Here is a 72,089-nt window from a genome sequence, read left to right on the forward strand (position 1 = left end):
GTTTTTCCCAAATCAAGCATGATATGATAGTTTTCATGGCAATTATAAAACAATGCAGGAATCATGATTTTACATATTAAATAGTATAGAAAAATTATGTTATGTATGTCATGTTATGTATGCCGACACAGATGCTAAGTTTCATGTTATGTATGCCGACGCAAATGCCGAGTTTCATGTTATGTTATGCCGAAGTAGATGCCGAGGTTCATGTTGGTGTAGATGCCATAATCAAGTATGATCAAACAGAATTTACGAAATATTTACATGACAGTTATTATTATGAAATACGAAACAGTAATGTTCAGTATATGGAACTTATTATATGTTATCTGAACCCGGATGGCATAGTTTAGTACAGTTTTAGGAGCATGGTACTGTAGTTATATGTTCAGATTTATGATAGTGCTACCATACGACCAGTTGTGTGGGAGATGGCAATCAATGTGGCATCAGTGTAGAGTGGAGAAGTCCTCCTAGCAGTCCCGGGACCAGGTAGGGGCGGGCCCATCATACTTACAAACTTATGTTGAATCTAGCACGGTCGGCCAGCCATTGCTAGGTCCTGCCTTCGAGCTGTACAACCTAGTCATGTGGGGGTAAGACATGACAATAACTAATTATCCATCCTGGGTGTATTTCAGTATTGTACAGTTATATAAGATTATTTTCATATATAGTAATCTAGTAGGCTTTATTACGATATGACAAATTATGTTTTTACTCAGTTCTATTACAAACAAATTTTATCAGATACGCTATTTATACTGTTTATATGTATAACACGAAAATGCTCATAGCCCCACACACGGATATTAGTTTATTTCCTTTACTGATAGGTGTCTCACCCCAGCTATATTAACATTTTAGGAAATCCAGGTAGAGTAGCGGATAGAGCTCCCCAACAATAGAAACCGGTGGGGCTACCCTTTCAAAAGGGTGAGTTGTTGAATTAGAGTCAGGTTTATTTTTTGGCTGAGACCCTAGAGTACTTTTGGCCTTTTATGGATGCTTGTATATATAACAGGTTTAGTAGAACTCCGGTATTATGGTTGGTTGGATGATATGTATGTGATTACGTTTCCTGCTACATAGGTATCAGAGTGGTGTTTTGGGTATATCCATAGTACCCATGGGTCCAGGTTGTTTATGTTATTCAGTTGAATAGGATGTAACATTTATTATGTTAAATGAATTATGGAAAAAAATATATGGTAAGTTAGGTAGGTCGTTACAACATGTATTTTGAGCTGTATTATGTACATTTCTGCCTGTATTTTAAAAGCATTATTATACGTAGAAAAATATTTGTATTGAAACCGTTGGGTTCAGCCCATAATTGAACTGTGGAGTCTTAGCCTCGTAAGTGAGACCGATTCGGTTCAGCCCAAAAATTGAACTGGGGAGTCTCAGCCCCGTAAGTGAGACAGGTTCGGTTCAGCCCAAAAATTGAATTAGGGTTTTCTTTGCCTTGTAAGGAGAGGATGTAAAAGGTTTCTGCTCCGCCCGTTTAACTGAGCAGAATTAGTGGAATCCTTGGGGGGTATGCCCAAAGCGAGGACGTAGGCAGTATTAGCCGTGTGACGACCTGCTTAATTTCCACATTTTTTTTTAAAAGTAATAAAACCAATCCCAACTCATTAGATCATAATCCACCTAAACCCGTGGGTACCAGGAATACATCAGAACACAAACAAAAGTCTAAGCAGCAGGAAACATACAATCACAATATTATAAATACGGAAACATCCATCACATTACTATAAATACCAGAGTCACTATATCCACTGTATTTCCATATATACATCCCAAAAATAAGGTCTAGGGACATTTCCCACAAAATATAACTATCCCTACAAAAACTCACCCTTCAAAAAGGGCAAACTATTGCACTAGATCAGCGGGGCTTTTCCCGCTCTCCTATCTGGGGCTCCTGAAAAGTTTATAAAATTTAGGGGTGAGACACCTCTCAGTAAGGGTAAAAAACTAATACTAGTGTGTGGCAACATGAGTATTCCGTGTTCTACATATACCATACATAACATATTCAGTAACTGTTTTGTCAAATTTGGGAAAACATATATATCATTAAAACATGGTAGAACATACTACATTTTCATAAACATATCTCATCTCATATAATAGTAATAACACAAAAACATTCCTAGTAGGTTAGCTGGATGTTGTCATGTATTACCCCCACATGACTGGGTTGTGTGGCCCGAAGTCAAGACCTAACAATGGTTGGCCGACCACTGCCAAGTCAAAAGTACAGTCTGTAAGTCCGATGGGTCTGCCTTACCTGGTTCGTACACCAAGGGCGATCACACACTTCTTAAAAACCACATCGACCATCCAATCTCACACCACTCCGTACAGTGGCGTTAACATAGATATCATGATCACGAAGACCATGGACACATAGCAATGGTACCGTGCAAGTGCTAGCCTAGACCAAGCCAACCAGATTCTAATATCATACAACATATACTAAAATTGTGATACATGGATATCTCATATCATTGATTATCAGATCAATCATATCATTTTGCATATGTACGTATATCATATCATCGGCCCGTACGCCGGTATTACACATTTTATCATAGCTCGACCTGTACGCCGGTAAATCATAGCACAACCTGTACGCTAGCAAATCACACACATAGCACGGCCCATACGCCGGCAAAATATATCCATAACTCAGCTCGTACGCTGGTAAATCACACACACAGCACGGCCCGTACGCCGGCAAAACATATAAAAATCTCGGCCCGTACGCCGGTTTTCCATTATAAAATTTGTTTCATAATCACATTTCCAGAAAACAGTATTTCATAACATTTATACTCCTGCCACACTAATAGATTTTTCGCGTATTCAACATACAATCCTTTTCAACAATATTTCCCAAATATAAATCATATATAAATATATTTATTTTCCTGAAATCAAATGTTATATAAATATATATACAATTTCTCAAAAAGAACTAGCTTAGTTTATCCCCTTACCTGATTCCTGAAAAGCCCCTAAGAAAATCTGCCCCGCACCCGTAGGGTTCTCAACTCAACACCCTAGAAACAATATTGCCTAGAACTAAAGTTCAGTATTTCTAAGTGTATAACACTTTCCTCAACTGTCAAAAATCCAAATATTGAGTAGAAAGTCTTACCCTGGATTTGGGGTGGTTTCCACCTTACTTTCACCAACGATCCGCTCCGGCAGATTTGGAGAGAACTTCCCCAAGAGAGTCGTGGTGGCTTCGGATTGTCGATCCTGCGTAAAACTGTCCCAAAATCAACGAAAGAGAGAGAGAGAACCAAAGGGGAGAGAGAGAGAGAGAGAGAGAGAGAGAGAGAGAGAGAGAGAGGAGAGAGTTGGCTTCGTAGAGAAGTTAAAAATCAGATTTTTAGTATTTATAAAACTAAATTTGTCGACAAGCCATGTCATTCGTCGATGAATCCTTTAATAATTTCATCGACAAAATTCAGTCCTCGTTAATGAAATTCAGTCTTCATCGACGAATTCTCTTAAACCTTCATCGACGAATCCCCTGTATTCGTCGACAAAGCCCTGATGATTTTCCTCTCGGTTATTCCTTCCAAAGTGCAATGTCGTCAACGAATGTGAAGCGTTCATCGACGAAGTTGACTGCCTCCTTCTGTTTTTGGTTTCCATTTCCCTTTCTTTTATTATTTAAATCCCATTATTATTCGGGTCATTACAGGCCAAAGCTCATTAACAAATCTGTATATCATTCTCTCTCTATCTTATTTAAATTCCTGCACTTAAATTTCAGCATGTGTATGAATGTTTGTTTAATATCATAATTATTTGCATACACGCATTTGATTTAAATAAGATATACTGCACACATGTATGTTTACTTTCACTGTTAAAATTATTTTACATACACGTGTGTACATTGAATAGGACATGATATGTGGTGAATCAACGTAAATGTTTAATTTAGTCAAAAAAATTTTAAAACCCAATTCACCCCCGCCCCTCGGGTCTCGGGATCACAGCAATTCCAACACTCATGTTTTTCTTCCTTTGTTTGTGAATCCCACTAAGTATAAGAGGAACACAAAAATATAACAATCTCCACCTTGGCGATTATACTCCCCTTAAGAAAATCCCGAAAAACATATCCAACTACTTCACCTTGAACTTGAACTGCTCGGTTGGGTTTGTCTCTCTTCTATCAATTGGAGAATTGGAGTAAGTCCAAGCAATACTTGAACTTCTTAGAAGTAATTAATTTCTTCAGAATATCCGCTGCATTTTCAAACGTGTGAACTTTCTCCAACACAAGCTCACCCAAAGCAATCAATTCTCGAACCCTGTGAAACCTCACATCATTGTGCTTGGTTCTAGCATGGTATATCTGATTCTTCGCCAAGTAACAAGAACTCTAATGATCATGATGTAGCACTACTCCATCTTGTTGTAACCCCAACTCTTTGACTAAACCAGTAAGCCATAAGGCTTCCTTTGCAACTTTAGAAACAGCCATATATTCTACCTCAATCATGGATAATGCTAATAAAGACTGTACCATGGATCTCCAACATACCGGTTCTCCTACAAGAGTAAACACATATCTCGTTGTAGACCTTCTGTCATCCATATCTTCAGCATAATCAGCATCTATAAACCCCATAATTGACGGACAACCCTGTTACTTGCCGAACATGATCCCGATGTACCCTGTAAGTATATGAGTATCCATTTAATGGCTTCCCAACGCTGCCTTCCTAGATTAGAGAAAAACTTACTTACCACACTCACAGCATGAGCCAAATCTGGCCTCGTACACACCATGGAATATATTAAACTCCCCACAGCACTAACATAGGGGACCTTTGACATGTCCCAGATTTCCTCATCCGTACTTGGGCAACCATCAATAGAAAACTTAAAATGATTCGCTAAAAGTGTACACACTGATCTTACATCAGTCATGCTAAACCTCTCCAACACCTTTTGTACATAACCGCCCTGAGATAGCCATAATCTCCCTACAATTCTGTCACAGTAAATCTCCATTCCAAGTATTTTCTTGGTCGAGTCAAGATCCTTCATGTCAAATTCTATATACAATAGGTCCTTTAACTGATTCACCTCAGTTAAATCTTTTGCAGCTATCAACATATCATCGCCGTACAATAAAAAGAAAATAAGAGAATCATCCTCAAGCTTGTTCACATATATGCAACAGTCATACTCACACCTTTTATAGTCAATCTTGATCATGTAAGAGTCAAACTATTTATGTAATAACCCCAAAAATGGTTATACAAGATTAGTGAAGTGATTTCAAAAATAATAATAATAATAATAATAAATAAATAAATAAATAAATTATAATTAATTAATTAATTAACAATTATTATTTATTTAATAATATAATATATTAATATATTAATATCATATTATATAATATAATAATAATATAAGATTATTATTATTATTATTATTATTATTATTATTATTATTATTATTATTATTATTATAACATCTCCCGAAGCTTCTACTTCAAGAGATTCATGTAGACATCCCCCCCTCTTCTTCAGCGCCCACTCTTTCTCCTTCATTCTCTCTCCCACTCTCCTCAATTTCTCGTTTGATATTCACTTGATTGACAATCAAAAACATACCGCTAGGCTCCATTCTCCACCACCGACATTTCTACCCGAGCAGATTTGTCGTAAAAGTAACATAGGCATATCCCTTGTAATAAGGTAAATTCTCACTTTTACGTCAGTTTTTCTTAAATCTTACGCTGAATTGACGATCGGACACCACCACGAGAATCTATGGATGATTATCTACAACTCTAGCGAAGCAAATTTCTCATGGGGTCGTTGTAGGCATAGCCCCAAAATTAGGATAAGGGGTGTTGACTCTATGAGTCCAATCCGGTTTTGATAATGACAAATCACTTGGTATTTGATCTGTGCATTGAGTTTTGTGAACATGAACTATATTAAGCATGCACGGAAGGATAATGAGTCACAAAAGTCACAAAGTAAAGCTATTAAATCTTGGCAAGATCCATGGAACTCAAAGAGTATAAGAATTAAGATGCAAGCGGCATAGTTCAAGAACATCTTGGGAATGGGTATTTAAAACTCATGTACTTACATTTTCGTATGACTTAATTTGAGGCTCAACGTAACTTAGAATGATTTTAGGATTCATGCATTTCATGTATATCATTAGGGAACTTTCATGGGCTTAGAAATGTTTTTAAAATTATGGAAAATTTGTTTTATAAAAGACCCTAGAAAAGGAGCAAAGCAGAATTTTAAACTGGAGAAGAAAAATTGAGAAAAAGGGGACTTTGGTAGCCTGAACTCCACCTCAGTCGCCAAAAAAATTTCTTCAAGAGCCTGAAGATTAAGTTCGGTAGCCTAAAGAATTAATTGGAAACATAACAAGTTGGCTGAGGCATTTCGGTCACCTGACCTTGGGACCTCAAGCGCCTGAACTTGCCACTTCAAGAACCTAACCCTATCTTTAGGCGCCTATCCCTACATCCTAAGTTAAATTTTCAAGGGGTTATGGAACTTCGCTTGGGCCTTCGACCTCAGGTGTTTGAACCTGCGAGAAACTTAAAATTGTGATTTTTATTAAATGAACTCACGAGTTATTTCTTTGATCCAACGGTTGAGATCAATCCTAAGGGTAAGACATTATATATACTGAATATCTAAACCTAAAACTCTGAGAAGACACACAACAAGAGAATAACATATCTCATTGCAAGAATATAGAGAAACTTGTGCTGATTGTTATACAATTTCCTACACTTCATTCTTCATTCATCTTCTTTGGGCAAATCTACTTCAAAAATCAAAGGGCATTCATTAACTCAATTGATTTTCATTCTAGTACCGAGGTTTGATCATTCAAGTTATCATTTTTAATAAATTCTCATCTCATTCCTTGTTTGATTATCATTAGAAAAGTTTTGATCTTAAGTGTGTTGTACGTATAAAAATTGGTTTTTGAAAAGATCATTACTTGAGAAAGTTTGTTAGCATTTGGTTGATTGGTTTTTGATTCAAGTATATATATATATCATTCATAGAGCTTATTAATGAAAAATCTATTTTGATTAAAAGGTTGATCTTGAAAGTGCACATACATATACATATTTATTTTAAACAAGATCATTACTTGATTAAAGGTTATGTTGTGATTGAATACTTGCAAGAAAACTTTGTATTGTTGATTGACTTAATATTCAAGACAAAGTTTTTTTTAATAGGTTCAAATCAAATATATTTGGGCATCTTTACAAAGTGAACTAGAACCCTAATATACTCCATAGTATTTTAAATATATCATTATGTGGGAGTTTTGGTTAAAGAGGGTTTGTATGTTGAAGCATTTCATACCTAAAGCAATTGTATCGTTTTCAAAAATTCATGAGCTTCAAGTTATATCATATGTTGATATATTAGGAATTTGATTTGTACTCACACACTTTTGTTAGAAGTATTTTTTAGTGTTATTTTCTAGATTCTATTGTATACACGGTTCGGTGTGTGAACCGATGTGAGAGGAGAGAGCTATATCTCTTATAAGCAGTGGAGTAGGAGGGAGTTGTGCTTCTTGTAAGCAGCGGATTATAAGGGAAGCTCCGTCTTAATTTAAGGAGCAGAGATTTAGTGAATCCTTGAGTGGTTGCTCAAGGCGAGGACGTAGGCCAAGTCGGCTGAATCTCGTAAAAACCGTGTTTGTCTTCTCTCTTCCCTTTACTCTTTATTTTCAGCACTGCATTTAAATTATGTATATTGCATGTATAGGTTGGATAGTCTTACATATAAGTAATTGAGTAACAAGAATTCATTGGTAAATATATAAGAAGGGTTTAAGCGGTAAATAAGTGTCGAAGAAATTTTTAAACACCCAATTCACCCCCTCCCCCCTCTTGGGAATACACCTGATTCAACAAAGGGGTTATTTAGAGATTAACTGTTATTTAATTAATGTAGATTTGGAAATGTTAGAATATTGGGCATTCTGAGGTTGAAGTAGGGTTTTGGAATTCAGGACTCAGGTGAGTGCCGCAAGTATAATTTCGGGACCCCTGTAGGCGTAGTTCAGGAAATCAGGTAAGGGGAATAAATTATAGCAGTATTTTGATATTATTGATTGAATGAATATGTGAAAAATGAAGTTATGGTATTTTTCCCTGTGAAATTAGTATATTGTGAATATTAGATGGAAATTGTGTGACATATGACGTATACTGAAAAATTTGAAGTATAATGATGGGTAATTTCAAAGAATATAATGAAATGAGAATTATTGATACGTTAGTGGAAAATGTTGAAATGTGGTATTTATATGTGAATAGAAACGATTTCTATGAAAATGAGAATGTGTGAATTACTTATATAGGTTATATATGAATGAACTTGAGAGATGATTTTTAAAGCTCATAAAAGTTTGTGTGTTATATCTATATGATTATGAGCATATATATATATATCAGTGTATTTTCTCATATGAATTGATGATTTGAAAAGTAAAATGTGTTATAATTGAACTCATATTGCCACAAACTGTAAATAATTTATTCTATCTTACTGAGATGCATCTCACCCAAATTATCTTAACTTTTTAGGGAATAGAGAAAGACCTGGTGATAGGGCTCCGAGATAGTGTGGAGCGGATACCTTGATATATAGGATGAGTTTTGGACTAGGGAGGTGTAATCCCCCCAAAGTTGTATTGTTTTTGGTATGATAGAAATATGTGTGTATGTATATCAAAACTTTAGATATTGTATTCTGGATGGTATGTACATTATGTCTTCCGCTATTAGGTTAATATAAATAAAATGCCTATTTACCCAGTACCCAATGCAGGTCGGGTCATGTGAATGGTATCAGAGTTGTTAACGTGGTTGATGTAATGGTTGATGAATATTTGCTATTTAAAAAAAAATGGTATAAATAATCGAGGCGTCACAGTTTGGTATTAGAGATTAGGTTGCTAGGTTTTGAAGACTTTAGTAAATAGCAAAATACAATACCAAAGTATAAGAATGAATTTTGAGGAAAATAGGGGACGAGTAGATTGGAAACGAGTCAGTTATTGTTAGAAGATGAGATGAGAATTTAGGGTTCTATCTTGCAGCCTAGAAACAGGGGTACTAGGGTTGTTTCTGTGTTTCTCCTGGGGTGACGATTTCAGGAAAACCGTGGATATTATCGCTGGTTCTTATTTCTGAGGGGTAGGACTGAATCTTAAATGGGGATTAAGGATGTGGAGATAAATGGTCATAGAAGAGTAATTTATGAGTTATAGCAGTGTATTGGTTGTGTGATAGTAATTGTATGCTGAGACTAGTTGTTCCCTTTGCAGGATTGGTCCTAGGAACAGTAACATGAGTGCAAGAGGTGATGGAGCAAGACCTTCCATTGTGGGTGGTGAATACCCTGATGCAATATTGCGTAGCATCACCCAACAGGTGATGGCTGAGATCGTTAGGAGCTCAGGGGAGCGAAGCTACATGATCGAGCAGTTCACGCGTATGCAACCCCTATCATTTGCTAGAAGAACGGACCCACTAGTAGTGGAGAACTGGGTCCAGGACATAGAGGACATACTAGCAATCCTCTCGTGTACGGATGAGCAAAGGGTGTTATTTGCCAAATTTAAATTGACTTGGGAAGCAAAGTGCTGGTGGAGGTCAGTGAGATTATTAGAGGAGCAAAGGCCTGACCCTGTGGCTTTAGGGAGATTTTCTTCGAGCGGTACTTTCCCACTACTGTCAGGAGTGCGAAGGCATCAGAGTTTCTACATCTAACACAAGGGCCTTTGACGGTGCAGCAGTATACAACAAGATTCATTGAACTGTCCTGATTCACCCCGTATCTGGTGCCAGATGAGGATAGGAAAGTGAGGAAGATTGAGGAGGGCCTAAGGCAGAACCTGTATGATCAAGTGGTAGGCTTTTGGGCTCAGACCTTCTTAAAGATAGTTGATAGAGTTACGGTAATTGAAAGTGGCCTACAGAGAGGTGCTGCAGCACAGAGCTAAGGAAAGAGGCCCATGCCTTCCGATTTTTAGGCAGGGTCCAACTGAGGACCTTGGAGAAGGCAGGATAGTAGAGGGGGACAATGACAGGGAGGAGGAGAATGAGCAATACAGGGCAGACAGATGCCCCCTTCTTGCGTTATATGTTTCAAAAGACACCCGAGAGAGTGCCGGGTGAGGGAGGTTGTCTGTTATCGGTGCCATCAGCCTGAGCATATAACGAGAAATTGTCAGGCATCTCCAGTGATATCGGCTGCTCATCGACCATATAGAGGAAACTACCAGGCACCTCGAGGCGGACAGCAGAGGAATACTGCTTTGGCGAGACTCTATGCACTGACACCGGGAGATGCTGAGGTGGTAGGAGATGTGGTGACTGTTACTATTTCAATACCGTCATTTAAAGCTACCGCTTTATTTGATTCTGTGGCGACTCATTCTTTTATCACCTAGGAATATGTTAAGTTGTGTAGGTTTGAACCTTAACAGTTTGATATTAGTCTTTCTATTGCTACACCGACTAGGCTATAGGGATATGCAGAAAGGTACTCAGGGTTTTTCTAGTGGGTATTCAGGGGAGGTCTTTGTCAGCTAATCTAGTGTTTTTAGAGATGCATGGGTTTAAGGTGATCTTAGGGATGGACTGGCTAGCTGCCTACTATGCCAGCATTGATTGCCATTAGAGAGAGAGTATTCAGACCTCCAAAGGGACAAGAGTACAAATTTGTGAGGTCATGTGTGCGTACCCCACCATAGTTGTTATCCGCTATTTAGGCGCGTAGATTGCTATTAGAAGGTTGTCAGGGATATTTAGCCTGTGTGAAAGTGGTATCAGAAGGAGAGTTGAGGATAGAGGATATCCCGATAGTGAGGGATTTTTCTGATGTGTTCCCCGAGGATTTTTCGGGATTACCTCTTGATTGTAAGGTAGAGTTTGTTATTGATTAGGCTCCAGGGACAACGCTGATTTTGAAGGCACCATACACAATGGCACTGGTAGACCTGAAAGAATTGAAAAAATAGTTACAAGAACTATTAGATAAGGGGTTTATTCGGCCTAGTGTGTCGCCTTGGGGAGCACCAATTTTATTTTTTAGGAAGAAGGATGGGTCGATGAGGATGTGCATTAACTATAAGGAGATCATTGAAACAAGGGAGCGTCGGTTTTATTTGTGAGGAAGAAGGATGGGTCGATGAGGATGTGCATCGACTACAGGGAAATAAATAAAGTAACTATCAAGAATAAATACCCGCTCCCTCGTATCGATGATTTGTTTGATCAGTTACAGGGGACATAGATTTCTCAAAGATAGACTTATGCTCTGGGTACCATCAGGTGAAAGTCAGGGTGGAAGATGTTCCGAAGATGGCATTTAGAACATGGTATGGCCACTATGAATTTTTGGTTATGCCTTTTGGTTTGACAAATGGTCCTGCAGTATTTATGGATTTGATGAACAGGGTCTTTTTCCAGTATTTGGACCAATTTGTGGTAGTATTTATTGATGATATACTGGTGTATTTAAAGAGCCTAAAGGAGCATGAGGAACATCTAAGGATAGTGCTTCAGGTGTTGAGAGAAAGGAAGCACATCGATCCCTGTATAGTGTACATCCGGGTAGCACTAAAATGTACAGGGATCTTCGAGAGTCTTTCTGGTGGAGCAACATAAAAAGGGAGATAGTCGAGTATGTGGATCATTATTTGACATGCCAGCAGGTGCGAGTTGAGCATCAGAGATTGGCGGGATCATTGCAACTACTCCACATTCCTGAGTGGAAGTGGGAGCGTATAGCGATGGATTTCATCACAGGATTACCGCCAGCGTTGCATGGACAGGATGTCATTTGGGTAGTTGTAGATCGATTGACGAAAACTACCCACTTTTTGCTGATCGGAGTTAACTACTCCATGGACAGATTAGCTAAATTATATATCCAGGAGATAGTTAGACTCCATAGCGTCCTAGTGTCCATAGTTTCAAACAGAGACCCATGGTTCACATCTCATTTTTGGAAGAGTTTGCAAGGGGCCATGGGTTCTCAATTTTCGTTCAGCACAACTTTTCATCCTCAAACAGATGGATAGATGAAGAAGACGATATAAATTCTGGAGGATATGCTACGAGCATATGTGCTAGACTTTGGAGGTCGTTGGATGTAGAATTTGTCACTGGTCGAGTTTGCATATAACAATAGCTACCAGGCCAGTATTGGGATAGCACCGTATGAGGCATTATATGGCAAGAGGTGTCGATCCCTGTTATATTGGGAGGAGATTGGGGAAAGATGGATTTTGGTGCTAGAGCTAATACAACAGACTCAAGATAAAGTCAGACTCATCAAAAACAAGATCAGAACAGCATAGAATTGGCAAAAAAGTTATGCTAATACTCGCTGGCGAGAGTTGGAGTTTGACATAGGAAATCACGTATTTATGAAAGTGGCACCGCTGAAAGGGGTTATGAGGTTCAGGAGGAAGAGTAAGTCAAGTCTTAGGTATATTGAACCATTCAAGATTCTTGATAGAATGGGTCCAGTTTCCTATAGGTTGGCATTGCCACCAGTCCTATCTAGGATCCATGACATATTCCACGTTTCTATGTTGAGGAAATACGTTCTAGACCCCTCACATGTGATCAGCTATGAAGCATTAGAGCTGGGTGATACCTTTGACTTATGAAGAGGTTCCAGTGCAGATTTTAGACTAGAAGGAAAACGTATGCACAAAAAATATTCTACTGGTAAAAATTTTATGTTACAATCATGTTATTAAGGAGGCTTCTTAAGAATTAGAGGATCAGATACGCCAAAGATATCCATATTTATTCAGTGGAGTTTTGAGCTAAGCCAGTTAGAGAAAAAAGTAAATAATGATGTATGTACTTTGATTTGTATAGTATAATGTAGGATAGATCAAGTTCTTGATTTTGAGATGTGAATGGATTTGGGAGAATTTTGAATAATTGTAATATCCCAGAACCCTCTTTGTAACCATGGTGTGCTTCCGCCATAAGTGAGGGTAATTAATAAAATTGAAAGTGTTTTCTCTAAGGATGGGAAAAAGATGAATAGCAATTTCGAGGACGAAATTTTATAAGGAGGGGAGAATGTAATAACGCCAAAAATGGTTATACAACATTAGTGAAGTGATTTCAAAATAATAATAATAATAATAATAATAAATATTAATCAATTATTATTAATTTAATAATATAATATAATATAATAATATATTAATATAATATTATATGATATAATAATAATATAAGATTACATATATATATATAACATCTCCTGAAGCTTCTGCTTCACGTAGACACCCCCCCTCTTCTTCAGCGCCCACTCTTTCTCCTTTGTTCTCTCTCCCACTCTCCTCAATTTCTCAGCTGATATTCGCCTGATCTAAAATCAAAAAATACTATTGGGCTCCATTCTCCACCACCAATATTTCAACCGGAACAGATTTGTCGTAAGAGTAACGTAAGCATATTCCCTAGGGTAAGGTAAATTCTCACTTTTACCTCAGTTTTTCTTAAATTTTACACTGAATTGATGATCGGACACCACCACGAGAATTTAAGGATGATTCTCTACAAGTCTAGCGGAACGGATTTCTCGTGGGGTCATTGTAGGCATAGCCCCAAAATTAGGATAAGGGGTTATTTAGAGATTAACTGTTATTTAATTAATGTAGATTTGAAAATTTTAGAATATTGGGCATTTTGAGGTTGAAGTAGGGTTTTTGGAATTTAAAACTCGTGTAAGCGTCGCAAGTATAATTTCGAGATCCCGGCAGTCATAGTTCAGGAAACCAGGTAAGGGAAATAAATTATCACAATATTTTGATATTATTGATTAAATGAATATGTGAAAAATGAAGCTATGGTATTTTTTTCCTTGTGAAATTAGTATATTATGAACATTAGATGGAAATTGTATGGCATGTGACGTATACTGAAAAATGTGAAATATAAAGATGGGCAATTTTTGAGAAAATAATGAAATGAGAACTATTGATATGTTGGTGAAAAATGTTGAAATTTGGTATTTATATGTGAATAGAAACGATTTCTATGAAAATGAGAATGTGTGAACTACTGATATGGGTATTTTGAGAAATATTGAAACACGTGAATTATGATATATGCTAGTATGTGAATGAAATAAGCATTGATATGAGAACATTGAAATGTGGGAATTGGGATATGAATATTGAAATGTAAATATTGAAATGGGTATACTGAAATGTGAATATGGCAAAATAAATATTGAGTTAAGAATGAGAAAATAAGAATATTACAACGTGAATAATGCAATATGGAAATTGAAATGTAATGATTGAAATGAGAATACTAATTGTGAATATTGGGGAAATGTGAACATTGCAAAGTGCGAAAACTGCAATGGGATCATTGAAATGTGATTGATAAAATGTCAATACCGCATAATGATTGTGGGTATGTGGTAATGATAACCCTAATGGATGGATATGGAAACCCTAATGATGGGTTGTGATATTGAGCACAGTACCGTTACTAGTGAAGTGTTAGTTCAACCACATGGCCTTGTGAAGAGTGTGGTGTGGGCAGTCGATTAAGCCATTTAGTAGAGTTGTTGTGCCCCCTAAGTCTGGATCAGGGTTATAAGTCGGCCAGTGGTACTATAGACGCATGGATGGATTTCCATTTTGATCTAACCAGGTAGGCCAACCGGGGTTAGATCTAGCCTTTGGGCCGCATAACCCTATTCATGGGGGGAAGCATTACGTGGAGAAAAATCCTCAGGGTAGCCATGAGTTATAGATGCGATGTTGGTACTGAATACCATGGATACTCATGTGCTAGATAGTGAAATGGAAATGGAAATAGAAAAGGGAAAGAATGATGAAAAGTGAAATGAAAGAGTGTGAGTTTAATAACCTAAATAATTAAGCGAAGTAAAAATGCATGTTTACCCGATACCCAATGTGGGTCGGGTCATGTGAGTGGTATCAGAGTTGTTGACATTGCCGATGTGATGGTTGATGAATACTTGCTATTTGAAAAGAAAAATGGTATGAATAATAAGGTGTCACAGTTTATACCATTGCCTTAGAGACTGTTTCAGCCCATAAAGAGATTTCTTCAACCTGCAAACAAAATTTTTTTTTCCCAGTTTAATGAATCCCTGCAGCTGTACCATGTAGATTTGTTCCTCCAAGTCACCATGAAGAAATGTCGTCTTCACATCCATTTGTTCCAAATGAAGATTATAATGGGTTACCAACCCCAACACAATTTTGATATAAGTATGTGAGACCACTGGAGAAAAGATCTCATTATAATCTATCCCCTTTTTCTGTGAGTATCCTTTTGCCACCAACAGTGTCTTGAACTTCTCTCCTTCCTTTTCTGAAATTGCTTACTTCTTCCTATATATCCATTTGCAACCTATCAGTCTCTTCCCATTTGGAAGCTCCACCAAATCCCAAGTTTGGTTCTGATGTAATAATTTCATCTCCTCAATCATTGCCCTCATCCACCTATCTTTCTCCTGGTCGTGCACTGTCTCTTGAAATGTAGTTGGATCATTGTAACTAGTAAGGAAAGCATAAAATACTAACTCTTCAAATCCATACCTTGGTGGAGGTCTAATAGTGCGCTTAGATCTCCGTATAGAAATATCAACAACTTACTGGTTTCCCCAGCTAGAGGTCCCTGCAACCATAGGACCATGATCATTATCGTTGCCCTGAGCTTCCAACTCCACCTGCACAACATGTTCATCACTACCCCAACTTCCTAGCTCCTATTTCTATTCATCACACTTTTGAGTACACTTCATCATAGCATTCTCATCAAAGACTATATCCCTACTAATCACCACCTCGTTTGCCATTGGGTCCCATATCTTATACCCCTTCACACCCTTAAGACATCCCAAAAAAAAAAATGCAACGACAAGACTTTGGGGTAAGCTTAGACCTATCTTCACTAGATACATGAACATAGGTTGGACACTCGAATATCTTCAATCCGGAGTAGTATACTACATTTCTCGTCCAAACCTCTTCTTCCACTCTACCCTCTAGTGATGCCCTTGGTGATCGCTTTATCAGAAAACAAGTCATACTCGCTACTTTGGCCCAAAAGTTCTTCGATAGCCCTGCATTTAATTTGAGACATTGAGCCCTTTCTGAAAGATTTCGGTTCATCCGTTCTGCCACACCATTTTTCTGAGGTGTCTAGTGAACTATAAAGTGTCTCTTGATGCCCTGCTCCATAAAAAACTTCATAAACCGAGAATCGGCATACTCGGTCCCATTATCCAACGTTTAGTATTTGATTCTCCTTCCTGTCAGGCTTTCCACTTCAGCCTTCCAAATCTTAAACTTGGAAAATGTATCTGATTTGTGACGCATGAAGTAAACTCAAGCCTTCCGTGAGTAATCATCAATGAAACTCACATAATACACATGTCCACCCTTTGATGCAACTCTAATCGAACTTCAAACATCTGAATGCACATAATCAAGAATATATTTTGTCTTGTGTATAGTTGATCTGAACATTACCCAGTTCTGTTTTCCAAGAACACAAATCCTGCAAAATTTCAGTTGGCATAATTTCAAGTCCTTCAATAATTTCCTCTTGTATAGTTCTTTCATGTCGTGTTCCCCTATATGCCCAAGGCGCATATGCCACAAGACGATCTCATCTGATTCAGCATCTATGGCTATAGCTCCACCTACAACGGTAGTTCCTTGCAATGTGTAGATATGCCCATCCAATTTTTGCCCTTTCATTACAGTCAGATTACCTTTCCATACCGTCAAAACTCCACCTTTGGACTTATAATTAAAGTCATTACAATCCAAAGTTCCAAGTGATATCAAACTTTTCCTCAACTCTAGTATTTGTCTTACATTACACAACGTTCTTACAGCATCATCAAACATTTTTATCTTTGCATTTCCTATGCCAATGATTTTTCAAGAAGCATCATTACCCATCAGAACTGATCCAGAATTCACTAACTTGTAAGTGTTGAACCACTTTTTGTTCGAAATAAGAACATGCGGAGTCAAGTATCCAAGAGTTTGTTAGATTATCCAACCCCCCTGAAACTAATAGAACATCACCATCACTACACATTGAACCTCCTTTTTGAACAATATTCACAAATTTTGAAGTACCCTTATATTTTTCAAAATTTCCCTTCTTCCAATTCGGACACTCCGGTTTCACATGCCCTTTTTTACCGCATTTATAACACTAGATTTCTTTCTTCTTCTTGGATTGATTTCGATATTTCTGATTTGATCCATGTTTGGATTTTCCTTTGCCTCGCTCATTATTACCCTTTACCACAAGTTCTTCTCCTTCATCACATATTTTCAATCTTTGGTGAAAATTTAGCAAAGTACTTGTTACCTCTTCAAGATCAAGAGTTTCTTTTCACCATGTAAGAGTGGTCACAAGATTTTTATAGGTATGAGTCGAAGGCAAAGAGTTTAACAACATCAAAGTTTTGTCATCCTCATCAAACTTAACATCAACGCTCATCAAATCATTAATACTTTGATTGAAAGCATTAATGTGTTGATCTAAGTTTGATCCTTCAACCATCTTAAGCCAATACAAACGTTGCCTAAGAAAAAGTTTATTATTAAGAGATTTGAAGAATCCTCCTTCATCACCCAAAAGAGTACTTCATCAGCCAAACACAAGCGTATTGTAGAAGCGGCCTTTACTTACAATTCTCCCCATGTTGCCTCATCCATTCCATCTAGTTGAACACCAAGTAAAGCCTTTCCCATTTCTTGTTGTACAAGAATGTCTTTCACTCTCCTCTGCCATAAATCAAAGTTTCCATTCCATCAAATTTGACGATGTCAAATCTTGCAGAAGACGATCCCGATGCCATAACAACAATCGCTCTGATACCAATTTGTTATGATATGGATGGGATAAATATGAAGCACATTGAAATAAATACAACAAGTAAATGAAACACAACCAGAAAATGATAAATAGCAAGAACAACAACAAGATTACGTAGTTTAGCAAAGCCTACATCCACGAAAGCAATGGCACACGAATTTCACTATGGAAATCTCAAAGTACACAATAAACTTTTCAAAATGATCACACACACTCAATACATGCCCAGAATGACATATATAACAGTGTTTCGAAGGTTTCCCTCCGATTACCCAACCACCCCAACGTTCAAATTTAAAATTCAAAAAACTGCTCGTAACTCAGAATTTCTCGTCAATGAGAATAGGGGATTCGTCAACGAGACCAAGAAGGATACTCGTCAACGAGAACAGGGCATTCTTCAATGAGCCTATTTTCTACTTTCGGTATCTCGAGATCTCTGAATTTTTCTTACTCTCTAGATCTCCTCGTCGATGAGTACAGGACACTCGTCGACGAGTTTTCTGCTGCCACTTAGGAACACTTCAAAACTCATGTTTTTCTTCCATTATTTGTGAATCCCACTAAGTATAAGAGCCACACACAAATATAACACCTATGATTTTAAAAAGGACAAAAGGGGCATTTCAGACTTCACATGTATTAGCTCTGAGGAGGGATTTATCTAACAATACCCTCTCGTTTAGAGGTCTTATTAGACATTCTTAAATCACACCTTAATTTCCATTCCTCTTTTAAGTTTTTATTTATTTGTTCATTTAATTTTTTTTTTTAAAGTTAATTAAAGTCTATTGAAATCCAATTTAGGGATAATTAATAATTAATTAGGTATCATTCGTCGAACGGGTGCGTAGGGGTGCCGATACTTTCCCCTCGCATAACTGAACTCTCAATCCCAATTCCAGTAAAAACAAACTAAGACTACTGGTTCCTTGGCCTACAATTAGTGTAGAGATTAATCAAATAAATAATAATTATGTGTTCTAACCGCGCCTAGGGAAATAATAGGATAGTGACAACTACATTTCAATTTTCAAAATTTATGACCCCTCGCCAATCCCGAAGCACACTCCGCCCACCAGGGGCAAATTGCAACAATTGTTTTTGATAGATTTTCCAAAATGACACATTTTATCCAATGTAATAAGACTTTTAATGCATCTTATGTAGCTAAATTTTCTTTAAAGAGGTCACCAAATTGCATAGGTTGCTAACCTTCATAGCGTTTGATAGATATCAAATTCTCTTAGTACTTTTTGTAGACACTTTGGAAAATGTGTGAAATTCACTTGTTTTCTTTTGCTTGCCACTCCCAAACTAATGATCAGACTTAGGTTGTGAATCGTAGCCTTAGTGACCTGCTCAGGTGTGTTGTGGAAGAAAAACAGCATAATTAGGACTTGGTGCTACCTACTATTGAGTTTGCTTATAATAATTTTGCAAACAAGTCCATAGTTAAGAGTCCTTTTGAGTGTGTATTCGGTTACAAGCCCATGTGCCCATTGATCATGTTCCTTTGCCACCAAATTCCCATGTTTCTAAGCTTGTTAAGTCTTTTGTTCAACACATTATAAGTTGTTTGTTGAGGTTAAGCAAAAACTTGCTATGAATATAGATTATAAACTTGTTGCAAATGTCTGAAACAAAGGTAGAGAGTTTAATGTAGGTGATTGTTTATTGGTTTGCATTAGATATGAATACCACCCTAGAAATTTAAATTAAAAGCTCCATGCTCATGTCATTGGCCTATTCCCCATTCTTAAGAAACTTGGACCTAATGCATATTTACTTAATTTGCCTACTTATATACCGGAATATAAAGGATTTGACACTATACTAAGGGATTTTTTAGCATCCTACTTTGGCATATGGTGCTCATGCAAGTTCACCATCTCCTCAACCTCCTTCTATATCTTCCCCATAGGAGATAGCTGAGTCCATCTTGGATGATGAGTTCATAACGTCTCCTTATAGTGGATTCCATCGCTACTTGATTTAGTGGGAGAGGTCATCTTGAGATGGATGCGACGTGGCTAAGCCATGTCTCATCTTATTCTTTTTCCTTCTTCTTCCTATCCCATTTATGCTCTACTATACCCCTCCACCCTGTCTCTTCCCCTTGTTTTATTTCTTTATTCTTTTTTGTTGCTATTGCTTCCTCTTTCTTCTCTCCTTTTTTTTTCTTCTGCTTCCCTCTTCTTCTTTCTAATTGTGTCCCCTAATTAACTTATTTCTCTCTTTATTTCTAAATTCTTATATTTGTCCTACATCATCCCATTATTTATATTTCAACCTCCCATTATGCCTTCTGTTGAAATCACAACTTGTATCCCCCTCAAATTTTCACCCAATATAAACTATTGGTGAGTTAGCAATACCTTAACAAAGAGGACTTTTACTTTTAAACCACAAATTCAAATATAAAACTAAACTTTATCAACTCCTAAAGAGCTAAAAAGGAAAATTACTTGTTACACAAATGAAAAGCCTAAGTCGAAAATTTTCCAATAAAATTCAACCTAATCAAATAATTATTTATTCTAACAATCAACTACTACTCAAATGTTACAAGAATGAACATTTTTAAATTGACCCTTGGCCATATAGTCGTGCCCTTATTCATATCATTTTTGAGTGATTTTGCAACTCCACTTCCTTCCATGGTCAATCAACCCTACACTTACTCACCTCTTAACAAATTTCAAAAGACACTATATGCTAACATTTCCATTCATTACAAAACCACCACCCCATGTATTAAGCTTCAATAACTACCAACCCTTATATTTAGAAACTTGAAATTTGATACTTAAAAATAAATTGTATAAATTTAGACAAAACAACCTACAATATATTGATTTTGTTTAAATTCATACAAATTCATATTCAAGACTCACAGATAAATAACAATTGTGGCAACAGCTTCCAAGTATTAATACAACTTTTAAAAATATATATGTACATATTTCAAAGACATTCCAAACGGATACTTACTGGCATAGGCCTTTAAGTGCGGACCCTGGATTACCCCAAGAACAGGAACACCTGGCAGGAACGAGTCCTAACCAGGGCCCCTCTATCTCCCTCTCTGATTCTGTTTCCCTCTCCTGCAGGTTCTCCATCTACATAGACTACAACTTTTCCTTGCACATCATCCCAAAATCTATCAAAGGACTCGCTCTCAAAATGACAGTCCATCAAATGGGCTCTTTTCTGATTTTCAGCACAATAGGATAGAGAGAGCAAATACCGATAACACACAAAAAACTAACACCAACTGGGGAAAAAAATTCTTACTACAACAAAGTGGAGAATGACAATTAGTTTCCATTGCAAGTCATTCTCTCAATAATACACCTAAATACACAGCACATCCACCTTCGTAAGATTCACTAATCGACAATAATGTTGAAGGTAACCGCGGTATCTATGTGCATATTGTCTGACATCAGTGACAGTCATCTTCATTTTTCCTTCTATTTTTTTTCCCTGGGTAGAAGGGTGTGAAAGGGGGAGGGGGGAAGGGGTTAAAAACGGTACAGCCTGTGTCACCCACCATGATATCAAAGAATAAAAAATTTGCTAACTAGTTGTGCAAAAAACCCACAGAAAAAGATCGCTGTTTTCTGGGAAATACAACCAGTAATGCTGCTAACAGAACCCGTGGTCAATGCCCAGATTAACTGCATTAGGAGAGCTTCTGTGCCACAAGTTCGCAGACTGCACTGGCGCCCATCGGAAAGACAACAATTGCCAACTGAAACACTGAAACACAGTCCTAACAACCTGCTTTAACTATCTGTCCACTTAAGTTAATTTCCCGCAGTAATTATCTGCCCATCTCACATAACAATATGATGATGATCCATTCCCTACATTTTGTTTCCTTACACAGTTGCACATAACAATCAGATTCCGTAGCAATTGAAATATTTTATCATGTACATCTAAATACACTTACACACATGATTGTGCACACCTGAAGAGAGAGAGAGAGAGAGAGAGAGAGAGAGAGAACAAAAGATTGATTAGCATGAAAGAGCTACAAATCATTCTTGAGATATTTTACTCAGCTCAATGGGTAAAATAAAAAAATTATCTCTATATATACAACACGCCTCTGAACAGCACCTAAGTGCACAGCCCAGAAAGGCAGGGATGATCAAGAGGGTTAGCAGTGAGTAGGCCAAAGCCCCAATTTTATGGGCTGGCGGAGAATATTTTCAACACCTCTCTCTTTCACTAGGACCCCCCACCTAACCCTCCGGGAAAAAATGTCCCTCAAGTTCCCTTCACTCAAGACAAGAAGGGCAAGTACAAAATGGTAATCTCGATGCCAATAATGCATAAATATATGACACTGCTGCATTACCTGAGGGGAGATTTGCCCATTCCAGACTACAAATCAAGAATGAAGTTAAAAATCAATTGTCATCATCCACAGCACCAATATATGTGAGGTCTGCCCTTCTCACCCTGATGGCCCCTTTAAGCCAGCTGGATGCTCTCAAATTAGCATGGTCACTGCTGCCAATCACAGCAGTATTGCTTGAAGAAGTGCCAGATCCTGCCCCATCTTCCAAGAGTGTCCATGGGTCAATTTCCATATTGTGGTCATGTTGCGACAAAAATGTCTTGGACTTCCCTGGTAAGTTAGCAGTACGCGGAGGAAATGTATTTCTGTGAAGTGGACTTAAATTTCCACTATGGAACCCAGGGACCGAAATGCTGGGCTGAAGTGAAGCAAGAGCAGCAGTTGGGACAGATGGTGGGTGGCAAGAGACACAGCACCGACCAGGAGCGAGGAGTACCGGCATTGCAGCTTGAATTCGCCATCGAATCATACCAGGCAATTCCATGCGATCCAATTCATTCTGCATAAAACAATTTATTTAATAAATCAGTTATACCTAAAAGCATATAAAGATAAAGAGATAAAAGGATACAAGGGTAAGAGAAAAAGGAATACAATAAAGGCAGTTTGTACATGTCCCTGCCAATCTATTCCAGCACAATATTCCTGCCATCATGTCTTCCATTTTCAATTATCAAATTTAGATCTAGGTTGACACAGTGTTGAATCAAAAATTAAAACCTCAAATATTGAAACCCTAATTGGACAAATAACTGACAGGGAACTAGCCTCTCACATGAGAATTCATTCAATCCACTGTATTTGCAGTTTGCACATAATGAAACAAAACTCGTCCTTGCTTCTTTCATTTGAAGCAAGCCTGATGTGTCCTCAATAATTCATATGGCACATTTTTTTATTTAAAATAATAGTTTAGAAAATTGCGGCCACCTTTTTATCTTTTTGGCTGAAACCACCCTTCAATTTTATTAATTTGATTCACAACATCCTCAACAGCCCACCAGCTTTCTTATCCCGATGCCATTCAAACATATTGGCTGTTTTAACATGCAAAAGGACAGCCAAATGTCCTTTTGAATGTTCATGATGCTGCACATTTCTATTGCAAATATCCAGAACATGAAATGATTTAATCATACACCCTGTCAAGATTATAATAGAATACCATTTTACATCATACAGGTGACAGGGCAAAATGTCTAAGAGAACTTGCTTCAGGGTCAGATATAAAAGAAAAATCAGTGGGAAGGAAACAAAGCTAAACCAAGTAGGATACACATGCACGTGTGCACAAGCATGTGTGCACACCTGAAGGCATGAACAGAACCAAATAAACCTGTATTTGGAGGTCCTACCCCAATTTCTATACTTTTTCAATCAAAGCCAAAAACAGTAAGTTCGTAGTATGTTAACACTTAAAACTGATCAAACCTGTAAACTTTCTGCTGCCTCACGGTCAAACCCAGGAAAATCCTTGGCAGATTCATTGGTCGGCTTGGAGGCAGACTTCAACTTCAGCCAACTTGGCTGGCAACTGCTCAGCAACCCATGCAGGACCAACAACAATCGATCAAAAAGACTATCCCCACATAAATCAACAGAAGCAATAGAGGCAGACGCTTCCATCGAAGAATCCACCTCCTTTTTGGCCAAAAATCTCTGGTGGGCATAGAAGGGTGGGTCTGCATCCTCGTGCACAACTCGGCTCCCAAGAAGTCGGAGTATTACAGACACAAACATGTGTCTCATATTCCGCCCTGTTGGTTCCCTGTCACAGATATTTTGTCAAATTTCATTAAAACTGCCCACACCTATATTTGCCTACAACAAATCTTAAATGGAGGCAATTTCACAAAATTGAAAGAAAGCACAAAGTAAGGATACAAGTACAACAAACACAAATGAAGGGGCATAGCAACGAACCCAACATCATAGCTACATGAATAACTATATATATTCATAGAATAATATATATATATATATATATATGCATTTTCTGCATAAAATTAAATTATACATCACAAGTATTGCAATCTCAATCAACAATAAATAGCCAAAAGAACATATATCCACAAATGCTTGTTTCTCTTCCTCTTCCCCCAATAGAAATTCACACTATAAAACTCCTGTAAAAATAGCTGAGTTCACTCTAATTGTTAAGAGGAATTATTATTGTGACTTTGCACTACAGTAACAATATTTTATCTATAAATATCTGATAAGTCATTACAACACATCATTATCATATAAGGTTTGAAAAAAGTAACTGACAATTTTAAAATTTTGGACACATCCACAGGAAGTCCAGAAATTTGACAAAGCTCTCTGAGTATCAGTAGAATACAGACAGGAATCCTGCATAAAAGTGTCTGAACTAAGTAGTCTACGAAAATTTTGATTATTAAGGATTTGAGAGAACTATGAACTTGTAATATTACAAGCATACTCCCTGGATGCAAAAAGAATCCAACATTTATTTATTTTCATAAGCCTACTGCATCAGCAATCAAGCACATCGCAATCTGTAGGAAAAATCAAATAAAAAATGAAAAAAAAAAAAAAGCAACATATAGACAACAAACATTTTCAGATTCAAATTTTTAAAATCATGAGCCAAGATGACAAAAACCAGAATACATACAACCATTGTCCCAGCATCAAGGCCACGAAAATCTAAAGCAGTATCAGCGCAAATAAGTATATGTATTTATGTATGTATGATGTATATATGTATGTATCATGCATGTCATGCATGTAAATATGCCAAAAGATAAACCAGCAAAATCAGTAAATGTGCACCCAGCAGTAAAATATTTCTTTTTTTTTTTTGGGCCAGGCAGCAGTAAATATTTCATTTACCCCAGATTGAATTGTAATAGAGCCAGTAGCCAAAAACAAGAATCACAAGAAAATTCCTCCTAACATTATATAGGCAATCCATGCCATCAGTAGATGAGCAGAGTGAGAGAAACATAGCAAGAATATGGTATTATAGTGGAAAGAATTTGAGGAACCAAAAAAAAAGCTAGTCAGCTGCAAATAGAATGCACAAATTGTTGCAAACATGAAAAGTATAAAAATGTCGTCTTAAAAAATCAGTGCACAAGTACCCATCAGCACAAATTACGGGAAGCAATCTGAGCAGGAACTGCAACCGCAAAGACATAGAAGCTCGCAGTGCTGTCGGCGAGGGTGGCGCAGAATCAGCTGCCCCTGTTGGCCGCCTAGCTAATCCAGGACTACCACCTCTCATAGCTTTGCGGTTGTTGCTTTTGTTTGCAGGACCTTCAATTCCAGATGGAACAGTTCCTGCCTGCTTATTCGCCCCTCGAGTAACATTAGTTATTTGTTGTTCAATATTATTCATCTGCTTGATCAAATCATTTGCAAAGGTATTCCGAGAATCATCCGAACTTTGATCTATGCATGGAAGAACTAGTTCAATGAGAGCTCTCTGAGTCACATGCTGCTGGATGACGTTGACACCTTCAGTATCAGATGCTTGAGATGACCCTTTTCCATGCTTTTTCAAGTCCATGCCTTCTTCCACAACCTCTCCTTCTTCAAGAGAAGTTGCTTCAAACTTCCTCTTATCTCCCCTAGTCATTGAGGGATCAATTCTAGAATATGACCAGCCCCATGGCTTTGAGATCTGGGCCTTCATTGAAAAACCTTTACTCTCAGCAATATTAATGAGTCTTTGTCTAATGGATTTACGTCCAAAAAGGACATCAGAGCCACCTAGGAACCATTTAGCTTGCAACAACATCGAATCTTCCAGCGACCTCCCAAAAAGATGTAGCACCTCTGAAAAAAGGGCTGCAGCATCAGGTCTGACCAGCAACCTTGTGAGAATGATCTCAATAAAGTTGTTTTCATTCTCGGAAGCAGCAGCTTTTTCTGGATTAGGTGAGAGAGAGCGTATAGCGTCCACTAAGGAAAAATCATGAGCCTCAAGTTTCTCAATCACGGCTTGTTCATTTAATAGAAGCCTGAGCTCAACCCACTGCCAATGAAACTTTGCGGGCTGCAAGGTGTCCAAAACATGTACAAGCTTATCCAGAAGCTTTGTCTCATTTTCTGAAGACTGAACTTTTGGTTCACCTAGTCCAGAGACCCGATTACCATCATCATGTGAAAATATAGTCTGTGGCATTTTGCAATCAATGATAGAGTTCAGAAAAAGCCTTGCACGGAGAGGAATAAAGACCATTACTTTTGTGTGCATGTCCGGACCATTATGCTCCAACATGGCTGCAAACTCAGAATCAGTGGCATCTGCAGCTATAAGATTATAGAAACCATGAGTATCTCTCATACACACATCCCGAAAAGGCAGGTGCTTTATGGCATCACCAATGGCCAATGAAAAAGACTGATACAATTGATGCATGTCTTCATTGTTCGCAATATTAGTGCTATTAATAATGAGGGGCCTCCAGATAACAAATGCAAATATTGAATAAGCAGGAGGAAAGACTAACATAAGAGGGAGCGTTCGTTGCATCCTCAAAAGAGCTACAATGGATGGTTCACCAAGGAGCTCCACAATTAACCCATCAGAAACAGTTCTGCAGTTCCCAACAAGCAGCCTAAACCAATGTAGATACACTTCAATAGGGTTATCCACCCTAAATGCCCCAACAGAACGGGCATTTCCATTTGAATTGCATCTTGTACTCCTCACAAAATGAATTACATCTAAGCCTTCTTTTAATCTTAATACAGTAACCATTCTCTCCAGGCTCGTAACTCCATGAACAACTGCCCCTATAACAAGGGCAGACACTGCGGCTGCAATTTTGGTAGGCCTTCCAATAACTTTACTAGAATTGTTTAAAACTTCACTAGACATATTTGCATTGGGATCATGGGCTTCAGGAGATGGTTGAAACTGAGTACGAGAAGCCTTTACGGGAGCAAAAACTCCAGCAAGAGCAGAAGAGGCTTCTATTGCAAGAGCAATCTCAAATACCCGGGCATGACGCTCTCCAAGAGCCTCCTTTAGTAGGCATAAACAAGTTATATGAATACGCAAAATGCGTCGAGCAAAATTCAATGACCCTGCAGAGGATTGGGAACTCGAGTAATTACTGCCTGCAGTAAAATCGGGAATTTTTGCTAAAGCTGGCCCCACATTACAAACAATTGCAGAAACAGCAGAAGATACCAAAGAGGGATGCCCTTCTTGGGCAGCACCGCCAGTCTGCCAAATGCAGTCTAATAGTGCCACAATTATTTGTTTAGCTATTTGATGTCCATCATCCCATTTTTCTATAGCCGGCCCTTTCTGTAAACCAGCAGCAAAGAGCTTTCTTTCTTTGCCAATGAAGTAGTGAAAAACATCCTCAACATGTCTTTGCACTATTTCTCTCATGGTCAGGCCTGCTCTAGGCAACCGGCCACCACTTATCTTCTGGCGAAAATAATCATCAAGATCTTCAATTCCAGCTGGAACTCCGAGAGAAAATCCAATCTCTGCATCCAGTGATCTTCCAGATTCAAGTTCAGAAAGAAATCTCTTGTCACATGTTGCCTTGAAATTCTTCTCCCATTCTATGACAGTGGGGACACTGCCATATTTCTTGAGCAAGTGTTTGGCATAAACTACAGCCAACGAACTTGAAACCCTTCCATTAGAAGCCATAGCGGCAGCAGCACGTTGCATTGTGGCTGACAAGGCTTCAGGAATAAGATCTGTAGCAACTAATACATTCTCATACCTGCACAAAGTCATTATCAGGCATACAAAATGAGCCCAATGCAGTTTCTATACCAGACATTGCTCCCTGAATCCAGCAAAATGCAGGCAAGCATAACCAAAGAATTAAAGATGATAAATAAAAGAATATATTACAAAATGCATATTTTGAACAGTACATTTATCTGCTTGTGCAATAATTAAATAAATGGAACCAATGTATTCGATAAAATATTTATTCCCATGAGATGGTTTTCAAAAAGGACAACAACATTTCCCAACATACTAAACACAAAATAAAAGGGACTTTTCCCATGCCAAAATAGTTCCTATTTTGAAAGTTTGAAATTTCCAGCATTCTAAGTGTGAACTCGGAAAAACCAATTTCGGCCAAACATGATTGGCTGAATCTACACTTTCATGGCACTTCTAGTAATGGTTTAAATAACAATTTGTGTACCCTAATATTGGGTGGGCTACAGCATTATCCAAATTGAGAACATAGAAATACAACCATTCAGATGATTTCACCCCAATTCCTCTCATTGCTGTCCCTCTAACAATCAACACCTTCTACTAGCAGTCACCAAACACATATGGCAAGCAAAACCAGAATGAAAGGCACTAGACGCACTAACAGCTTGTAGATGTCTGTTCAGATATGCACAGAGACGGATTGCAAAAAAAAAAAATTGGGACCCAGGGGAGTTGTTTTGGAAGTTAAAGAACAGGCAGGTATAAATTCGCAAGATCTTCCAAATATACAACAAGGACTAAATACCAAGAAGGAACATAAGCCACAAAATGCCAATAAAGCATCCCAAAATAAATAAATAAATAATAAAAAAAGCAATTGGGATTCATTTCAGTTAAAATTAAAAGAGTACCTTCTTATTGACGATAACAGAAATGCCTCCCCAACTTCGCACACATGACTTTCCATAGCCCTTGGCAGCATCAACATGTTCCTTCCACCATGAATCGTAGAATTGGGACTACTGAGAACCTTTGGCAACAGCCAAAGGAGAAATCTGGTTGCCAAAACTACATCATCAGAAACATCCACCAAATACAGTATAGCAGACAACTCCTCTTCACCAAGCTTCCACCTTACAGAGCTCCTTTCATCAGCAGGAGAAAAGGATCTATTAAACTGACCAGCCTTTGCTGCATTTTTTTCAGTCTCTTCAACAAGCCGCCTGACTACAGTTATTAACCACTCTGCAATGGTCCTCCTCTCTACAAAACGCAACTGCTTTAGTGCTTTTCCAATTGAAACAATATCACCACAATGTGTAGTTCGAATCCCATCCATTGCTCTAGGAGCTTCTCCCTCCATAGCGCTTTTATGGTGAGGGCAGCTAACCCTATTATCACATACATGGCTTGTAGATGCTCCCTGGCTACTCTCAATCCGAGCAGCTGCTAACTGAGCAAGGCTGTGAGTTTTGCGCACATTCTTTTGCCTTCCCCTTGTGGCTTGCTTGGTTAGCTTAAGAGGTTGATCAACTTTAAAAGACTCAAACGGTTTAGGGCCCTTCCTCACCCACCAAGTATCTTCATCATCTGACAGATTTGGTGAATGCCCTTGATGGCATGGACTTCTTTCCTCAGTTACTTTTTGCCTCTTCACCTTTCTACATTCTTCACAACCAGGTGTTCCTTCTACCAGATCTGTCTTGTTGCACGATGACCCAATGGACCTCTTCACACTTCCCTGAGATTCATCTATTCCTACATCAGTTGACCCAGAAGAGTTTGGAAGCTGTAAGAATACTGAAATTGCAGACTTCAGTTCTTCAATGTCAGCATCACTCCTTAATATTTTACCAGACAATAAATTTGATGGTGATTGAAGACTTCTCCACTGATCAACAGATGTGAGGGAGGAACCATCCCTTACAGAGGTGGTGTGATGCTTTTGTTTCCGCGAATAAATACTTGAACTGTTTAGATTTTTATATGGATCACAGAGAAGCCCACGAAGCACAAGTCGTCGTTCATTTGCATAAACCTGCATGGCCTCTGAAAGCAATGGCACCTCAAGAGTTTGTGCTTCTTCCAGAGCATCACGCACATAGGATCCAGGGAGCTGCTTCAAGACTCGATAGTGTCGCTTTCTTCTGTCCTGTTCAATCAGAGGTGCATTCTTGTCCATGATACCGCTAACTATCAGCTGCCTCACATAGGCCTGAGGGTAAAAAATGCCAGAACGAGTGAGTTCCATAATAAGCAATTGAAGGGCCTTGAAACCATCTCCTCTGTGAACTTCATGTTGATCAATCCAACAAACCACAATATCATGTAAAGGACCAGGGCTTTGAAAAATATCGCACAATTTTATGCCTTTTCCATCCCTGCTCTTTACATTATTATTAGTTTCACGAACAGTCCCCATGGAGTGCCAGCCAGATAAGTTATTTGGCTGGCTCAGTCCTTTACCAATGTTTTTGACTCCGAGCGGACTACCATTTTTGTGTCGAATAGGATTTTGCATGTCTTTCATCTTTCGTTTCAAAATCCGAATAGCAATGTATATTTGAGAATAATCTTTCCTGCCACTGAACTTAAGGTCATGAGGCGGGGCAATTCGAAAATCTCTCAAATCGCTTGTTGCCCACTCAAAAAGAAAGAATACTGAGCAAACAAATGACAAGCTCACAATCCCAATCCACTGCAATGATGACCTTAAGCAGGGACTGACTTCTGCCATCCAACTTTCATCACCAGCTCCATCACAAAGATCTTCAAAAAGAAACTTATATGCCCCTCTCACATCGCCCAGGACAAGAGCCTTATCCAAGGCCTGTACAGCTTTTGCCACATTGTGACGAGGATAACCAGGACTTGCAGCTTTTGCAAGATTATCTGCGCGTCTCTGAATAGATGAAACAGCATTACTGAAGGACAAGGATTGACATTGAGCATCAAGCCCTTTCTCTCGGCACACAGAAGCAACTTCTAGTTGCCCATTTCTTGTCTTTCCTGCATCCTCAGATACCTTTGATAAGAAACTCCCATCATTTACCCCATAAGATAGCACACAAGATGGCAGGGGAAAGCAATCCAAAGCAACAAATGTATCAGGAACAGCCATTATTAAATAACGAAGTAGCTCAATCAAAGCAGATGTAGTGTACGCCCTTCGGGAATTATCCACCAGATCTGAACCACCTGGAGAAGGTTCCTTAATAAAACGAACAGCAACTGCCACAAGAGTTCGTACATATGTTTGAGACAGAACAACAGACTTTATAATGCCATAAATTATAGGCAATAGCAACTGCAAAATCTCGAGCAGTTCTTTATCCTGACAGAACATAAATTCAAAAGTTAAACCCCACAAGACCAACTTTTCATAAACATAATTAGACTAACCAGCAGCAGTCACTATTTCTCACAAACACAATTGATTTCACATTGCAAATGGAAGTTCTAAAGAAAAAACATCACCTTTAGTTGATTGAGAACCCAATCAATAATGTAAGAAGGCAGAAGCAGGCCCTCTGCATAGTGCCACTGTAACAACCGCACCATGTACCACCATTTAAAATGTAATGAAGGCTCCTCACCATCAGTAACTGTTAATGCTGGATCACTCTTGTGCTGTATTGACCCAGTGTAAAGCATTTGTGGCGACCGATCTCTGGAGTGCACAGCAGGGTGAGAACTATTTTTTAAGAAAAAATCATCCACAAGGTGCTGCAAGTATTCAATAACATCTTTTGTCCATAGCTCTGTGCATGAAAACTGATTTTTATCAGAGGCTCCAGAAGAAATATTGGCGGTTCCAGAGCCAGGCCGAACCTGTAAAATACAACCATGATCTTGTACATTCCAATTCTAACAATAGCCCAGCACAATGAAGAAACTAACTCGAAATTTGCAGTGTGCTAAAGGCATCCATACCTGATTAAGATAAGTTACTTTGATAAACCAGGTTGCCCTGAGTAAAGGAACATTATTCCTAATGAGAACTTCAATAAGGGAACTCTTCCTATAACCATGAGGAACATGATCGGCCAAGAAACGTAATCTTTTATGGGGTTGAGATAAACCCTGCAAATGAGGAAGTTCATATTTTATGGTGATAATTTTCTACAGTCAATATAATCATAATTATGCAAGCCCAACACAGACAAGCAACATGTCAAGCAATTTCAATGATCAGCATAGCCAAATGGGATAGAATGTTGGGGAAGTACCTCAACCTCCACCTGAAATAAATTGCACTAACACAGCAACACTAAGGAAACCATCATGCCAAATGACATTATTGACTCACAACATCAAAACTAGCAAAGCCCATGCATACCATCAATACACATAAATATTTCATCAGCCCATGCTTAAATATAACATCAACACTTCAAATTTGTTCTCATTCCATTTGTATATGTTAGATATGAACTTAAAACTAGCTCTTTATGTAACCTCTCCTCATTATCTTCAATATTAAGATTCCAAACAAAAAATTAGTTGCAACTTGCAAAATGTTTGTCCAAGGACAAATTTAGCACTGATGTTACAACTTATATAATATCGATATATTGTACGTTGTATATACATTAAGCAACAACCTATAAAGTTGCATGATCATTAACAAAATAATGACAATAGATACTATAGATACATTGTAGTCACTGTTTTTTTTAGGGGGAGGGGACAAACCTCAATCCATTTCTTCCGGAAGTCTTCACCACATTGCCTTTGTCCAGGAAAAACACCAGGCTTAGTTAGTAGTGAGCCAGATAAAGGAACTCCATAAACTTGACCAGCCTGTTGTATTAGAAGATTTATGAGTTCCAAATTCCATCACAAAATTACAGAATCATAGGAATCATGAATTGAAAAAAAAGGGAGAATGCACAACTAAATACGCATCATTACAGTGAAGTAAAAATATGGACAGAATAAGGAGAAGAGATAAAGTATCATGTGTTGCATGTAAGGGCGACAAATATCAATGCTGATTGAGAATGGAAAAAGCCATCACCTTACGCTTTTGGGCACGAGACTCATTGATGGCCCTGAGACGTTTTCTAATTGCCTGCAAGGAATAATAAAGCATCAGACATCATGTATCTTACTAATCATATTTCTCATGAAACAAGGCTTTATTAAGTAGTGGATGATTGCAACATTAACAACCAAGAGAAGATCATCACAATCAAGAGAATCACCTCTTTGCACTTTCCGACAACAGGACTGGTAAAAGCTTGAACTTGAGTAAATGAGATCTCTTTAATTTCCTGAGACACAGCATTAAACCAAGTAAGATGATACATTGGTAGAAAAAACTGCCAACAAACAATGACTAATGGAGAAAATACTTGAGATGGATATTGATAATGTGGATCCCATGTCAATACTCATATGCAAGCTATGTTACATAAGCATTTCAGCATATATGACATAACTATGATAGACAATGAAGGCATGGAGACGTAATCTCAGAAACTTATTTTATAGCATGCATAACCAGTAGGTGTCACAGAAAAGAAAGGTACAAATGCCCTGCTATCCCCAGATTATTAAGAATATTTTCCCCCAAAATTCATCATCATCAGTTTTTTTTTGTTTTATGTAAACCTTATTCCGCCAAATAACTATCTTGGGCAGTTTCCTAAGTTTACTTGCTCAGCCCCATGTCTGCTCTATATGAGTAAAATGACCAGATGAGCAGCTTCCTTAATTGCCTACATTCTCACCTGAAATACTAAATTTTTTGTTCTGTGTAGCTAGTCCTACAATTTGGAAACCATACAATCTAATACCTGAACATAAACCTTCAACCCAGGCTAATACACTAGCACTGAAGCCCATGAAGTGTAAGTACTCATTGTACATTGTGGATGCATCAATAAAACTCATTTGTTCCCAATAGACACGCATCAATTACTAGTTAATCTCACCTATAAATTTCTTGAAATATAACAATATTTTCAAATTTAAATATTTCAAACAAAATGTCAACCAAAACCTGCATTTGTATGGAAACATTATGCATCCACATCTCTCTATTTTGCTTAAATTTTCTCACCCACAGTTTAAAATACCCATCTGCCCAAAGGACATGCTTTGCTCCCTCACTTATTGATAGATTCCTATCACCAACGCATGGGAAGACCCCTTTCCACACATTATGCAGGAAACCCTTGCAAGGGCTGCCTCAGATCATTGTCCAGTGCTACTTGATTCCGACCCGAAGCTGACGGTCCCACTCCATTTAGATTCAAGAACATGTGATTGATGTACAGCTCATTTAGGGAGTGTTTGGGGGCTTGGTGGGGGGAGTGTCCCATCCAGGGATGTAAAGGGTTTAAACTTATGAAAAAACTCAAACACATGGAGATGAAGTGGAAACAATGCAATAACAGGGTTCCTGGGAATGTCAAAGAGGCTAAAAATAACATCCTTGGTGTGCTGATCAAGATATGTTGCAGGAGTGTGGTTAGTTAGATGAGAAGACTGGACAAGAAGGGCTATGCTGCGTAATGACCTGGAGGTGTTGTTATTAATGACATGAGCTGTTGCTAGAAATCAAAGAAGAGGATCACTGAAGAGGACAGCCACTTGGGGTTCTTTCATAGAGTGGCTAATGCGAGGAAGAAGAATTTTATTAAGGACCTGGCAGTAGATTTTACGGCAATGATTTAGGATGGGTAAGGGTGGCCTAGTCCTACGATTCAACCCTCACAAGCACATACATTCGAAACACCTTATGTAAGAACCCGAACTGTTATATGTGGAGTTGATTTTGTAAAAGAGGGGTAAAATGGAAATTCTACAAGCTTCGTCGACGAAGCCAGAATTCGTCGAAGAAGAATTCGTCGAAGAAGGTAGTAGGATTTTCGTCGACGAAATTCAAAGGTTCGCCGACGAAGAAAGCCGTGAGGTGGAAAATTTGGAAATATCAGACTTCGTCGACGAAGTCGCCGACTGCTCGACGAAATGCAGGATTTTTCGTCGACGAAGACACCTTTTCGTTGACGAAATCCTCCGAGTCAAAGGCTTATAAAAGATCTTTTGGGCTTTCTTCTTGGCTAAGTTTAGCCTTTTTCTCTCTCTCTCTCTCTAGAACTCTCCCTCCACTCTCTCTCTCTCTAGCTTTGGTTGCTGATCGATGCCCGGTTCGTAAATCCATCGTTACTGCGAGGATCAGCGAAGGATCCTCTACATTTCTAGTGAATCAAAATCTCGATTTGAGCGATTTCGGGTTTCGGGCCAAAATTGAGGTAAGGCTCGATTTTCATTTCTAATTCGGTATATGTGTAGTAGTACGGATTGTAAGCATGTTTAGTATTGTGGTTTGTAGATTTCGGAGTCTCGGTTCATAGTTTTGAGGATCGTAGAGTTCGTAGTTGGAATTCGGGTTAAGATAAGGGGATTCTGTTTATATCAGGCCATTTTTAAAATCAGAATCGGTGAGCTTGTAGGCTACGATCATATGTATGTTTTGACTACTTATTTGGGGAAATCTATCGGGTAAAATGCGGGATTTTTGGGTTACAGTTTTCGGGAAAAATCAGGGATTTCGGGTATCATCTCTATTTTATTTGGAAAACTGCTGGTTGTGTTAAACTGTATTATTGAGGTAACCGCAATCCATATTTGCATAAACTGTATACTTGAAATTGTAAAAGATATGATTTGCCGTAAACCAAATAAGTGTGGTATGTTTTGTATGTATGTATCTTGTTCCAGGTATTTGTAAAACAGCTATGTGGCGGCTAATTACCGTACGCTGAAATGTATAGGAACATGAGTTCCAAAATGATTCCAAGTTTTGTGAAATCGGCTAGAGGCGGCTAATTACCGTACGCCGAGAGTGGCCGGCTCTATATCCGGGGTGTGAAATATCACCAGTATGGTTCAGCTGGTCACCGAAAGGTGTGATCTACACCGTATGTAGCAATGGATTCACAGTGGGCCTAGGTCGTTGCAGCATAGTTTGCACGTGGTAATGTAATCGGGGTTAGACCAGGTGACCTTGTGTAGTTGCGTATGTAGCAATGGATTCACTATTGGGCCTGAGTCATAGATCTTCGTAGTTTCATGTGTTGGAACGTAACCCCTGTGAGACTAGGTGACCTTGTGTAGTTGCGTATGTAGCAATGGATTCACCATTGGGCCTCAGTCGTCACAGCGTAGTTACGTGTGTAGCAATGTAATCGCTGAGTCTGTGGTGACCTGGTGTAGTTGCAAACTAGTGTGACGACACTGACCGTATGTATGTATGTATGTATGTTGGGTATCGTATGAATTGGAATGGTTTTTGTAAAAATACTGGAACTATATGACACTGTATGAAACTATATGTAAATGTATGGAAAATGTTTTGAAACTGTATGAATTGTTTCAAACTGTATCGTATGTATGTGTTATGAAGTATATAAAATGACACCGGTATGCCACACACTGATATAACCTGTTTTCTCCCTTACTGAGAGGTGTCTCACCCCGAATATATACAAATATTTTTCAGGTCCTTCGGGTAGCCAAAACTAGCATCCTAGCATCCGGAAGCAGAGGTGTGGTTTAGCTACTACTAGTACCTGATAGGTACAAGTTTTGTAACTGGGCAGTCGTGATGGATTTTGTAGACGCCCGTAGTATGTATGGTATTTGTAGGGATGAATAACCTTGTATAGTATAGACTCTGGTATGGTACAGTTTTATGTATAGAAAGACCGTATTCCGCTGCGTGTATTGATGAGTATGGAGGATTGTATGTATGTATGTAGGGCATCCGTTCACCCCACGGGGTCGGACCCTCTTTGTATGTTGTATCATGTATGTTTTAATTGATACAGAGACAGATTAGGTTACTTAAATTCACCCGTGAGTCCCATTTCCGGGTTCTGGGCGTGACACCTTAAATTAAGAATTTAATAACTCAAACATAAACAACATAAATCATGCTATGTTTCACATGTTCAAGGATTTTGAAAAGGTGCATGATGTTGTTTAGAAATAAGTCCCAATTGGTTCTTTCACAAAGGAAACAAGTTGCAATTGCAATAAAGAAGTTATTCAAAATTTCAAGAATTTAAGTTCTATTGTTAGCAAGAAATATTCTCACAATTGATTTTAAACTAGCAAGTAGCAATATTGAAAGTCTAAGGATTCAGATATGCTATTCAAGTTTTGGAATTCAGAATTTCAGGCAAAGGGTTTATCAAATATGAAAGTGCAGAATTTGAAACTAAGGTTTAGTAATAGCAGGGATTGTAAGATATATACAAAGGTTCAAACGGAAACTGAAGTTACCACGAGAATTTATGGACGCTTGACGTTGTTGAACACAAGTCTTAGATCACGCCAGAAAATTCCTTGGAACAAGCTTTGAAACACCGAGACGAACGCAGCAATGTAATGAAAGGGAAGTGGCCGTGTGGGGGGGGTATCTTGGTGTGGCCGTGTGGATGCGTTGGAGGATAGTTAGAACTCGTCTGAAGTTCTTTGTGCACACTTTGAAATATGGATATGTATGAAGCAAATGAAATGATGGATTGGTGGCCTTGGGGTGTAACTTGGTGATGGCCGTGTGAGTGATGGAGGGAACTCGTGAAGGTGGGATAGGGATGGAATCGCTAGATAGAATAGTGGTCTCTCACCACCTGATCTCCAACGAGAACAACGTAGCCTCTCACTACACAATCACAAGGATTGGACAAAGCTTAACAAGCTTCAACAAAGGAATTTCCTTTCAATATCAATACTTTTTTCTCTACTAGTTCTTACAAATATGGAAAAATAAGTTAAATACCACAATCTTCATATATAATCCAGTGCAAGAAGCCATAGGTAAGGGTAGATGATGTTCACTCAGGAAAGAACTTGATGAGGTCATTAACTTGGGAGAGATCACCTAGTGGCAAAAAATCCAGGGTTTTATGGCTTGAGGAGGGGGACTGAAACACTAGTTTCTTCCACCGAACAGCAAATGCTCTCCAAAGATTCGAAAGATTTTCAAGAATTGAAAATTGAGGGGCATCAAAGACTTACATCAGAACCTTTATATTGAACCTGAGGCCTGGAGATCAACAGCGAATGGCATCACTTTCAGGCTTTCAGCTTCCTTAATCCAAACACTGCAGTGATGAAGGGGGAATTTCCCAAGCTCTCAAGCATGATAATGATGATAGAACACCAGGCCCCGATGGTTTCTCCTTAAATTTTTACTAAGCAAATTGGGTCTTCTCAAGCAAGATATCCTCAGCATTTTTTAGGAATTTTTCAGATGAGGCAGATTTGTGAGTTGCATTAATTCCACCATTGTTACCTTGATTCCCAAAAAAATCAGGGCTTGCAACGTTAAAGATTTTCATCTACTTGGCCCGTGGGAATTATCTACAAGATTCTGCACAAAATCTTAGCTACAAGGCTTAAAAAAGCAATTCTGGGAGTTATTGGGTAGCAACAGCATGCCTGTATTACAGGCAGGCAAATCATGGCTGCAAATATTCTCACTGATGAGGTTGTGGATACCTATTGTAAGAATAGGAAGAGAAGGTGATTTGTAAGCTTAACATAGAGAAGGCTTTTGATCATGTAAATTGGAACTTTCTACTTCATATTCTTCTGTGCTCATCAATGGCTGCCCTTCAGACTTTTTTCACTCTTCTAGAGGACCAAAGCAAGGTGATACCCACTCCTTTTTGTTTCTCTTGGTAATGGAAGTGTTGAGCCTCTAGTTGAATAAAGCTAATGAAGATGACCTTCTAAAAAGGTCTAAGTATAGAGAAGAATGGGAGTTTTATGGAAGTTCTCCATCTTCCTTTCACAAATAACACTTGTCCTTTTAACAGGATCCCTCAGAAAATCCGCAACCTTATACGAATTCTGCCTGGATTTGAGGCAGTCCCAGATTTGAAGGTGAATTTGGTTAAATGTGAAATTATTCTAATAGGGGACAGCACTTTGGGAGGGTGTCCTTGCTGGCGTTTTGAGACTCTACCATTACCTACCTTGATCTCCCTCTTGGAGCCAAAATTCAAAGACAAAGAATTCGGGATTCCCATAATTGAAAGGCTTGAGATGAAGCTGGCAGGCTGGACAAGGAACTATTTGTCAAAACATCAGAGACATAGTCGCATCAAAAGTATCTTGACTAATCTCCCAGTCTATAATACGTCCTTCCTATTATGCTTTGCTCAGTTCCCAAAAGACTTGAAGGAATTCAAAGGAGTTTTCTTTTGGCAGGCTCAGGGGAGGAATTTAATATCATCTTATCAAGTAGGGGGTTGTTAAACAACCTATTTGAAATGGAGTCTTAGGGCTAAACTCCCTTCTACTTTCAACAAAGCCCACTTTGGGAAATGGCATTGGAGATTCTTTAAGGAAAAAGACCACCTTAGGAGGAGAATTGTGTTTCTAAATATGATCTTCAACACAATGGTTGGATCACTAGGTTCAGGCAAGAATCTTACAGCTTTGGAGATTGGAAATTAATTAGAAAAGGTTGGGATCATTTCTCAAGTTACAATCAAAGGAGTTTTTGGGCCAATCCCCCTTAGAAATGCCTCTAACTGAGAAAGGCCATCTTACAGAATTTTTTTGATGGCAGCTTGTACAATTTTCATCATCGGAACACTACTATGATCCAAAGTGGATTCTGGATATAAATGGTAGATTACAGTTGGATCCTTTTATAGGAACCTCACTCCTTCAGAAGCAACAAGTTCCCTTGGAAACCCATCTGGAAAACAGCAGACCCTCCCCACAAAGGTTGCTTTTTCTGCATCAGAGGCAACGCCTTGGAAGACGCTAACGCTTGACAACCTAAAGAAAAGGGTGCAGCCCGTGCTTTTTATGTTTAGAAACTTGGATAATGCTGAATCTGTATACCAAATCCTCTTCCACTGCTCCTGACCAAGAGCTTTTGGAACTTGGCCACATCTTTGACCAGACGGCAGTGGGTTACTGCCAGATTGGTGAAGAGTTATGGACCTGGAAAGGTATCTGATCTAGCAAGGAAAGGTGGGATGCTTTGACCCTTGTTCCCCTTGCCATCTTTTGGTTTGTGTGCGGGGAAGGAAATATGAAAGCTTTTGAATTAGTAAAACAGTTGGATAGCTAATGTAACAAGCTGGCGTAGTGGGTTGTTTTTGCATGATTATCATGTAATTCTTGACTTTTTGGACACCCTGCAGTGTGGGTGATCTTTTTTGTCCTGTTTGTACTGGGTAGCATCCCCTTGATGCCCTTTAATAAACTTTCTTTCCTGATCAAAAAAATTTCATATATGTAAGTTTACCTGAATTTTGTAAACCAGCTGCTTCCATATAGATCGAGTTCTTAACTAATTAATTGGGAGGAATGATTGTATTTATATTCAGTCTGGGTGATGCAAGACCTTAACAAATGAGGATTACAACAATGAACTAGGATAGTGTTTCCTGTCAAACAGTTCAGCCTTCAGAGATAGGTAGTACAAGCAGAGGCCAGTTTTAAATTATCATTACAAAAAATTAAGATTAGTGTTTATGTAGAATGGTTCAGACATGTTGCCTTGGCAATATAATTGTCCAAATAATATTTCTTGTTTTCTAAATTCTTCACTTTCTTGAGGATTATCAATGCATTAACTGACAGTAATACTATCAACAAAGTGGATTTGTATCATGACTTCAAATGAAGAGACTAAAACAAAGTGAATGCAAGATCCTTAACAAGAAGTTATCCAGTTCACATGAAAAAAACCACAATTGGAAAGGTCAAGCATGGCCAAGTTAAATCACTCACGGCAATGTGAGATGTCTTCGCCTAATTAAGCACTGAAATAAGCAAAGATATTTTTATAAATTAAGCACAGTAATTTACCCAATTGAGGGGCTCTATAGCCACAATAATACTTCTATATGCACACAGGCTTCCATCAGAGGAAGACCAATGCACGTGCACATGCGTGCGCACAAACAGACAAATATGCACTTCAAAAGCATACCTCAATACCCTCAACAGTCTCCCTGTATCCAGACTGAACAAACTCCCTGGTAAGGGTTTCCTCTGGACAATTCGTAGTTTGGGGGTGAAAGTCAGGTGGTCCAAGCCTGAGAACACAACAGCAACAAATAGTGAGGCAAGAGACCACCCCAATCAAATTTAGAACCACAATTGCCTAGCAACCAGAAATTTCTCTGCCTTTGATGCCCAATTTAATATTATAATACAAATATGCACTGAAAAAATAACAACTAACAAAAAATTTGGAAAATTTTCAAACTGAAACACAATTCCACTTTGTTAACTTTCTAAAATTTCCAGTTACATATTTTGTAACCAGAAAAGAGAGGGGGGGATGCTAAACCGAACTAGAGTTCAACCTGTTATCAATATGATGAAATGTGATTTGATCTTATTGGAGCACTTACCGGGAATTTAGAGCTTCTTTATCACACTTCAATTTGTATGGAGTGAGATGGGATGGTCGCCTGCAACACCAAGCATAGTTCAACAAATAGCAAGAAGTATATAGACAAATTAAATTTAAAAAATGAGTATAACTTTTATGAATTACATTTGAACACACAAAAAGGACCTCTGAAGTGAAGTGGGATAGCATGAACAGTAAGCAAAGTAAAAATGCATGACAGTGTAAATAAAAATAATCAAATGCAGTAATAGAGCAGATCAAGACCAAAGAATGGCTTTGTATCTTTCCAATCAAACAATTACCACAAGGCATTAGAAAACATGGCAGTGGACACATGTGTGGTGAGCAAAGATATCACTAGGTTTTACAAGCTGAATTCTGAAAAGGAAGAGACTTAATCCACGCTGGATAGAATGAGCACTGCCAAAGAAACAAAATGATCTAGCCAGAGAGATCATTCACAAGAAAGGATGTTTTTAAAGTCTTGAGAACCATTGTGAGCAAAGATACTGACTGACATTGTCACTTCCAAAAGATACCAAACAATTATTCAAGTTAACTGCATGAGGCCAACAATAATTACAAGAGCAAGACAACAAGAATTTTTTTCCTCTCCCTCCACACACCCCCACCCCACCCTTTAAAAAAAAATTTAAAAGTGCAGGGATAAAAAGTGAAAGTAGATAGACATGGACCTCATAAAACCCTTTCACAGTAAAACAGCAAGAAAAAGATTGAACATAACTCTACAGAGGCACTTGGTGTGCGTTATCCTGAAAGATTCCATGAAATGTCGCACACTGATATTCACTTTTAAGAATCCGACAGGAATCCCACATGGCAGGAGAATTCAAGATAAACCCTACATGGGAATCCAAAACCCTAGCCCTCTTTATATTATGATGAATTCTGGTTGGAATTCATTTTTATACAACAGAAATATTCTTATTAGTTTGTTCAAAGAACTGAACTGCCCCTGCTCTTCATTTGCTTGGAGAAGTCATAATACAAGCTGCATGCCTGCAACAAACATCTAGCCATCTCCTCCTCTCCACGAGGCTCCCAGACATCTCCTCCTCTCCACCAGGCCCCCACCCATCTCCTCCTCTCCACCGCCACCCCCAACACTATTGAAGTCTCTGTGCATTTCCAGCATTGTTCACCTTCAGTAAGTCCAATTAGAATCATTAGACAAAAGGATTTGCTCTCCCATTTGTTCATTCATCTCCATCTGTTTTTACATGGTTGTCAATCCATAGCAACAAGCACTTTTTTTATGTGCAATGCCCACATGTTACTCTGACAGGTCCATGTATTGATACTTGGGTATTTGTCGACTGAATTTCAACTTTTTTTCCATGCTTACAAAAGCACCATTTTTCATTTGCTACTGATTTGTTTTCTAAGGAATAGAAAATTTTCACACCCTTCTTTTACATGCAATATCCACATGTTATTCTGAAAATCACCATCATCATCGTGATTGGAGAAATTTCAAGTGAGATTCCAAAACCATTTCATTTTAACGTCTGCAACTATTATGTGTCATGGTGTTTTTGAGGAATCGCCTTGGTCAGCAAACCAAGCCCATTTTCGGGCAACCAAACCTCGAACAACACCTTTTTGCACTATGTCTGTTCGAGCACCCGAACCTTGGGTCGAGCACCCAAAAACTATCAGGATGTTCATTTTTTTACTGAGGTTAAAGTGGTTAAATGGGATTATTTTCTTTAAACAAATTTAAAACTTTTTTAATAATGCCCATTGAGTCCCCAACGGTCATAATTTTGCCTATGCCTATATATACAAGCTCATTTGCAAAATTAGTTATGGATTAGCAATTAGGATTAAGCTAAAATTCTCTCTATTTTTCAAAACCCTTTTTTGCTCATATTACTCCCATACACTCTCCCAATCCGATTTTCTTGATTAAGCCAAGCTTAGTGTGATAGGGCCTTGAGTGCTAGAGATCCATCCTATATTGCTTAATACTCTCAACATTATGCTTGATTGTTTGTTGATTTTTTAGAGTTAAGCAAAGAGTTATCCCACAGATTTTATTTGATAAATCTAGTGTTGGAAAAACTCATTAGCTTAAGGATCTTTGCATTATCATTGCAAGATTCCTTTAGCTATACTTTTGGTGTGCAAGTATTTTACAAGCTATATTATTTTTCAAACAACTCTTGAGTCTATTTCATTGAAGAAAATATTTTTTGAATTGATTTGAATATTGTTGCAGCATCTTTGTAACCCTGATTTATTATTGAGATTTGAATATCTTGTTTCAAAGAAATAGCTGTTTATACACTCTTGAGCATACTTGTGATTATATCTTGTTGAGTGTTGCTTGCACAAAAATCACATCACTGAACTTACTGTTCCTATGTCATTGATGTGCATTGATTGATTGTTAGTGGTACATGTATGCTTAGTTAAGAAGCATTTATTTGTCCGCAAAAATTATATTGTTTGTTGTATTCCAGGCGTGAGCCTAAAGAGGGAGACTAGCCCTATTGAATAGTCCCGAATCGTCTTAGACCCAATTAGGAAAGCTAAGTGCACCATCCTGGTAAGGTGTAGGTTGAGGTCAGCCCCGTGAATTGACCTGATTGTAACCGGTGCCGCTCCACCCGTTAAGTGAGCTTATAATGTAATCCCTGTGCGGGTGTGCCAAGGTGGGGACGTAGGTAGTATTGGCTGAACCCCGATAACATATCGTGTGTCTGTTTATATTTCCACATTTTATATTCCTGCACGTGTATGTTATAGTGTGAATGATGCGCATGATTTAAATTTCCGCATATTATATTTATCTGCATATTTGGGATTGCCTAGAAAGACCTTAGGTTGTGAAATACTATTAATATCTGGTTTAACCTAGGAATAAGTTTTAAAATTCCAATTCACCCCCCCCTCTTGGGAATACACCAAAGCTAACATACCTTCATGGCCAACAGCACATCATGCAATGATTAGCAATAGTTTATCTTCATGACAAAAGTCACTCAATAAGTTGAAGTTTTTATACAATGTCATCGAACCAAACAAACCAAAAATCCAACCTTAGGAAAAATTGATTGGATAAATGCAGCCTACATAGGCATGATTTTGGGCTGCAATAAGCTTATTTAGGGAAAATATTTAGATTGAGCATTACCAAGTCCTAATCTAAAATACACACAAAAACTAAGAATTTTGAAAATTACAACAAACAACAACAAAACCAAACCTTAGTCCCACTAAATGGGACCGCCTATATGAATCATTTTCCGCCAATTTATGCAATCATTGACCATTTCTTTTGATAGATTCAAGGATATTAAATCCTTACTCACTATCTCCTCCCAAGTTATTTTAGGTCTACCCCTATCCCTTCTATTGCCCCCCACATTAATTAAGTCACTTTTCCTCACAGGTGCACTATATGGCCTACGTTGCAAGTATCCATACCATCTGAGTCGTCCCTCCCTTATCTTATCTTCTATAGGAGTTACACCTAACTTACCACGAATATGCTCATTCCTTAATTTATTTTTCAATGTTATACTACTCATCCATTTAAGCATTCTCATCTCGGCAACTTTTACTTTTTGGATATTATGTTTCTTTGTCACCCAACATTCTGATCCATATAGCATAGCTAGTCTTATAGCTGTCCTATAAAACTTTCCTTTCAATTTTAAGGGTATTTTACAATCACATAGCACACTTAAAGCACTTCTATATTTTACCCAACCTGCTTTAACTCTATGCATTACATCTTCTTCAATTTCTCCTTCAGCTTGCATAATAGATCCAAGGTATCAAAATCTACAACTGCTATTTATTTCTTCATCATCAAGTTTAACTTTGTTTCCAATATTCCTCCTATCATTACTAAAATTACATTTCATATATTCTGTTTTATTTCTACTTATCCTAAACTCTCTAGATTCCAAAGTTTCTCTCCATAATTCTAACTCAGCCTCTACTCCGTCCCTAATTTCGTCAATTAATACAATATCATCTGCAAACAACATACTCCATGGAATCTCCTTTTGAATACTCTTAATCAATTGGTCCATCACTAAAGCAAAAAGATAAAGACTCAAAGCAGATCCTTGATGTACACCCATGGTAATTGGAAATTCTCTAGTTTCTCTATCTATAGTCCTTACACTAGTCATTACTCCATCACACATATCCTTAATGACATCGGTACACCTACAACATACACCTTTTTTTTCTAAAACCCACCATAGATATGCTTTCTCAAGATCAATAAATATCACATGCAAGTCCCTCTTTTTTTTCCCTAAACTTTTCCATTAATCTTCTTAAAAGATAAATAGCTTTTGTGGAAGATCTTCCAAGCATAAAACCAAATTAATTTTCTAAGATCTTCGTTTCTAACCTTAATTTTTGTTCAACTACCCTTTCCCATAGTTTCATCGTATGACTCATAAGTTTAATTCCACGATAGTTATTACAATTTTGAATATCTCCTTTATTTTTGTATATAGGTATTAAAGTGCTTTTCCTTCATTCATCTGGCATTTTCTTAGTTTTTACAATTGTATTAAATAATTAGTTAACCATATAATTCCGTTATCACCCAAGCATTTCCAAACTTCAATTGGGATGTTATCTAATCTCATAGCTTTCCCATTTTTCATTTTTTTAGTGCAAACTTAACTTTATTAACTCTAATTTTGCAAATAAATCTTTTATTTTTAGTCTTTTCCTCATTTGACAATTCTAAGTTTAAGCCTTCTACTTGGTTTTCGTTAAACAATTTACTAAAGTAACTTCGCCATCTTTCTTTAATATCTTCGTCCTTAACCAAGACAATATCATCCTCATTTTTTATACATTTTGCATTTCCTAAGTCCTTGCTCTTCCTTTCTCTAGCTTTAGCAAGTTTAAATATATCTCTTTCCCCTTCTTTTGTACCTAATCTATCATACAAACTATTAAATGATTTATATTTAGCTTCACTAACGGCCCTTTTTGCATCTTTTCTTATCTCCTTATATTTTTCAAAGTTATCTCTGTTTCTACATTTTTGCCATGTTTTATACCAAATTCTTTTTGTCTTTATGATTTTTTGTACATCTTTATCCCACCACCAACTCTTTTAGCTATTTGAGAATCTCCCCCTTGATTCACCTAAAATCTCTTTCGCTATCTTTTTAATAAAGCTAGCTAATCTATTCCAAAGAGTATTTGTATCTATCCCATCCTCTATGGCCCAATACCCATCTTTGATCATTATATCTTTAAATTTTATTATATTTTCTCCTTTTAGGTTCCACCGTCTAGTTCTCCTACACTAGTTTATTTTATCATTTTTCTTCCATTTTTTAATATATATATCTAACCCTAAGACTTTATGTTGTGTGGTTAGGCTTTCACCTGGAATAACTTTACAATCCTTGCATGTTAAACGATCTACCCTCCTAGTTAAAAAAATATCTATTTGACTTCTATTTTGCCCACTTTTAAAGGTTATTAAGTGTTCTTCTCTCTTCTTAAAGTAAGTATTCATTATACTAAAATCATATGACATAGCAAAGTCTTAGATCATCTCCCCAGACTCATTTTTGTCTCCATATCTATATCCTTTATATGTCCTCTCATAATTTTTATTATCTCTTCCAGCGTGTCCATTTAGATCTCTTCCTATAAATATTTCTCAATCCCTGGTATGCCTTGTATAATACTATCCATATCTTCCCAAAATTGTCTCTTAAGATTTTTTGCTAAGCCAACTTGAGGAGCATAAGCACTAATGATATTTATTATCTCTTGTCCTAATACCATCTTGATTTTTATAATTTTATCCCTTACTCTAGTTACATCCACAACGCTATCTTTTAAGTTTTTGTCTATAATAATGCCTACTCCAAATTAAGCCAACGAGTATCAAAAGGTTCAGCGTGGCTTTTCAAATATATATTTTGATATAACTTGACTTATGAGTATGCCACCACCAAATGACAAAGATTTTGACAAACTATCGAACTTTCTTCTCCACAAATATTATTGTCACTTTGTAAGTTGACCTTTTTAACTGTACCTAAATGAGAATGTTAAGATGGAATAGTGGTAACACTAACTTCAATTTGGTACACAAAGGCGCAAAATTAATGGAACTAATTTATTAAAAAAAAAAAACGGAAGTCAATGAAGATGATGCAAAAATGACGTGATAAATTTGTTTTGTTCCATTAAACTCCACTCATTCCTAATTGCCAAACATGTCGAAGATGATAAGATACAGAATAAATACAGCCATAGTGGCATAGGTCCATATGATGAAATATGAAAAGAAAAATGAGATGATTTAGGCACTAGCAGTGCAGGCTAAATAGTGCACCCGGCAAAAAAGAGTGAGCAAGTTGACTTTTTTTGGGTAAACAACTTCATTGAGGTTAAGAGGTTGTCAAGAGGGTCAATAGATTTACTTGTTGGCAATGAGGAGCAATAATTTCAAGGGAGGTGCTAATTAGATATTCCCACTTACCCCAAGGTTGAGATCAATAGAAGGACAAGGAGACTCAAAAACTTATTGATGGAATAGAAATGAGATTGACATGTCAAGGAGGTTAGATAATTCCCTTCGACTGTTTAAGAGTATGAAGAAGGATCAAAGGGAGTTGGAGAACTTGAAAAGTTCCAATAATTATGACGGATGATGTTTGAAGCTGTCTTCATTTTTTTTCTTTTTCTTTTTTTCCAGTTTTTTTTTTTTTTCTTTCTATTTTTGTTTGCCTTAGTAGCTTTGAAGACTGCTCATCCCTCTCTAATTTGTATCTTTCCTTTTCTCTTAAAAGATTTCTTCTGTTACTAAAAAACCTTGAACACAAAAACGTTTTTGGGAGGAGAATGGTAGGCATAGATAAACTTGTATGGATTGACAGCATTAACTTTCTAATGATTTCACACTAGATCTAAAAGAAAGGCAGACAAACATTCATGTAGCAGACCTAAATGGGCAAGAGTTTAACTTATGTTGTTATTGTTGCTCGTACTAACTGTTGACTTTAGTTTCGTTTATTTTTGCTTATGTCACATTTCATGAATGTAGCGAGGAATCTTAAATATTTTTTCTACATTAGTTTTTTAACTATTTTGAGCTATCAAATCTAACTTAGAAAATGTTACAAACTTCAGTCAATATAAGTAAATATAAAATTCAAAAGCAGGTCCAAAGTTAGCAAAGGGAAGGGAGACCTAGAACTCATTCAGATCTGCTCATAACTGTCTCGCATAGCTGACAAATTGATGATGTTGTGAAATGTTAGCAACATCAGAGGCATTTTTAAACTTGTCCTCTCTTTCTAAAGGGACTTGCAAACATCAGATCAATCAGGTAGCACAAAGCAAGAAAACAAGGGGCAGAGGCAAAATGCAATACCATGTCTGCTTTGTGATATAAAAACTGATCAATTGAAAATACAAAGAGACACAATTTATGGCATGAGAAAAAAGATAGCCAAAAAAATCTGAAATTAGTTTTTTTTTTTTTAAACTGATCAATTGACATATTGAATTTTTAATATCCCATTGTCCAGTTATCCAAGATCCATTGGCATGGTGAGAATCTCTTTAGCACATTATGTTAATCAAACATAAATTTACAATTGCATGTGGCCATGAAACATGCTGAAATTCATACCCATAACTAAAATTATACATATATCAGTTGAGGATATCTGAGAGATCTGGGGTATAGAAAGAAAGGAGTCTTAAAATTCATAACAACAAAATGGTCAATAATTTACCTCGAATTCAGAGAGATATTGCCTGGCAGTGAAGATGCATCAGCCCGGGCAGCATCCCTAGCTGATGCCCCACCAATTGCAGCGTTATTAACTGCACTAGTGCAGCTAGCAGCATTATACCTTTGCATTTCTCCCAACTATTATCGGCATACTGCCAACAGCATCAAACCACTACAAGAAGCTACCCAAGCCATACTGCAACTAAAGAAATGCTTGTCAGATTACATCTAATCTTGAACTGCTGATGCAAAAACCACACAAGCACTGTGAATTCAACTTAGCATGATAAATAATTAACAAAAAGCAAAAGAGTCAAGAAGGTGCTACACACAAGCATATGACCTCAAGTATGAAATCTATAAACTGCAGATCTTCCGTCAGCTGCAGCATTTGAATAAATTTCATTTGTCCATGCTGGGAAATCATAGCAAAGCATGAAACCAAGTTCTTGGAACCCAAGACATGCTACATGAGATGCATAGTTTCTGATCCAAAAGAAAAGGAGCTATAGAAATATAAGGGAAAAGATAATATAACAAGTGAAAAAGAGCTTGAAATACAGGATGCTATAGAAAGAAAAATAGACTGGACAAGACATAAAAAGACAAGCAGCCCAGAGCTGCCCAATAAGTAACTATTTTCTTCTTGCCAGCTTTAAGTTTAGAATAATGTGAAATTTATCCCTAAATAGCCTTTTAAGTCGCGTATAATGAAGTTTCGAAGGGAAAGATAAATTTTTAAAACCTAAATAAAGCACAACCCTTTGACTGCAGTTGCTAATATAAAGTCTTAAGGTTTGTGCATGTTGAACCCTAAAGTTTTAGCACATGAGTGCTTAAATAAAATAAATGTGGACTAATAAAAATAAAATGTGAAAGCTTTGGAAAAATATAACAGAATTGTTTACAGGGCTAATACACATAAATGCCGTAGTTGCAGCCCCAGGGCAAAGTAGTACCATTAGTTGATTCAGTTAGGGTGATCTGTAAGCATCAACTGAAAAACCAACAATAAACACTGAAAAATCAAACCTTCTCCCTACAACCCAAAGCAATAACAGCCCAACACCGAGCCAGATTCAAATACTAATATAACGGTCAAATTGAACAAAGAACCAGGGTATGTTACCAATGAAAAACAGCAAACCAGAAAACAAATACAATAATAAGCAAAATCACCTGAAATCTCAAAAATTACAGTGAATCCGGATTGGATTCTTTGTCACACTATAACGACATACACACCAAATCATAGAAATTGCGACCCGAAGCAGAACATTTCGAAGCACGCCTCAGAAAATTCAGCTGAAATCCAGCGTAACAATGATTAAATCTGGAGAAACAACGACTTATCGTTCTAGGGTTTCGAGAAACTGGAGTTTGAGGTGTGAACGCGCAGTAAGGAAGGGTTTTGAAGGGCAGTTTGGTAAAAAGGCGAAACTTTCAGGGGAAAATGGAAGGAGAGCGTACCTTGGAGAGATTCGAGATTGAAGGAGAGGGCGAATCGCAGAGGGGGGTGAGAGAGAGGAGAAAGAGGGACAGGCAAAGACGCGAAAGGCTTTGACTCTTGAGCTTTGCTGATGATGACGACGATGCCTGTGTCTTGCTTCCGGTGTTAGGAAGAGAGAGAGAGAGAGAGAGAGAGAGAGAGAGAGGAGAGAGGGGGGATCTAGTGAAATTAATGTATATTTTATTTGAAATTACACTCTTATTTCCAAGCTTGGGTCTATTGACCTATGCTTGTTGAAAGACAAATGCATTCTAAAATGTCAATCAATAACCTAATTATTGCATTATAATGTACCCTATCCACCATGGCATCTCTAATAACCAAACTATGAAGAATGACTATATTTTGTCCCATTTTTTTAGTACAATAACAAAATGTTCGATAAATCACTTAGCAAGATGCATTTTTTCTAATTAGAAAGTTAAGCATCTATAAACTTAAAATATAGTACTTTATTATGTTAAAGCACTAAGAATAATCCATAAGCAACATTTTGAAATTTGATCTCTTAATTTAACAATGAATTAAGCGAGGATTGTCATCCATAAGAACAAAAAGGATGATAATTTGTCATGCAAGCTTTAATAAGATTCAAGGTTTCTATAGAATTAGGTACCACTATAGCTTTCAATAACCCATCTTGCCAACCAACCTACATCATATACTTAATTCATCAACTCTACCACCATATTTATGACCTTCTCAACAATATTTGAATTATTCGAACATTAAACCTCAATTGATCTAATAAGACATCTAAATGTTATAATGTGGAGAATGCTCTTGTTACCATATTTGTGACCCTTTTAACAATATTTGAAATATACAAGCATTATACCTTATATGATCTAATAAGACGTCTGACTGTCATAAGGTGAAGAATGTCTTTCAAATTGTCGTTGATATTCTTAAGTAAAAAAAATTTCAGCTAATCAATTTGACATCTAAATAACAAGTTCTTTGATCAAATTCTTAGAAAATTGAAGTACAATCATCCACCATATCAACTCTGCCACCACATTTATAACCCTTTCAACAATATTTGAAACATTCAAGCATTAAACCTCATATGATCTAATAAGGCATCTGAATGTTATAAGGTGAAAAATGTCTTTCAAACTATCGTTGACAATGATTGTTAAGCAAAAAAAAAAAAAATCAGTGGATAACTATCCATCTAATCAATTTGGCATCTAAATAACAAGTTCTTACATAAATATCCTACAAAATTGAAGCATGATCATCCACTTGGTTTGTAATTAGCCCTAGCTAGGAATTCAGAGGAATTATTTCAGTGTTTTGTCTTGAAAACAGTAGCATTTCGCATTATCAATTATTTGGTGGATAATACTATAATGAAAAAATGTCGCATCTAAATAGTAAGGCCTCAAACCATTATCCTAGAAAATCAAAACGCAATCATCCACTAGAGTCGTAACTTGCATTAACTAATAATTTAAAGGAATCATTTACATTCAATAACATCAACATTCCAAGCTCTCCAAAAAAGCTCAAACAAATAGCAATAAAATTCTCTCTACTCATCTTTCCTCCTTATTACACACCATCCAACACAATGTTGTTCTTTAGTGGAACATCCACAAAAAGGCAAGAAAAAGTTTTAAGATAGATTAACACTCCTATTTGTCTAGACATTTATATACTGGGACAATCATTAAGGTAGATAATGTGTCATCCAGAGCCCTGTCACACCATCCATGCATGCTCAAGTCCACCGAGCCTCTTCTCAACTACAAAACATTTATTAAATTTGGAATATGATATACAAGTTACACAAATTGGGTTTTTAAAAAGGAAATGTTGCATTTAGACCTACATGTACTCCTTACAAATCAAGGTTGAGCTAATATCACCATTTTTCGAACAAAAGAAAGCCTAATCAAGTGTAATGAGAGTAATTATCTAAACTCGGACATATAAAAGCATCTTATTAGTGCCAACAAGTTGCAAGAAAGGTTTGCTCTAACTAAATTTTATAAAGCAAAGAAAATGATAGTAAAAATGTTTTGTTAAATGGAAGGAAGTGCATAAAAAGTTTTGACCTTAATAACTATTTAAGTGTGCTCATCAAACCATGTTGATGGGTTCTTCTTTAACCTATTGAATAATGGCTTAAGAGTTATTCTTAAGTTTGGAATAAAATCTGCAACATCATTAAGACAACCCGAAAATCTTTGTAATTGAATTTTGTATTTGATTTCATTTGGAAATTTATCTGCAAATTCTATCGTCTTTGTAGTTGAGTAATTGTAATTGATAAATATTATGTCCTAAAAATCTAACATTAGCTTAAAATAATTTAATTTTTGGTTAAGAGACCACAAGGCCATTCTTTCTTATTACTTCAAAGAAAATGTTAAGAATGTTTGAAATGTTGTTTAATTGATTCAGAGTATACAAGAACATCAGTTATGTATACAATTGTAAATTTTGTATAAGGATTAAAAATTTCATTCACTATATTTTGAAACTATGAAGATGCATTTTTTAGACCAAAGGGCATTACATTCCATTTCGTAATGTCCAAATGGCACAGTGAATGCAGTTTTATATTTATCTTCTTCTGCTATTTGAATTTGCCAAAATAACGATTTCATACCAAATTTTGAAAAGATTGATGCTTTGAATAATTGATTTAATAAGTCTTTTTTGTTAGGTATTGAATACCTTATCCACTACAAGGCTTCATTTAAAGGTTTGTACTTAATGACTAATCTTGGAGCACCTATTTAGATTTTTGCTTGATTTTGGACATAAAATGCAAAACAGCTCCAAGGAGATTTGTTTATTCTTATTAGTTTCTTGTCAAGTAAATCTTTGATTTCTCTTTTGCAATATTCAAGCAGTTTTTGATTCATTTGAATTGGTCTTGCCTTAGTAGGTATCTTGTCTTCTATAAAACCCTTTACATAAGGTAATTTTACCATAGACTTTTTTCTTGACCAAAATGCATTGGGTAAATTTGAACAAACTTTTTTTTCTAATTTTTCTTTAAATTGTTCAATTTTGCTTTTGATTTATGGGGTTTGAATTCTTTCTTTAATTTTTTTATGATAGATTTCTTTTGATAATTGTTTAATATGTATTCTTTTTTGCCGAATTAAATTAATTCTTTTGACAACAAGATTCTTTAAAATATTAATTTTTTTTCTTTCATTTTGTCCAAAAATTCAAATATAATTTATTGACCTCCTATTGGAGTATGAATACCATTTTCATCTACTTGAAAGGGATAAATCAGAATGAAAAATGGTGTTCCTAATATGATTTCCTATTGCATATTTTTGATAAGTATGAATGTAGTTTTTAAACATATCTCTTTATTACAAATACGTACATTTGATATTTTGTATTGTATTTGTAATCTTGCATTATTTGCTCCATATAATTGAGTAGTAGTTTTTTCATAATATTGTGTTGGAATGAGTCCCTCTTAAACACAATTCATGTCTGCTCCAGTGTCTAACAAGAACAAATGTATTATTAATTACAATTTTAACTTCTATATATCACTTATGTATATTGACTTTTGATAGGAATCCTAGAAAAGCTTCCTTCTCACCATCTATTTGAAAGTTATTTTCTTCGTCTTCTTGTTCATCTTCAGATTCTATTATTTCAATTTTTTCTTTACCTTTGTCACTGTATGAGCTAACTTTTATTGGTAGATTATTCATTTCTTTTTTCTTTTTATTTATTTATTTCCTCTTTTGTATTATTAACTTCGCATTATAAATCTTGGATAGTTGCCTGGTTATTTGTATTATTGACCAAAAGTTCATTTTCCCTATATCTGCTAATAATCTCTGTAATATCATAACCCTTTCGAAACTTAGGTTTTTCTTCTTTAATTAATTGTTCTTTTAATTTTGTTAAGTATTTGTTTTTGGCTTTTGGATCTTCTATATGTTCAATCATTTCTCACATTACTTCACTTTCTTTTGTAATTACATTAAGAGATTTTGAACATTTATTACAAAAACAAAATCCTGCTTCTTCATTACATGATTCTTCATTTAAGGATGATTCTGAATAATTTGAGGAAGAGGTGTCTTGTATCTTATGAATAATTTCTTCTGATTCTGATGATTCAGATGATAATTCTGATTCACTGCTTATGATTAATGAAATCATTCTTCTTTTAAGTTTATCATTACAATTTAATTCTTTAATCTCTTGTTTAATTCTACAATTTTTAGCGCAGTGACCATTTTTTCCACATTTGAAACAAGTTATTTCCCTTATATCATTATATTTTGTTATACTTTTTTATGGCTTAGAATAATTTGAATAATTTTTCTTTTTCTTTCTGTAATAATTTTTGTCATAACTTTTGTAATATCTTTTAGATGGCTTTTTATAATTTTTTTTTATGATGCTTATGTCCTTTTGAAGGAGCTTGGATCCTTTCATACCCATATTGAGTACAAAAATCTCCTAATTCTCATTTATTCTTTTTAAATTCATTTTTCATTTGAGATTGTATCTTGAGTTCGTTGCATAATTTTAGACCCTCATGATTTGTTGACTTTTTTAGTCCTATCTCGTTTTTGATAGTGACAAATATAAGATATTTAACGTTTGCCCTGAGTTTGTGTGCAAGATTAGTCTTACTTAAATGGGCAAGATCATATGGTGTGTATGGTGACTCGAAGAAAATGATGAAGACAATGTGTTTAAATTGTTGTAATTTATATTTCATTATTTTGAGTCTATAATTATATTTCCAAAGGTCTGTAACAGTCTGCAAATTATGCATGTAGGAACTACAAGTTCAAAGGCCTTAGAATGACCCTAGGTCTCTGGATATCACTTGAAAATCGAGAGACCTTAGACAAGACTTCGGTCGACCGATTCCAGGTTTTTTAGGCTTAGTCATAGAGCCTTGACCTTAGAATGATCCTAGGTCCTTACACTTACACATAAAATAGTCTCCAAGATCACATATAATATCAGGGGAATCAACTGAATTAAATCAAGACTTAAATGGCTAAATCACAAGGGTTTCGGGTGACCGAACTAGGCAAGTTAAATTGCCTTGGGCGACCGAATCGTTGAAAGGTCAAACAGTTGACCAGACTTTAGGTGACCGAACCGAAAAGGGCACCACCGTCTTCGATCAACCAAACATCCATTCTTACTTTTTCCACCAACTCAGCAGCCCGAACTCTCACGTTCAAAACTGCCTCGGGCTATCGAATATTCAATTTCGGTAAACCAAACTTGATACTAGGCAACCAAACGACGCTCTTTTGAAAAATTGCCTCGGCTCAACAAACTGAACCCTTATTCAAGCACCCAAACCTTGAAAAGTCACTTTTCCTATTATGTTTATTCGGACGACCGAACGAAGGGTCAGGGGCCCGAAACTCTCGGGTTGTCCTAATTTTTACCGTGGTTATTTTAAGTTAAACAAGGTTAAATTTCTTAAATGTTTTAAAAACAAATATAATAATTTCCTGTGTATCCCCAACAGTTATAATTTTAATCTTCTCTATATATAGGGGCTCATTTGCTCTGATTGTGAGGCAATTAGCAATTTGATTAGCAAAAACTCTCTGAAATTCCCTAAGCCTTATTTTCTCACACAAACCCTATACACCCATATACTACCATTCCTTTGAAAAATCAAGCTTTGTGAGTGTGTTATTCATTGTGTACTATTACTAGAAACCCTCTTTTGTTTATTACATTGTTGATTTTTTGGATTGAGGGTTGAGCTTAGTTTTCCCTCCAGATTTAATTTAATAAATCTTTTGAGTGGAAAAAATTATAGCATGTGGATCTTTGCACTCATATTGCAAGACAATTTAGCTCATATTTTTGTGTGTGCAAAAATCTTTTTGCAAGCTCGTATTTGAATATCTCTTTGTGCTTTGATATTGAGAAAATATTTTTGAGATATTCTGATTACTCTTGGTACAAATCTTTGAAACCCTAAAACTGTGATTGAGACTTTTATCTAAACATAATTTCAAAGATTAGCTTGTAGATATACTCTTGTGCTTAAACTTGAGATAATCTTTACTTTGAGTGTTGATTGCACATATACACCATTGAGCTTATAGTTCTTACATTATTGGTGGTGTGCATTGATTATACTTTGCTGAATTGTTGTACAAATTTGCTTGTGTTAGAAGCACTTTTCATTGTACAAAAATGTTTATCTGATTGTATTCCAGGCGTGGTCTGAGGGGATTGGGGTTAGCCTTGTGAATTTGACCTAGAGCCTTCTTCGCCTCACAAGCAGAGTGTGTAAAGGTTAAGGTCAGCCCTGTGCTAATTGACCGAGTTGTATTTAGGTGCCGCTCCACCCGTTAAGTCAGCAATAGTGGTAAATCTCGGGCTTGCTAGCTGAGGCGAGAATGTAAGCAGTATTGGCCGAATCCCGATAACATATCGTGTATGTACTTTACATTTCAGCACTTTATATTTACTGCACATGTATGTTATTCTCAATTGTCTGTGAATGTTGCGCATGATTTAATTTCCACACATTATATTTATCTACACATTTGGAATTGCATAGATAGACCCTAGCTTGTGTATATACTACTACTGGATAGTTTAACCTAGGAGATAAATTTTTAAATTTTTAATTCACCCCCCTTTTGGGAATACACCAAAGTCAACAATTGGTATAAAAGTCTCGTAGCATTGACTTAAACATTTTTGCTAAAGATTGGGATGACTCTCATTGGTGTATCCCCATTTGGAAAGGGACGATCACCTTCAAGTCCTCCATTGTTTTGTGGTGTTAACTACATTCACTGGAAAATTCGAATGAGCATTTTTATAAAATTTAGGGACTAGAGGGCCTAACAGGTGAGTGATAAATAAATTTGTATGCCAGGTGAAAATGATAATAGTTTAATGCATGCAAATTCATATGTCATGAATTTATTATATTGTACTATAGATTCTTATATTTTTCATGAAATTATGGCATGTAAAAATGCAAGAGAGATCTGGGTTGAACTCGAAAAGAAGTACGGAGAGACCCAGGAAAAGGAGGCCACCACTTCAGAAATGTCAAGCTCAAAGGAACTGGAAGTGGTAAATCACGGGGTAATTGCTTTAACAGACACAATGGTATATGATTCTATCTTTGCCTCTATTGATGATTCTTGTGTTGAATGCTATAATGTGTCTTATGCTAAATCATCTGTTGATAATACTGTTCATGATGCATGCAATGATTTTGGTGAAAAATATTGCGATATATCCTTTAATGAATAATGTAATAAATTTACTGTTAAGAGCATGCCTTCCTCCAAAGAACTAGAAAATAGTTTGTTTAAAATGCATAAGTTTCTAGTTCGGGTGTCTAAGCCGGAAAATCTTTTTAAGAAAAAAAAAAAAGAAACTGACAATGCAGTTGGAAAAATTGAAAGAGCATCATGCTATTCTAGAGAAGAAAAAACTGAAAAAATATTGAATATTAATTGCTTGGAAGGAAATGAAAAGAAGAATAATTATATTAAATCCTTGGGAGTTAAAAGGAATAAATCTTTGAAAAAGGGTTCACATGTTAAGCCCAACAATCATAAAAATGCGTCAATGAGTAAAAACCGAATAAATAAGCATAATCTTTCACGAGCATATAAAATTTGCTTATTTCGAAAAATGAAATAGCTCTTTCAATCTACTTGTCCATCTAGAAGTGCTAGAGGATTAGAAAAGGAGAAGGCGTGGATAGTTATGAAAGCAAACCTTGTAGGATCTAAGGAAGATCAGATTCCAATAGAAGTTATATAAATATTTTCATCTTCCCTTAACTCCTAAGCTTAGGGAGTGGTTTGGGGTTAAAATATATAAACCTAGTATCTACATCCACTTCCAATTGGATATGGCATCTTTGCCAGGTAATTAATTTCAAATGCTTAACTCATGCTTAAATATAACACCGTAAGTTAAGCCATTGTTGTCCATTGCATAAGTTTGAGTTTTAGGAAATAAAATCCTTCTAGTTAAACCGTTGACTCTATAAGTGCAATCTTGTTTTGATAATGACAAATCACTTGGTATTTGATTTGTGCATTGAGAATGTGAGCAGGAACATTACTTAGCATGCACGGAAGGTGATGAAGTCATGGAAGCCACGAGGATTAAAACATATATAACCTGGCGCAATCTATGGAACTAAAAGAGTAGAAGAATGAAGATGCAAGCATCAAGTTCAAAATCGTCATGGGAATGGGTATTTAGAATTGATGTATGTGCATATTTTATATGATATAACTAGAAGCTCAAAATATGCCCTACACATGCATCTCATGAAAACCTTTAAGGGTTAAACATGGACTTAGGGAACTTATTTTGAACCCCGAAGAATTTTTTATAAGAGATTAAAGCAAAAGGGCTCAAATAAATTTGAAAACTAAACTGAAAATTCTGAAGTTGGTATGCCCAGATGACTGAGAGGTACTCTCAGAAGTTTGAAGATACAACCTCAGACGACTGAAGTTTTCCTTCAAACATCTGAAGAATTTCCTCAGAAGACTGAAAAATTAGTTTAGTCATCTGAAAATTTAATTACTAAAACACAAAACAGGCAGAATAGACGTCTGAACTTTCAGTTCAATCCTTTGAACTGTGACTGTAGAAGACTGGACCCACAGTTCAGTCGTCTGACCCTGTATCCAGATTATATTTTTTAGTACTTTAAGGACATCAAACGTCTGAACCCAAATGCTTAGTCGTATGAACCTGCGGGAACTTTAAAAATTTGAACTTTAGCAAGAAAACACGCAAGTTATTCACTTGATCAAATGGTCAGGACTTATCCTAAGGCCGAAATTACTTATATAAAAAACCTCTAAACCCTAGTGTCTCACTTTTTGCATATGATTGAGGAGCCTTGAACATTCTTGTACATCTTTTGAAAAGATTTGAATACTATTCCAAAGAATCATAGCCTGCACTGCAAAGAACACACATTTACTTGGGCATTCGCATATTCAAAATCTGAGCAAATACACACGCAACTTTTGCCAAATTTAGGTTTGATCTTGAGGTTTGGAAAAATAGTTTATTGAGCTTTCAATTTTTTATTAATCGATCATATTCTCCATTATTCGTTTATTGAAAAATCTTTTTGGGAGCAAGAAACTTATTTTCCTATAGTTATTTATTTGAAAAATCTTTTGGGAATAACTTTCTAAAGTTTGAATCCTTGTGATATTCAAAGTTGTGTCTTTATTCAAAGAGATCTATCTTATTGGTGCAAAAAGTATTTGAAAAATATTATTTAAATATTTGAAATATTCAAAGTCATATTTTTTATTCAAAGATTTAATCGTAAGAGTTATTTGATAGCAAGAACTTAGATCTGCATAATACCCAAAAACTTTTTCATCTCAATAACTTATTCTTGAATATTCATTATAAGAGATTGAAATTATTTAATTGCAAATACTAAGAGCCTTTAAATAGATATTCTTGAGGAATATTATTTTTGAAACAAAGTGTTTAAATCTTTACAATATTCAAAGTCGTATATTTATTCAAAGATTCAACTTGACAACTTATTGATAGCAAGAACATAGATCTGCACATTATTAAAGATTATTTTTGAAAGGATCTTATTTTCTAATCTTGCATAAAGTATTCTGAAATCGAACCTTACGTTTCTCCAAAGCATTTATTTATAAAATCATTTTTGGGAGATATTGATTTAAAAGGTAAATTTGTGAAGCATATCATTCATATAACGATCTTATCGTTACATACATAGTGAGCTTCAAGTTTTATCATATGAATATGTGTTAGGAATTTTTATTGTACTCATTAGCTTGTTCAGAAGCATCTGAGTATTCAGGAATTTCATCAATCTATTGTATTGACGGTTCGGGTTGTGAACCGAGAAGGAAGAAGCTATGCCTTGTATAAGCAGCGGAGTAGGAGGAAGTTGTGCCACTTGTAAGCAGCGGAGTAGGAGGAAGTTGCGCCTCTTGTAAGCAGCGAAGTTGGAGGAAGCTGTTCCTCTTGTAAGCAGCGGATTTGTAACGGGAAGCTTCATCCTAGATAAAGGAGCGGGATTAGTGAATCCTTGGGGGTTTTTCCCAAGGCGAGGACGTAGGTCAGATTTGGCCGAACCTCGTTAAAAATTTGGTGTCTGCGTTCTCTCTCTATATCTTTATATTTCCGTACTTATATTCATATTATACTTGCTGTGTATGCTTTAAATATTAGTATATATGAATATCTAAAATATGTGAGAATAATTAGATAATACTTAATTAATTGAGATATCCACTAAGTAAATCAATTTAGTTGCATACTACTGAAATCGGTATATATCCAAACTTGTAAATAAATGGTTGGGTTTTCAATTAAGGATTGAAATACCAAAATATTTTTAAATACCCAGTTCACCCCCCTCTTTGGATTATACTTAAATTAACAATTGGTATCAAAGTCTCGTTACATAGACTTAAACGTATTTTTTTTGTAAAAAGATCACGATGACTTATTTTGGTGTATCCCCGTTTTGTGAGGGAAAATTCTCTACAAGCCCTCCAATATTTTATGGTGAAAATTTTGCTGATTGGAAACTAAGAATAACTGTTTTTTATCAAACCAATGGATTGGAAGACTTGGAGAGTAATTTCTCAAGGGAATTTTGTGCCCATGAAAATTGTCAATAATGTTGAAATTCCGAAGTTAGAAAATGAGTTTAATTAAAATGACATGGAATTGATGCAAGTAAATTTCAGTGCCATGAATATTCTATTTCTTGCCTTAGATACTAATGTATTTCATGAAATTAAATCATGTCAAAGTGCTAAGGATATATGGGAAGAACTCGATAAGAGATTTGGAGAGGCCAAAGGAAAGAAGTCCACCACTTGGGAAAATTCATGCTCAAATAATCAGGTTGTGGAAAATTGTGACCTGATTGCATTAGTTGATGAAGAGGTACACTCTACTCATTCTAGTTTTCATAATGATTCCCAAAATGATTCATGCAATGATTGTGATATATCTTGTGATACATATTGTGATAACTCTGGTAGTAAATATTATGATGAATCTAATAATGATAACATGTCATCTTATAAGGAACTACAAAAGGGATTTGCTAAGGCTTATAAAATTTTAACAATGATGTCTAAAAAGAAAATAATGTTGGAAAATGAAAATAAAAACTTAGCAAAATAGTTAGAAGATTTAGAGTCTCATACTTTCTCGGAAAAAGAAAAGGTTGAAAAGGAATTAGAAATTAAAAGATCAGTAACCAAAAATGAGGCATCATTGAAAGATTTAGAAACAAAAATTAGTGTTGAAAAAGAAAAGGATTTGAAAATCATGAAATTAGAAAACAAGAATGATATGATGGCAAAAGAGCCGAAAGAATTAAGATCCAAGATTTCAAGTGCTAATGCAAAATATATTCAAATTTTTGAATCTTGAATGTAAAGTAAACAAAATGATCGATGAATTTGTAAAATTACTAGCTATTTGCAAAGGCTTAAAGAATTTAAAAATTCAAGACCTAGAAAGAAAGGTAGAAGATCAAGCTAAGATCATCCACACATTTACTAAGGGAAAAGAAAATTTTGACAAACTCTTTGGTTCTCAAAAGATGACGTTAGACAAAGAAGGTATAGGTTACGATGGAATTGAAAATAGGAGAAGGAAGAACTTATACATGGGGTATTTTGTTAAAGCGTCAAAATTCTATGCTAGTACCTCTTCCGGTTCGTTTGCTCACTATCACGACCTGCTCATTTTTCACCTTTTTTTTTTTTTATATATTATCAACATCATAAGATCAATACTACATATCCCACAATCCAGCTCAGCAGGTCACCATCCACCTGGACCCGTGGGTACTAGTGATATAACAAAACATACAGTAGAAGCCTACGCAGCAGAAAGTATGAAATTATATACATCTCATCATAATGAGCCCAATACATACCAGAGTACTACAACCACTAACTCTCAGTATATACATCCCAAAAATAAATCTAGGGACAATTCCCTCAAAAATCTAACTATCCCTACCAAGACTTACCCTTTGCAGAGCGCAGATAAACAACACTAATTCTGCGGGTCTTTTCCCGCTCTCCTATCCGGGGCTCCTAAAAAGTTAATGAAATTTAGGGGTGAGACACCTCTCAGTAAGGGAAATAAACTAATACTAGTGTGAAGCAACATGAGTATATCGTGTTCTACATATACCATACATAACATATTCAATACTGTTTATCAAATATGGGAAAACATCTGTATTATCAAAACATGGCAGAACATACTACATTTTCATAAACATTTCTCATCTCATATCATAATAATAATAATAACATAAAAACCATCTCGGTAGGTTAGCTGATTGTTGTCATGTATTACCCCCATATGACTGGGTTGTGTGGCCCGAAGGCGGGACCTGACAATGGTTGGCCGACCATTGCCAAGTCGATAGTCTAGTTTGTAGGTCTGATGGGTCTACCCAGACTGGTCCGTACACCAGGGGTGATAACAGCACACTCCTCGAACATAACCACATCAACCATCCAATCTCACACTACTCCGTACAGCGGCGTTAACATAGATATCATGATCACGAGGACCATGGACACATAGCAATGGTACCGTGCAAGTGCTAGCCTAAACCAAACCAACCAAGTTCTGATATCATATACATATACTAAAATCGTGATACATAGATATCTCATATCATTCATTTTCACATCGATCATATCATTTACAAATATATATATATATATATAAGTGTACCATGAAAATCATCGGCCCGTATGCCGATATTACACATTTGAACATAGCACGGCCTGTACGCCGGCAAATCACATAGCACAGCCCGTACGCTAGCAAACCACATAGCACGGCCCATACACCGGCAAATCACATAACACGGCCCGTACGCTAACAAATCACATCCACATATATATATATATATATATATATATGTAAAACATCTCGGCCCGTACATCGATTTTCCATCATAAAAATCCATATTATCCACATTCCTAAAAAACAACATTTTATAACATTTTTACTCATGTCACACAGTAAATTTTCCACATATTCAACATACGATCATTTTCACAGTATTTTGCAAATATAAGACATATATATATATATATATATAATCATATACATTTTCCATAAATCAAATGATAACTCTATATATATAAGCATTTTTCAAAACAGTACTAGCTTAATTTATCCCCTTACCTGATCCCTGGAAAGCCCCTAATAAAACTGCCCCGCACCCGCAGGGTTCCTAACTCAACACCTTGAAAATGAAAAATCTCAGAATTAAAGTTCAGTATTTCTAAGCATACAATATTTTCCTCAACTGTCAAAAACCCACATATTGAGTAGAAAGTTTTTACCCAAAAGCATTCAAATTTAACACCTGAGGGGTTTCCTGACCAATACTCCGAAACTGAAAACCCCCAGTATTAAATTTCAGTATTTTCATGCGCACAACATTTCTTATAACTAGCGCAAGACCAAATATGGCTTAAAAAGTCTTACCTCAATTCTGTGATGATTTCCAACTAGGTTTCTCCCACGATCCGCTCCAGCAGATTTGGAGAGAACTCCACCAGGAGCGTCATGGTGACTTCGGATCGTTGATCATGTGTAAAAATAGCCCAAAAACGAAGAGAGAGAGTGAGAGGGCCGAAGAGGAGAGAGAGAAGAGAGAGAGAGATTTCTTAAAAAATGAAATAATTCCCGAATTTTCGTATATATAAAACAGGGGTTTTCGTCGACGAGCTCGTTCTTCGTCGACGAGTCCTTCACAAATTTCGTCGACGAGACCCTGTATTCGTTGACAAAATTCAGGCTGCCTCAGAACCCCTCTCAGTATTTTCTCATCAAAGAATCCCCTGTATACGTCGACGAAGCCTTGCCGACCCCCTTTCCTTTAGTCCTTCCAAAGTTCAATGTCGTCGACGACCTCCTTCTGTTTCCGGTCTCCATTTCCCTCTCTTTATTATTTGATTACCATTTTATTCGGGTCGTTACACTCACACCACCTGCGTATTATGTAAATATAAAGGACATATTAAATTTGATTGTCCATTTAAAAGGAAAGGTGTGAAGCCCAAACAGGTTTTGTGAGTAAAAAAAATGGGTACCTGAAACAAACCCCAAAAACTTCTCTTTAGACTTTAGGATTGAGAATTTAGTAGAGTCAGCCACATAAACAAAAAGGGGCCATGATGACTAATAGCTTGGGGAATAATATATGCTTAAAATGTAAAATCTTAGTATATGTATTTACTATACTATTATTATACTAAGAATCCTACAAGAAAGTTAAGTCAATATGATTCCTTTAAGCAATATATCCAATCTAACTACCTAATGCTTTGATATCATAATGATTGGGTAAAATGTTAAAATATTGGATAGCATGCTAACTTCGATTTGTTCAAAGTAAATGGTTGAAGGCCTAACTAGTTAAAATATCAGGAACCTTATATCTTTGCAATGAGTAACATAAATCATGACATTGAAGAATAAATCCACATCCAAATAGACAAGGTAAATGTGCCTGGTGGATAATTCTTATTGCTTAACCCATGCTTAAATATTAAAATATTAAGTTAAGCAGATCATGTCCAATGCATAAGTCTGGGCCTTAGTAAATAAATCATATATTAAACATCCTCTAATCCTAAACTCATTCCTTGAGCCTCAAATGGTTAAATCAGTCATCACTCTAGCCACAAGAATTAATAATCATAAATTCCATATCTAGAGAGTGCTCATTAAAAGATATCCCGTTATAATCAAATTAGTGGAATTCTCTAAGGGATTAAATTGTTTACCAAGACATTTTTAATAAATATTCGTTTTGTGCTCAAAATATAAAACTTCCTAATTTTGATTTGTGATTAAGCAATTTTTTCCATAAGAAATCTTTACCATACCACGATCATATCCGGAAAAGATTCATCTATCCTCGGCTCATACCCTTGCTTAAAATTGAAGACATACTTATAAGGTACCGTCCGATGATTGAATAATTAGGAATACCCAAAGAGCAGTATTTAAAAATTAATATTCTCTCAAATTGCTCTGTGCCTAAGTAGTTGGATATATTCGCTTCCATGAAATATTTTGAATATTGTCCACTCATAATGAATATTCTTATGAACTTAATGATAATTTAATTGTTAAGAGTATTTGTCAAATCTCACTTCACAAACTCTCAAACTTTAAGTCAAATCTATTAGAAGCTTTTGAATATGTCAAATGACTAAGTTATTTGCAATAGGTTCAATTTATATGAAAATTCAAATGACTAGGAAACCTATGTGTTGAAATCCATAAGAAAAGAAGCAATATAGACTTATGATCCTGAAGTAGAATTGTTTATGACTTTTTGGTCCTCTAAGCTAAAGTAGGTAGAGTCAAGTATAAATCATTGAAAATCTTAGAACACTCGGCTAAACTAGTGAAGAATGATTAAAAGAAAAAGACATAAAAATATGATAAGTGTATAACTGAAGGGGAGCAAATTAACTTGAAAATACTATGGCTCTGAAAAATAAGCATAATCACATTTAATATCATATTTTGTATTTACATTTGGTATCAACTCATGAATGGCATGTGTACATTCTTTTGTCCATATTTGATGCAACTTGTTAACCACATGAATTTTTTAAAATTATACTGAACTAAATTGCATGCTTGAAAATATTTAGGGGAGTTGAGCTTCATCCCTAGAGTAAGAGCAAAAAGAACTCATGTGCATCATAGTATCGCTATAGTTGATCTAAAATATTTTACAATGATTGCTTATATGACTTTAAACTAGTAGTGAAATTAATCATTGATAAGTATAAGCATTTCATTTCATCTACGCAAGTATTCAAATTCATAGGAGGAGCATTTGGAAATTATTTCCTATCTTATTGTGCTCACCAATATTTTTTTTTTAGATGTGTATTGAACTTTCTGTGGCTTGTACTTAATTATGATGATCCTATTGAATACTCTAAATGAAAAATATATTGCTTTACCACAAGTTTCTTGAGTTAACCATATGATCTTGTTTTAAAATGCTTTGATGTAATTCAAATCTATATGGTTAGTCTTTTTGGTTATAATTATTTTCAAAATGTACTTAAAGCAAAAATCTAGAGCACAATCTGTTTTGAAGATCCAAAAGGTGAGAGATATATATTAGATTAAATTTTTTATGAAAACTAAAGGGAGAGAGAAATTTTTTTTGAGATCAAAAGGGGGAGCAATAATTTCTTTTTTAAATTACATAGTCTACAATGTGTATGAGCTTAAATAAATAAAAAGGGGGAGAACTATTCTGAGCTAAAATAAATATAGTTGCCTAGAATTATATTAGATTACATAATTTCGGGGGAGCAACATCAATTAATATTCACAATTGGTTAGAAATTTCAAATTTGGCACATTTTTTCATATTTGATATTAAACTCATAGCATGATGATTGCATGTTAAATAACACATGTTGATCCTCACATAAACCTTTGAACTTTAATGACTGCTTTGCTTATCTATGTCTATGTAAATTGATACACTGTGTATGTCCACATTGAAATTTACCTTAACAACACAGTTTTTATATTAGCAAGGGGGAGAAATAAATTGAATAACATAGGGAGACATATTTCACAATACAATTTTGACATATAAATTGCATATTTTTTTAAAAGATGAGATATAATTATGTCAGAACATTTTTGTTATATACATTTTTGTTGATGTCAAAAAGGGGAGAAGAATATAAGGTTATAGCAAAAATAGTTTGCAAAAGTTTTTTTAATGCAAGGGAGAAAAGTACATAAGTACATGAGTTATATGTACAAAACTGTTGCCTATTTTACATTGTGTATGAGCATATTTCATATTGCTGAATTTTATTTTGTGCATTATTTGAGGGGGAGCCTTGTTAGGCATAACCCACTTTTTATTTTTGCTCGTGTATTTGTTATCATAAAAAAGGGGGAGATTGTTCACTCTATGAGTCCAATCCTGTTTTGATAATGACAAATCACTTGGTATTTGATCTTTGCATTGAGAATGTGAACAAGAACATTACTTAGCATGTACGAAAGGTGACGAAGTCATGGAAGCCATGAGGATTAAAGCACACACACACACACACACACACACACACACACACACACACACACACACACACACACACACACACATATATATATATATATATATATATATATATATATATATAACTTGGCACAATCTAGGGAACTAAAAGAGTAGAAGAATGAAGATGCAAGCGTCAAATTCAAGATCGTCATGGGAATGGGTATTTAGAATTGATGTATGTGCATATTTTATATGATATAACTAGAAGCTCAAAATATACCCTACACATGCATCTCATGAAAACCTTCTAGGGTTAAACATAGACTTAGAGAACTTATTTTGAATCCCGGAAGATGTTTTATAAGAGATTCAAGCAAGAGAGCTCAAATGATTTTGAAAACTAAACTGAAAATTTTGAAATTGATCTACCCAGACGACTGAGGAGTACCCTCAGAAGTCTGAAGATACAACCTCAGACGACTGAAGTTTTTCTTCAAACGTCTAAAGAATTTCCTCAGAAGACTGAAGAATTAGTTCAGTCATCTAAAAATTTAATTACTGAAACACAGAACAGACAAAAAACTTTTAGACGTCTGAACTTTCAGTTCAGTCGTTCGAACTGAAACTTTAGAAGACTGAACCCATAGTTCAGTCGTCTGACCTTGTGTCCAGATTATATTTTTCAGTGCTTTAAGGACATCAGACGTCTAAACCCAAATGCTTAGTCATTTGAACCAGTGGGAACTTTAAAAATTTGAACTTTAGCAAGAGAACACGTGGGTTATTCACTTGATCAAATTGATCCAATGGTCAGGACTTATCCTAAGGCCGAGATTACTTATATAAAAAACCTCTAAACCCTAGTGTCTCACTTTTTGCATATGATTGAGGAGCCTTGAACATTCTTGTATATCTCCTGAGAAGCTTTGAATACTATTCCTAAAAATCATAGCCTGCACTGCAAAGAACACACATTTATTTGGGCATTCGCATATTCAAGATCTGAGCAAATACACGCACAACTTCTACTAAATTTAGGTTTGATCTTGAGGTTTGGAAAAAGAGTTTATTGAGCTTTCAATTTTTTTATTAATCAATCATATTCTCCATTATTTGTTTATTGAAAAATCTTTTTGGGAGCAAGAAACTTATTTTCTCATAGTTATTTATTTGAAAAATCTTTTGGGAATAACTTTCTAAAGTTTGAATCCTTGTGATATTCAAAGTTGTATTTTTATTCAAAGAGATCTATCTTATTGGTGCAAAAAGTATTTGATATTATTTAAATCTTTGAAATATTCAAAGTCATATTTTTATTCAAAGATTTAATCATACGAGTTATTTGATAGCAAGAACTTAGATCTGCATAATACCCAAGGACTTTTTCATCTCAATAACTTATTCTTGAATATTCATTATTAGAGATTGAAATTATTTGATTGCAAATACTAAGAGCCTCTAAATACATATTCGCGAGGAATATTATTTTTGAAACATAGTGTTTAAATCTTTGCAATATTCAAAGTCGTATATTTATTCAAAGATTCAACTTGACAAATTATTGATAGCAAGAACATAGATCTGCACATTATTAAAGATTATTTTTGAAAGGATCTTATTTTCTAACCTTGCATAAAGTATTCTGAAATCGAACCTTATGTTTCTCCAAAGCATTTATTTATAAAATCATTTTTGGGAGATATTGATTTAAAAGGTAAATTTGTGAAGCATATCATTCATATAACGATCTTATCGTTACATACATAGTGAGCTTCAAGTTTTATCATATGAATATGTGTTAAGAATTTTTATTGTACTCATTAGTTTGTTCAGAAGCATCTGGGTGTTTAGGAATTTCATCAATCTATTGTATTGGCGGTTTGGGTTGTGAACCGAGAAGGAGGACACTGTGCCTCGTTTAAGCAGCGGAGTAGGAGGAAGTTGTGCCTCTTGTAAGCTGCGGAGTAGGAGGAAGTTACGCCTCTTGTAAGCAGCGGAGTAGGAGGAAGTTACGCCTCTTGTAAGCAGCGGAGTAGGAGGAAGCTGCGCCTCTTGTAAGCAGCGGAGTTGAAGGAAGCTGTGCTTCGTGTAAGCAGTGGAGTTGAAGGAAGTTGTGTCTCTTATAAGCATCAAATTTGTAACGGGAAGCTCTATCCTAGTTAAAGGAGCGAGATTAGTGAATCCTTGGGGGTTTTGCCCAAGGTGAGGTCGTAGGCTGGGTTTGGCCATACCTCGTTAAAAATTTGGTGTGTGCTCTCTCTCTCTCTCTCTATATATATATATATATATATATGTTTATATATATATATATATGTTTATATTTCTGCACTTATATTCGTATTATACCTATTGTGCATGCTTTAAATATTAGTATATATGAATATCTAAAATACATGAGAATAATTGGATAATACTTAATTAATTTAGATATCCACTAAGTAAATCAATTTAGCTGCCTAATACTGAAATCGATATATATCCAAATTTGTGAATGAATGGTTGGGTTTTCAATTAAGGATTAAAATACCAAAATATTTTTAAATACCTAATTCACCCCCTTCTTGGGATTACACCTAAATTAACATAAACATCTTGTCCTAAACTCATCTTGAAAGCCTAAAATGCCTAATAAAATGTTTAGCCTTCACTTTAGGCTTGAAGCACTATTGATCATAAATGACTAATATATATTGAGTGCTCATCATAAAACATCTCTTCTACTCACTAGTTGTATCATTGCTTCATAATTATAGTTATATCTAAAGGATATATACCACTGTCCAAAGAGCTGTATTCAAAAATTAATACTCTCCTTGACACTTTTTGCTCATACCTGGATATGATTACTAAGCACGAAAATATTTTGGAAAATGTCCACTCGTAATGAATACTCTTTGAACTTAATAGAAATTTTAATCCTTAAGAGTATTTATTCATGTGCCTCTCACACACATTGAGATTCATAAGAAAATAGGCATACATTGGCTTATCATCTTAACAAATATTCATTGTGACTTTTTGGTCCTCTAAGCCGAAAGCATTTATAGTCAGGACTAAATCTTTGAAAATCTTAAAACACTTGGCTAAAAATTTTGAAAATTCAAAAAAAATTCTTACCTAGTTTTGCCTACTTTTCCCCCCTTTTGGCATCAGCAAAAGGGCTAAGATAGAAAAGATATAGAAGCATATAGGCATGCAGTGGGTGATAGTCATTCAAATACAAGACATAGTTTTGGGAAAATTTTTAGAAATTTTAGCAGCATGCCATTTTGAAAGTAGAGCATTTCCTAAAAAAAATATTTGTATATGAAAGACCTAATTGATTTCAATAAATAGTTAACAGTAATTACATCAATTAACTTAAATAGTCTAGTAGAAATCAAGACAGTTTATATAATAAGTACATTGCTTCCAACATCCAAGGGACAGTATAGTCATGTAGTGCAAAATGGATGCCAAAAGTGATCTCACAAAGTATGAAGTATATTGATAAATGATATGAGAAATTATTTGTCATTTCAGAGCCGTAGTTTTCTAAGTTAAGTAGCTCCCCCTCAGTTTATGTACACAATCATATTTCTAGGTGGCATCTTAACTGTGCATTAGGCCTAATTCACGTCTGATTTGGATATATATATCCTCTTGAAGTGGTTTAGTGAAAATGTCGGCCCAATGTACATTAGTGCACACAAACTCAAGAGCCACATCCCCTTTTCAATTAGATGGAAGATTTGGAACACACAAGTAACAAAGTTTCTGACATCAAGTCCTGCAAGGTGTTCAGACGACACCAGAACAATCCACACTGAATATAATCATGAAGCCCATAAATGTGATGTTCTAAGAGCACAAAAAACCTTTGGACTCAAAAGCAAAATGATGGAGCATGTAAGTCCGTAGTGTTCAATTTTTCCAAAAACAATGTATGCGGTTTTCAGAAAAATTTAGGCAGCATTATGTTTAAAAATAGAATGTTTTCCATAAGAACCTGCTTTCAAACCTGGTTATATCATATAGGTCATAAGGATGTTGCATCATCCCTATGACATTTAAATCAAATAGTTTAAATCACTTAACAAGCTATGAATTTAATAGTATACACAAGCTTTAGATATTACTCATTAATTCAAGCTCTATTTATAAGCATGCAAGAAATTTATATTCAAATCTAGTTCTATTATGAGCATGTAGTAAAGTAGACATTCAACTCACGATATTTAGTATAGCTCAATTGTTGTTCATGCTAAAATTCAATAAACTA

At 36.1% G+C, this 72,089-nt stretch overlaps 1 protein-coding gene across 6 annotated transcripts; it reads right to left on the reverse strand.

The window, feature by feature from the left end:
• Positions 1 to 21,999: 21,999 nt before the first annotated feature.
• LOC131166328 (mediator of RNA polymerase II transcription subunit 12) lies at positions 22,000 to 50,900 on the reverse strand. Of its 6 annotated transcripts, XM_058124778.1 has the most exons (15): positions 50,685 to 50,900; positions 50,394 to 50,519; positions 49,558 to 49,700; positions 49,216 to 49,410; positions 41,445 to 41,504; positions 41,018 to 41,123; positions 33,249 to 33,317; positions 33,062 to 33,115; positions 32,737 to 32,844; positions 31,975 to 32,124; positions 31,519 to 31,872; positions 28,953 to 31,375; positions 25,475 to 28,087; positions 23,796 to 24,132; positions 22,000 to 22,863 (listed from the first exon to the last, which is right to left on the reverse strand). In XM_058124778.1, the coding sequence occupies exons 4-15, from the start codon at positions 49,341 to 49,343 to the stop codon at positions 22,414 to 22,416; spliced, it is 6,852 nt and encodes a 2,283-aa protein (XP_057980761.1). In that variant the 5' UTR covers positions 49,344 to 49,410; positions 49,558 to 49,700; positions 50,394 to 50,519; positions 50,685 to 50,900; the 3' UTR covers positions 22,000 to 22,413. The 6 variants fall into 6 exon arrangements, with proteins under 6 accessions (XP_057980761.1, XP_057980763.1, XP_057980764.1 ...); XM_058124780.1 differs by lacking the exon at positions 49,558 to 49,700; XM_058124781.1 differs by lacking the exon at positions 49,558 to 49,700 and having other exon boundaries at positions 49,216 to 49,416.
• Positions 50,901 to 72,089: the final 21,189 nt, after the last annotated feature.

The sequence above is a fragment of the Malania oleifera genome, chromosome 10 (genome assembly GCF_029873635.1).
Source record: "Malania oleifera isolate guangnan ecotype guangnan chromosome 10, ASM2987363v1, whole genome shotgun sequence".
NCBI lineage: Eukaryota > Viridiplantae > Streptophyta > Magnoliopsida > Santalales > Ximeniaceae > Malania > Malania oleifera.

Excerpts from the sequence above, each read along its gene's own strand:
- LOC131166328 (XM_058124780.1), bottom strand. The coding sequence starts at position 49,343 with ATGCAAAGGTATAATGCTGCTAGCTGCACTAGTGCAGTTAATAACGCT. Across the intron at positions 28,088-28,952 it reads CTGTTATCGTCAATAAGAAG|GTATGAGAATGTATTAGTTG; the intron begins GTACTCTTTTAA and ends GACTTTGTGCAG. Across the intron at positions 22,864-23,795 it reads AGGCAGCAGAAAGTTTACAG|AATGAATTGGATCGCATGGA; the intron begins GTTTGATCAGTT and ends TGTTTTATGCAG.